Below are 54,389 nucleotides of genomic sequence, written 5' to 3' on the forward strand. Positions count from 1 at the left end.
TTTTTTTTTTATGGCAGAAGGATAAAGGACTGCTACATAGCGATTTTCTTTTACCGCTGGCTGGCGATGTCGCCTATTAATTTTGTCTCCTTTTAATAAATGCTTCAATTTCACCAGTTTTCCATTGATTTTAATAAATAGAACCTACCTGGGCCTCAACCCAGCATTCATGGGCGAATAAAGTTCGAATGGAAATTTCGAATCGAAACTAGTAATACATACGATTACGAATGCCGTCACTGCATCACTACAATACATACTTGAAATTTATTTATTTTTCTATGACTGCAAATAATGAAAACCTAATAATTAAGTATTATTTAAGGTATTTATGAAATATTTCATATTATATTACACATCGTCCCCTTTATGCCAGAAGCAGGAATGTGCAAATTTATCAGTTTAGAGTTATTGGTTTGACTTGATTAACCTTTGGATGTTCTATGTTATACTACAACTCAGAATACCATGCGTACACGGAAACCACATATTTTGCAATTTCAATTGCATAAATGTAGAGCTAAGTCTAGTAGTAAAAAAAAATAAAACTTGATTTCTTAAATAAAATTCTCATTTTTACACATTCATGTTTCTGGCCTACGGGCGACGATAATATCGTTACATTAATATAGAAAGGTCCTATCTCACATCGTCGCAAAAATGCAAAAAGCCATAACTAACTAAAAATCCTAATTTCACTTTTTGATTGATTATGATGCATTTCATCGAATTATATGTAAGTCCCGACATCGTTTTTGCAATAACAGGTTTAAGTTAGTTACGGCTTTTTTGTATGTTAGCGACGATGTAACGTAACGACATATGTATGTATGTATTTAAATTTCAGAACAATTATAAATTACTTTTAACCCTTTTATTTATTCTTAAATAGATTTCAACGGAAGTCATCTGCACCAAGAAAAACTGCAGCTCAGACAGCAACTGAATGTAAAATTTGAGTTTCATTAACGATTACACGAGAAAGAAAAAATGAGCACGAGCCTTCAGACATACTTGCCGTTTTTGCAGTTGGAGATAATTACATTTAAATTTATACTTTTATTAGCTTAAGATTTTTACAATTTAATTGTAAAAAAAAAAATAAAACGAATTTGATCCGCATTTTTCCAAGGCGATTTAGTCGGTAATGAAAGTTGTACATGCAAAAGCATTTCCACGAGAGTCGAGTCTCGTTATTTTTGTTAGGACTGTCACGTCAGCAGATCCCTTGCAACTTCTCGGGGAAATATTTTATGCAGCAACAGCGCCTCAGAGCAATTCAAATTGTTCGGGTTGTCATACTTACCTCCACAGAGTTGTAAGGCCTGGATTTTTCCTAAGGACGAAGTAAGTTATTACCCACTCGATTTACAAAACCACTCGACTAGTGTATTATAATTCTGTTTACATAATCCATACTATACAAGAATAAAACTTTTTGTGGAGTTTGTATGCTGTTACAACAACAACAAAACAGTTAAAGATTAAAAAATATTAAAAAAAAAAATTTCTGATGCCAACCGACGTTCACCTAGGTGAACGTAAAGTCCGCAGGGTTGTCACTGCTGCTGCAGCTCGCTTCGTACCAGCAGGTTGTAAAACGGACCCCCCGTCCAAATTTTCCTACTGAAGCGGCTGAGCGAGACAACCTTTATCAGGCCGATCCCGGAAATCCCGGAAAACACGGAGATTCGGCAGCTTACATAACATACACAAATGGAAAAAGTGGGAAGAGCATCTGAAGACCTGCAACTTCACCTCTGGTGTGAGTAAGCTGTGGTCAACCGTGAGGTCACTGTCCAATCCGACAAAGCGCGGCGACATAATCGAAATATCCCAGTGAATCATCGGCATAGTTTCCGTAAAGTGCACAGCACAACAACAGCACTTAACGCCATAAACACTCAGATATCAACAGGCCTAAACCGCAACCGCCCCTGTGAGAGAACAATTATAGTAGCGTTGGACCTGTTAAAGGCGTTTGATACCGTCAGTCACTCCACGCTGCTAGAAGACATACAGGCCTTCTCACTCCCACAGAGACTCAAACGGTGGTCAGCGGATTATCTGAGTGGTCGGCACTCGTCAGTAATGTGTAGAGACAAATGGAGCAAACCTAGAAAAATAAAACAGGGGTTCCACAGGATGGTGTCCTTTCCCCATTACTGTTTAACTTTTATATTTCCAAGCTCCCTCAACTCCACCAGAAGGAGTTTCGACTGTCTCTTGCGCTGACTATTGTTTGATAATGGCGTCTGGGAATGGCTTTGATGACTTGTGCTAGAAAGTAAACGGGTATCTCTCCGATCTTTCTCGCTTCTTCACTGCTAGGAGTCTAACCCTCTCCCCTACAAAATCCTCTGCGACCTTATATACCACCTGGACGAAGGTCAGACTAACGCTGTTTTCTCCACAATACATTTTTAATGGGCGAGGCACGCTCGTTATCGATCTCAAAACCAAATTTCGATTCGAGTTATGTTCGATATCGAATGCCGCGATCTGGGCCCAGATACATTTTGTTATGGTATGGTAAGTTCAATTTCGGTAATGCATTAAAATGTATTAAGATACAAAAGAAATTTATTTAACAGCAAACTTAATTTGATGAAACTTTATTTGATAAAAAATAACAATAGACCCAGAAGTATTAGAAAAGGTGGAAAGTGTCAGCTTCTTATTTAACTCTGCGATTCGTGCAGAGCAGCTATGTACGTCTGCTATCCGATGAACATACTTACAAGTTTTGTTTATAGTAGTTCCAAGTCAGGTACAATTGAAACATAAGTTTTAATTTAATATGTAATATCCTTTTCAATGTTGATAGTGAATTTATTTTTAATGAACTTGTTTAAACATTTTGCTTTTTCTAGCGAGAGGATAACTTGGTAGGTAGGTATGTATGTATAAACTCATCTATGTATTTTTATGTGTACGGTATCAGATAAAAGTGTATTAATTTTCAGTTGTGATGAAATTAGACTAATATCACAATAAATATAAAAAAATAAACTTATCTAAAAATAAAGAATTGTATACGCTATTCTTTTGGCCAATTCGGGCAAGAATTTTACCTAAACTTCAGTGTAATAATTCGCAAAAATAAGATTTCAGTTCAAGCAGCACATATTTCATATAGAAATATTTTCGAATATCAAAAAAAAAAAAAAAACAAGGGGATTGCTGGGCATTTATTGTTAATGTACAGGCAAGACTTCTTTCTACTTTATTATTTGCTTAAATAAAAGGAATAGCATTTATTGAATTGATAATACTTTAATGTCTACTTTAGGTATACATACAGATTTAAGTATGCATATGTAATTCTATAGATGCAGTGCGCAAGTGTCCCCATGAAATCAAATAAAGTTATTAGTTCTAAGATAGTATCTAACAGAACAAGACTTGGACTGGTTGCTTTGTTATGCGATGAAGGACACTGGATACTTAAAAAAAAAATACGATTTCTGCTGGCAAACGAAGTATACAAAATTCAAATCTAACCACGATTCGTTCATCTGTGCGTTGTTGTTGTATAAGCAACATCGGCTCACGGATCGCTCGGCTACAACAATCATCAACGGACGTGATTTCTCGTTTAGTTTATCTCTCTGAACTGTCTACATTGGAATGCTTATGGGGCAAAAGTCCACGCCCAATGACACCTCCTTTATAATGTAGACAGTTCAAGCCGTTGTTCGGAGATTGAGTGGGAAGTAGTATTGTGGAAAAAGGAACGCATAATAAGTTAGAAATAAGTAATAAATAATATGCCAGTGAAAAATGTTTTAGAGTGTTTGCTTTGATTTCAGCTTAAATGTAGGTAAACGCTGTACATTTTAATGCAAGCCCGAATCTATAAACCTATGAGTAATATGTACTGTTAGCAAATGCAACTATAATATAAATATGCATAAAAAATTCACATCATTTCTTTCAACATATTATCAAATGCCTTAAACTTCAGTTCAAAAATGAGTGTTGGATGCATTCCTTAGAAACAACGCATTTTTGTTGTGGAAATTAACAATTTTAAACTGTTACAATTTTTTCAATTCAATATGATAATACATGCATGAGTACTTAGCTATCCCACAGATATTTTATACTTACAAAATACAACAACTGATAGATATAGCTGATGAAAGCCAGTGGTTTATATTAATAACTTAAGTCTAACCAAATGTAAACTAAGAAAATGTTGCCTTCACCAATCAAACTATAAACTGTGTAACAGACAGAACTTTTTGAGTGACCTAGTACACGTCGTTGTTCTGGTCAAATTATTCACGAAACTATGTTTAAATTTTTCAAACACCCTGAAATTCTCAACTTCTTAATAAAAAAAATAAAATAAAATAAAAAAATAATTGCATAACCTGCCTGGGTATTCATTTTGGGTTTGAAAATTCAATTGCTTCGTTTTTATTCATAAGGTCCCATATTTCGAACAAAAAAGCATTCAGTTTTGTTAAGACGTGTATGACACAATCGCTCTTGACTGAACAATATTTGCCTTTTCTATATGGAGTTATGAAAAAGTTGATTTGCTTTCTTGTAATAAACATCGAGAGCTTTCTCATGAAGCATTTGATAAAAGGACGTGAGAAAAATGCCAAAATGTTTGAGATTAATTTAAAAAATTCTTCACATTTTTACTAAGAGACTTGCTGAACTTCTTTTTTAACTTAGCTTAGCAAATAAGTCTAAAATTAGTAGTGTAAAAGTGGCAAATTTTAAACGACAGTTTTTTTAATTACTCGGTCACTTAAAAAGCTCGTACACTCTTCTTAATTTTGTTACACCGCGTCTATGGATATTCATACATGCACTTGTAATTATTATGTGAACAAAACTTGTGCATAGTTGATTTTTCATATCAAAACACACAAATTTTGGATATACAGTTCTTCTTTGTTGAAGTTTTTGTTTTTTCTAATACACTTTATTATGCTTACGTTAAGACGGTTTAGATTAATTTCACTACTTTTCTTGACTTGATTTCGAGATAAATGTATGTCTATAGGTATGTAAGTTCGCATTTTATGTATGTAGCTTACTAGGAATTACAATGAAGCACACTAAGTTACAACATATATATTTTAGTGAATTTGAGTTTTCATATATAGCTTGCAAAATTTAGATGTGTTTGCCTAATTCATATTGTTAATAAAGGATGTTTGTGTTTATCTGTTTTGTGTGGGTATGAAAGTGTACACATGTATTTAGTATGTATAACAGGGTCGGGATGGTAAACGCTGTTTTGAAAATCCGTTTCACCTCAGATTTCTTATGGGCTCCTCTTCATTTATTCAGGAGAAATGGCAAATTGCATTTATGTATGTATGTGCAACTAGATGTGAGACTAGTTCGTTTTAGATTCGACTTTTCATTTGTTTTTGGCAACTTCTGCTTTGATAACTGNTGTTTTGTGTGGGTATGAAAGTGTACACATGTATTTAGTATGTATAACAGGGTCGGGATGGTAAACGCTGTTTTGAAAATCCGTTTCACCTCAGATTTCTTATGGGCTCGTCTTCATTTATTCAGCAGAAATGGCAAATTGTATTTATGTATGTATGTGCAACTAGATGTGAGACTAGTTCGTTTTAGATTCGACTTTTCATTTGTTTTTGGCAACTTCTGCTTTGATAACTGAGTTTATAACTTTTGGTATCACTACTGTAACCTTTATGTTATTAACCGCATACCTTGAATGTGCACGCATTTGCATGGATGTACATATGTACATACATACATATGTATGTATGTATAAAATGTATATACGTATACGCGTACACCATCGGCATCGTTGGGTTGACATTGAAGGACATTTTGCCTTTTTAAACAAACTTTATAAAATCAATAGTTTTAGTTGGGCATTTATAAATAATAACGAGGATGTAAACTCTAAAATAGTTGGAAATTCAATATGCATAATGGCATTTCCATAAGCTAATAAAATTAAAGGAAAATAATNGTTATTAACCGCATACCTTGAATGTGCACGCATTTGCATGGATGTACATACATACATACATATGTATGTATGTATAAAATGTATATACGTATATGCGTACACCATCGGCATCGTTGGGTTGACATTGAAGGACATTTTGTCTTTTTAAACAAACTTTATAAAATCAATGGTTTTAGTTGGGCATTTATAAATAATAACGAGGATGTAAACTCTAAAATAGTTCGAAATTCAATAAGGAAAATAAAAAAATTAAAAGAAGATTAGGCGTAAGTTTTAATGTATGGCATGTCTTTCTCAAAACGCCTTTTATCTTTGAGTTTCGTCCTGAATTTCATTTATACCTTCCTTGCAGTTCGTTCATTCAGTTTAATTACACATTAAAATATAGTATAAAAATTACTATATTCGCGTTATAAACATAGATATAGATAAATTCATAAGTCTATTTGAGCTCATGTGTCTTAAAGACGTGTCTGTCGGCCGTATTTTCTATCTACGATCTATTTTTTGAATGTGGTGCGAAAGAAAATTAAATGCTGACTTAGGGGAATAGTATAAAAAACTTCTAAAAAACCAAAGACAAATGCGTGTCGTAAGACTAGTAAAATGTTATGATTTAAAACTTGTCAGCTTTATAATGTTATTACAATTACACAAAACAGTTTTCTTAGTTTCCTAACGTCTTACTTAAATATTTGGTTTCATTTTAATAACTTTCAGATTTTGAATAATTACACCAAATCATTTGCATAAATGTATAATTCCTATTGCACTCGAAAGCCGCCATTTAATTAATCTAAAGCACCAGATACTTTTCAAAAGCTACTTGTTATTGTGTATAGCAAGATTCATAAAAATACGAAATTACGCGGATGGTTTGTCTTTTTTGTCCATCACTGTGCTAGCTCAGCGCAAATCCATCTGCGGACCGACATCGTCATAATATCCTATTAAATAGTAGTAGTAGTAGCAAATATCGACAGTTGTAAAATCAACTTATTTTTCTTAACAAAATATTAACTCATAAAGATTTGAATTTAACACTAATTTGTTGCTCTTCTTGTTTTCGGAAAACAAGATATATTACTAACAAATAATAAAAAGCTCTTTGTAAATCTTTCATTGCAGCTTTGTTATAAAAAATTAAAACTAATTTTAAAATAATAACATTAAAAATAAATGTGTCGAAAATATATTTATCTACACTTTTGACTTTCAAATAATTCGAGGAATATCGTAGAGGATACCCAAAATTCGTACGACCCGGATGCTTGGTGTACAGCACATTCTCAATTATCCTAGCAGTAGTATTTGAAATCACAAAGGTTACACACGTGGAGCTTAAATTCATAATGCACTCAGCCGGATGATGGAGCTCAGGTGCGAATACGGAAATGAAATCGGATTTAAGGTAGCATTCGCAGTGCGACAAAAAACCCTGATATTCTGTAGTTTTGGGGGAACCAATCAAATTTTTTACAACTCCTCTTATGGGGTGCAAATAAGCCTTTAATAGCCATAGTGGTGATACTATCGCAATTAAATTGGTTCTAAGCGTTGATTTTGTTGTTGTAGTTTGATAAGTTCTTTGCACATGTGTTAAGAATTTGTTTCTTGTGACAGTTTGCTTTGTTCGGTTTTGGGTAGGTGGTCGTGATTTTAGTGTTTTTTGTAGTGCTGTTACATTCGTCTGTGCAAATATTGGTGATATAGTATTAATATTTAGTTTAAAGTTTTCAAATATCAAATGGTGAAGTAAACGTTGAAGCTTCTTTTTGTTATTTTTTAACCACAGTTGCTGTTGTTGTGATGCTAGCAGTTGCAACTTTATAAAATACTTATAGCATGATTTAAGCAACTTTAGTTACGGTTGAAGTTGCTTTTTTGGTTTTTTTAACTCAGCTTCCTCGTCGCGCTTGATTTCAGTGTAACGCTCGCCCTTTAAAGAAACAATCTTATTATCCCGATAGCGAACCAATTTTTTCGGTTCGAATTTTGGTACCATCGGCTTGTATTCCCGCTGAGTTGCGTTTTTGTCTACGTATGAGTATCTGCAGATAAAGAATAGCGATTTAAATCAAAATGTTGTCTTAATAGTTATATTTAATTGGCAATTCACCTCTCAATAATACGATTTTTGAGCTCTGCGTCGTCCACAACAATACTTTTTCGTCCAGAAATAGAAATAGACTTGTCGGTTAGACTTTGGCCAGTCTCTTGACGATGTAACAAAATTTGAGTTGCGCTATCAATATCTCCTTTAGCTATAGCAATGCAATGTTTCACCTAAGCAAATTTTGATATAAGGGAAAATGTAATTAGCAATTGAAAAAGTTTAAATACGGCAAAATAAAAAAATTAAGGCCCGTCCACATAGAACTTTGGCGTTGCTTTGGCGTTGGCGTCGCTTCAATAGCTGACTATGAATACAAGCATGCAAATGCAACTGTCCACATAGCCAAAATTCCATGAACAAATTATATCAGATCACATAAGAAGGAGAGTAGCCATTTGTAATCGCAGTTAGGAAACAACAACTGTTTGTTGTTTACTTCTTACAACAAACAGAGCTAGAAAATAATTTGTTTCTTTCTTTAATTTTTACGTGATCTTGTGTCTTTCGTTCGTGCCAAACTTCGGCAACGCTAACGCCAACACAAAGCAGAAAGATGGCCAGTCGTCAGCTGTTGCAAATAAATAAAACTATGTGAAATATTTTTCCTTATCTATCGCTAGTATGTTAATTTAGTCACCAAAGCGTTCGCTGCCAAGCGTTTATTGTAGTAAGCATACTTTTAACGGGCGTTCTGTCAACCAAAGCCAACGCGAGAGTTCTATGTGGACCGGACTTTAAGGTAGCCTCAAAGGGATGCGATACTACCGATGCGGTACAAATATTTACGGTACAGATACGGAATACTTAATGTGACCAACCGCACTTCTTTCAGAAGTTCAGTACTTCTTCTTTAGCTCTTCGTACTTCGAAGTACAGTCAAATGTACTTGTTTGCAAAATTTGGTCTTCAGGTCATGTACTTCTCCGATCTTCCGGACGATCGTCACATGGCCCGGGCGATAAATTCTTTCAAACCCTTCAAGTCGCCGGGGGCCAATGGCATCATACCTTTGCACCCGAAAAGAGCTCTAGAGGTGTCTGGCAATTGGTTGGCTCCTATTTATGCGAACTGCATGAGGACCGGGTACATCCCCAAGGCTTGGAGGGTAGTCAGTGTTGCGCTCATCCCGAAGGCCAGGAAAGGCTCTCATGTTTCCCGCAGAGATTTTAGGTCTATCAGTCTGTCTTCATTTTTTGCTAAAAACGCAGGAGAGACTGATAGACCTGTACATAAGAAACGCGATTCCTCGTGACTATATTTCAAGAGCCCAACATGCTTATTGAGAGGAAATAGTCAAGTATATTCTTAATCTGGGGGTTGAAACCAATCTAATAAGGCTTATCTACAGCTTACTCCGTGGCAGAACTGTCGCGGCGGAGTGGAAGAACACATGCATTCAGCACAGAGTCAATAGGGGCACTCCGAAAGGTGGTGTTCTCTTTTCCCTGCTCTGGATTGCAGTTGTATATTACCTGGTAGAGGAACTGGAAAACGTGCGCTGTCGGGTGATCGCCTATGTAGATGATGTGGAACTTTTGGTTAAGGAACGATTTCTATACACCCTTTTTGATCTGGCTCAAGGTTACCTGTACCAGGTAACTAGTTGGGCGATCCACGGCAAGACAGAACTGGTCTTGTTTGACCCGATGTGCAAGATACCCGTTGTTGCCCTTCCCTCGTGTGGGGGTGTTCGTCTACGGCTCTCAGATAGGGTCAAGTACTTAGGCTTGATCCTGGATAGTAACCAGTCGTGAAAGCCTAACATTGAGGAAATGTTAAGAAAGGCGTCAGTTGCCTTGTATTGCTGTAGGGGAGCTATCAGTAAAAAGTGAGGTCTCTCGCCTAAAATAATTCATTAGCTCTATGAAACCAGATTTAAACCTATCTTGTTTCACGGAGCCCTTATCGGATGGATCTCACTAGAAAAGGCTAAACTTGTAAAACAACTGGAGCGTTTACAGCGGATCATTAGAAACCACACCGAGACTGGCGCCTCACGACGAAGCTCACGTCCCTCTACTCGACCATGACGAGGTGAGATCAGCAATAAGACGGCTTAAGAACAACAAGGCCCCCGGAGCTGACGGTATTCTGACTGAGCTGTTCAAAGCTGGTGGCGAAGAGTTGGAGGGGCGCATGTACCAGCGTTTAAGCAGAATTTAGTCTGATGAATACATGCCCGAAAACTGGAATTTCAGTGTACTTTGTTCAATCCTCAAGAAAGGAGATCCCGCCGCATGCGACAACTATCGCGGAATAAGCCTTCTCAATATTGCTTACAAGCTCCAGTCGACGATACTCCGTCCAAATTGGGAACGACCTCTCCTCGCTGTTTGAGACCAAACGATATTTTAGACACTGCGCCTCTGCCCCACCGGTTCATTTTCCTTTTAATCCTCACTATCGTGCGACCTTTTCAACCTGATGCTGTAAAAAGTAATAAGAGATGCCAATCTGAATCGCAGCAGCACCATATATAGCAAAAAAAGGACGTTGCTGGCGTAAGCAGATGATATCGACATCGTCGGTCTGAAGCAGGAGACCAAGCGAACAAGTACTACTATGGGCTCGGTAGACAATTGAAAAGCAGAGACCTCTCTCGACGAACAAAAATTACGCCCTACAACTCTCCCGTCATGCTATATTGCACAGAAACGTGGACGATATAGAGCAAAGATGGGAAGGTTTTGGGTGCTTTCGAGAGAACTATTCTACGTAAGATCTACGGCCTTTTCGCGTGGACGACGGGTATAGGAGAAGATGTAATGACGGACTGTATGAGCTTTTTAACAGCATGGACATAGTTAAGCACATAAAAATATAGCGATTGCACTGGCTGGGATATGTTATACGCATGGATGACGGCACTCTGTTTAAAAGATCCTTCGACTCCGCACCCATGGGTGGACAACGAAAGCAAGGGCGCCCACGAAAATAAAGGTGGACCAGGTGCAGAAGGACCTGTCTGCACTCGGGATGAGCAACTGGCGCAAATTCGTACGAGAGGCAATTGCAGAAGCTTTTTGGTGTCGGCCCACACCGACACACGGTTGTAGTGCCAAATAAGAAGTTGCCGACAACGTCGTCTTTGACCCAGAGGCTGCCGGCTAGTGACTTGAAGACCTTGTTGCGGCTCTGTACCTCTATTGGCAATTGCAGTTGTATGCTCAGAGAAGGAGAGTAGACTATCGAAGGTAACTTCGAGGATTTTTGGGTCATTCCCCGCGGAATTTGTTCGCCATCGACGTGAATTCCAGGTCCAGGTGGTAAAAAGAGTTACCGAGGATTTCGTAGGGTAGAGGGTTAGGATCCCTGCAGTGGCGAAGCTAGAAAGTTCGGTGGTATCCGTTTACTTTCGAACACAAATCAATTTCATTCCCGGACGCCATTATCGAGCAGTCGAGCTTTGAAATGTAGTAATTAAACAGCAGCGGGGAAAGGACACCCCCTGTTTAATTTTCCCCGGCCTGCTGGTTTTTTCCCTAAAAATTACTGATGAATGTCGACCACCTGTCTGTCTGGAAGACAAGCTTTCACAAAAATTGTAAACTTGTAAACAAAATTTTTTAGAATTCTTTTGAGTATGCAGTTTTTTAGCTCACTTTCGGTATAATAAAGTGCAAGTTTTAAGTGGCTATAATCTACCATTGATTTTTGCGAATTTTTTTACTTATATTTCGGTATTTTTCCCCACACAAAAAAAAAAAAAAAACTATCACGCATGCGTCACCAGTAAAAAGAAAAACTCAAAAATCAACGGTAGTTTATAGCCACTTAAAACTTGTACTTTAATCATGATACAAAAAAAGAAGGTAGTTTCACTTTGAAATTTTTTGACATAAACTGGATTATGATGCTTATACTTTTCGTAAATTGCTCAAGTAGCACTGTCACATCAACAAATTATTATTGTTTTGGAAATTTTAATATTTTTTTAAGGATTTTTTTTTTTTGCATTGAAAAATAATAACACGCTAGGTAAATTTACTTATTTCATCGCATTATCAGAGCTGTTAGTAAGTGTGTATTGATTTAAAATACCTTAAGGTATCTTACCGCAAAAAAAAATTGGTATTATCTGCAGTGTTACCTGAAATATTATTATATCCGACCGTTTAAGAAACTTATATATTAGGATGTTGCTTTAATTTGGGACCTCTTTAGTTGAAATGGAGTGGTTAAAAGGAGCTTACCGTCAATGAAAGCACCATGGAAGCATAAACTTATTTGTTATAACGTATGATGTAGTCATCATAATTCTTAGAGCTCTTTGTTATAGTTTATGGACAGATAAACTCATTCGCTCTACTGCTGCTGGAGCCGCGTTCCGCTTTGGTTGGGCACATCCGTTCCGCGTATGTGAGGTTGCATAAATTATTTTCTAGAGTAAAAACACTCATATTTCAAAATTGTTCTCTTTTTTATAAAGCAATAGCTTTTCTGGCTAGTATATTTCAGCACGAATGGATAAGGATTGAGCCAGGAGCTTGTGTGAGCAAATCCAATTTTTGGCAGCAAATGTCAGTTACTCGGTTTTGCAGAATGACGATAGGCGGTTTTGTACTTTAAACGATGAAATAAGATTCTCTACATGCATTTTATATTTAATTTTAGAAATAAATCACTAAAAGCCGGCTGTGCAATGATGCTCAAAATATATTTTTAAATAATTTTTTTTAATATTTTTTTTTTTTAAGTAAAAAACGACTTTTTTAATTTCTTTAAAGAATATGTTAGCTTCAATTTAAAGGAATATGTGATAAGCACAGTTTACTTCAAATGAGAGCAATGGCGGGTAAGAAGAAGAAATTAAACTACCTTTAAATATTTGTATCATGTACTTTAATATACTGAAATTGAGTGGACTTCAAAACTAGATACTCAAAAAAAATTCTAAAAAATTTTGTTTAAAAGTTGAAAATTTTGGTGAAAATTTGTCGAATTTTCCTACATTTTGTAAAAACTTTGAAGCATTAATTTATATGCCATTTGATGCAGAATGAACTATATTTCTATTAAAAATTAACGAAAAAATTTATTACGAAAAACATTGCAAATATTAAAAAAAAAAAAACACTGTACGGAAACATATTCTGGTAAGTGTATATCTTAAAATGTAGGGAGATTTGAAATGTGAATAAATATTTGCCTGATCCGGTCGTTTTTGCAAGACGAATGTGTTGACTGCGGCTCGTACAAATGTCTAGAATCTATTTTTAAATTTATGATGGCTAAAAACGTATTTATATGACCATCATTAAAACTTCCTCATTTATGTTTTTTGCTTTTGATGTTTTTTTCATAACAATTGTTTATGTTTTCTTTTCTAGTTAATAAACACACGCTGTGATTTATTTAAAATTTAGATAAAAGACGTATGTACATATGAGCTATATTGAAATCTATGTATACATAGTATAATGGAAAGTCGAGATTCTTTGTACGCGGTGATCTCGAAAACTACTGAACGGATTTTGACGAGATTTTCCCTAATATACTCTGTATCGATAGGAGAGCGACCTTTTTTTTATTTACACTTTTAAAAGGGCTGCCACCTGCCTAAAAAACTATAAGATCCGCACCGTTCGTTGGATTACAAAAGATGAGGCGTCAAACAAAAGGAAGTGACCTCTAGAAAAGCACTAATGTTTTATTTTTTTTAATAGGGTTGCCACCTGCTAATAAAATTGCAACATATAATCATGAGAAGCGTAGACATCAATCCTGCACCGTCTCTGTGAAATGAAAAGACATAGCCTCTAGATGTGCAATAATGTATTTTTCTGAATAGGGTTGCCACCGGTTAATTAAAAGATTTTCCCCGTTCGTTGGATTACAAAATGAGATATCAAATGAGGGGCATGGCCTTCGCATGTAAAAAATCTTTAATTTTTTTTAGTAGTGTTGCCACCTATTGAAAAGTTCCTCACTTATCTATACATTGTATAAAGTAAAGTGGAGATTCTTTGAATGCGCTAATATTGAAAACTAATAAACGAATTTGGGCCAGATTTTCTCTAATATTTTCTGTATAGACAGGACCGCGACCTTTGGTATTTAGAATTTCTATAGGGTTGCAACCTGTCAAAAAAATTTTAAGATCCGCGCAGTTCGTTGGATTGCAAAAAATTATATGCCAAATAAAAGCGATTACCGTCTAGATAAGCATAAATGTTTTTTTCGAGTAGGATTGCCACCTGTTATGAAAATTTCTATATTCAATCTTAATAAGCGAAGGTATCTGATCTGCACCATCACTGTTAAATGAAAAGACTTAGCCTCTAGATGTGCAAAAATGTATATTTTTTGAGTAGGGTTACCACCTATTTAAAAATTACAATTTTATCCTAACATAGCATAAAGCAAAAACGACATTTTTTGACCACGCCAATCTCTAATGTGCGACCGTTGTGGTGTACTGGGCTTTTCGTTGGACTAAAAAGTGAGTTGTCAAATGAAAGGCCTTGGCCTAGAGATTTTCAGTAAGATTTTTNACGACATTTTTTGACCACGCCAATCTCTAATGTGCGACCGTTGTGGTGTAGTGGGCTTTTCGTTGGACTAAAAAGTGAGTTGTCAAATGAAAGGCCTTGGCCTAGAGATTTTCAGTAAGATTTTTCTTAATAGTGTTGCCGCCTGTCTAAAAAATTATGAGGTCCGTTCGTTGAATTAAAAACATTAGATATCAAATGAAAGTGCTTGACAATTAAGTGTGCAATAGGGTTTTTTTTAATTTTGTTGCCACCTTTTTCTCCAAATGCGTATATTTACATACTTATGTACACATACAGCGAAGCTCATTTAAAGGGGGAGGGGGTTGAGTATGGTAAGCAAATAACTTGTGTCAAAACCAAGCTAGTTGGACAATGTTTTCGAGTACTACTTAAACACATATACTCATCATTTGAACATAAAAAACATTGCGCGGAAAAGTTTGTCTTACGAATGCTAAGTTAGGTTTTCACATTTTATTTACTGACTTTACAATTTTCTTAATGGTTGGAATCATTTTACAATAAAATAGTGCAATATTTTAGCTGCTATTAATTTCGCACAGAAAAAGTAATCATTTGACCTAATGTGCAGTGGTCAAAAAATTATAGCCGAACCACTTTTTTCCAAGCTTTAACGTATTATTTTTATTGTCATGATTTTTTGTTATTTTTTTATAAAAAATATAGTTCATTCTTTAACAAAACCCGTGTAACTCCAAGTTTCCAAATTTGTGAAATATTGAAAAAAATTCAACAAATTTTGGCGCAAATTTCGAATTTTTTTTAAATTCTAAAAAATTAATGGTAATTTTTAGCCATTTAAAACTCATACTTTGTTCGACTAGAATTCAATGCGCCACAAAACTGCATACTCAGAATTTAATTAAAAATTTTAACGAAAATTTGTTGAATTCTTTTTTAAATTGCATAAATTTTTAAGGCAGTGCCACTCGATTGGTAAATTTGTACAGATTTGTACATTTTTGTATTGGGCTATTGGTAAAAAATGGGACAATTTGATTTTGGTAGTCAAAAGATTGGTACAATAAACGGTAGCTATCGAATTTCATACGCTAAAATTTAATTCGTAATACGGCACAACAGAATGGCAAGATGGATTCGTATGGTAAGTCTAATATTCAAACTTTGTTCAAAAATTCAACAAAATTGTACAAGAAAAATTTTATTAATAATTTTTAGGGAAAATGTTCCGAATAGTATCTGTTAGTTCGAAGCTGGTAAAAAAACGAAGGTGGCGTGGAACCTCTCACCTTCCCAGCTTGAAAGAGCAAATACCAAAGAAGGGAATATAACATTTCTTGTGCATATAAATATTCAAGATGGTGTGGAGGTGATATCATAGTATTTTTGCATAGAACTTCTTTCTGTGTGGCGGCCTTCGAATTTTTCAAAGTCGAAGTGTCGTGTCCCTATTATTTTTCACATGACTGTATGCATATATTTTTTACGTGTTATGCTTATAACCATTTTTGAGATTTTGTGAGTCATTATTCCTACTCTTCATTTCAGTAAACGGGAAAATTTTCCAATAATGGACCAGGCTTTGAAAAAAAAGGTTGATGAGGGGGTGTAGAGGGGTCCCCCTGGTTCTTAATCTGAACCCCCTCCGGAGGTTTATAGTTTTACAAAAAAAGTTGCAAAAAAGTCAAATTCAACCTCACTTGAACTGAACAACTGAAATTTCGATGCTGCCATACATCACATAAAAATATCGAAAAACAAACTGAAAGCGAAAACAATGAAAACGCACGATTTTTTATCGCATATTTTCACTATATATTGAAGTATTGATTTAAAAAACTGCGGCACAAGCGAAAATTTGCAATATATCGAAGTATTGATTTTTTTGAAAGCACTCCCATTGTTTATCAAAAACTTTCAATATACATTTAAGTATTAAATAAAAAAGAAGCCCCGCAGCCGAACATTTTTAAATAAAAAAAATCGCGCGATTTTTGATAACAAATTTTCATTAGCGGTCTTCCCTTAAACTCGTAAAAGCCTCGTAAACCTCGTAAAGCTCGTAAATTAACGAGCCTCGTAAAAGAACTGTCAAAATTTGTATGGAGCTCTATTTACGAGCCCCTCGTAAAATTACGAGGTAAATTTACGAGCCTCGTAAAAGAACTGTCAAAATTTGTATTGAGCTCTATTTACGAGCCCCTCGTAAAATTACGAGGCAAATTTGATGCGCAAATGACCTCGTAAACTTCAGTGTTGCCGAGGAGCGGAAAATGTTATAATAAAATTTATTATATAATATTTAAAACAAATGAAAAATAATAGGTGAATAGAAATAATGAATTTCATCCATACTAACTTCGCTTTTCTGCTGATTTTCGGCATTTTTAATTTTATTTTAGCCAATAGCGTTAGAGACAAGATGGCGGGCTGCTAGGGAAAATACTACGAAAGAAAAACTGTTTCACAAAATCCTGGTAGATCTGTGAAGCAGCCACTTTACGCCCCTATTTAGACATTTTCACAATAGCATTTCCCATAAAAGCCTCGTAAACTTACGAGTTTTACACAGTTCAAAACTTTACCGAGTTTAATTTCTCTTTTCTCGAAAAAAGGTTGCACTTACTCTAAGTTCTATATATGAACATGTGCTGAAGTATTTTCCGTTTCATTCTCATATAAAGAACGCATCATTTTCTCAGGGTTCATGGCAACGCAAAGCAAGAATTCCCAAAAAAAAAAGGGCAAAGCTTTTTTTGAGAAAAGAAAAGTATTTAATGGAATCCCCTAATTATATAATTGGGTATCCGCCCGATTTCCACTTTGTAATAAAATATTTTTTTACCTTTAAATTAATATATTGTAAATACTTTATATTTCGTAATACCTCAACGAAGTATGTTTGGTTAAAGAAATCTATGTATTTACATTTTCAACGATCTGGCATTACATACTTCGCGGCCATCGCTCAACAATTGTGTGTTTACAGATTGTTTGCGAATAGAAACTTATTAAAAGAACACTTTTATATGCTTTAATTGTAAAATATTTAGTAAACAAGTAATTTTTAAGCAAAAAACAAAACCGACTCCAATTCTCATATAAAAATTTAAGATTGTCGTTGATTTCTTTACGATCCAATGATCGAATTTAAACCAAATTAGTATGGGACCACCTGTGAGGTAGCACCTTTCCTTAAAAAAAAAGAATTATAGAAATAGGCTGACGTGGTCAAAAGTTATGCGGTAACATATATACAGTTAATCAATAAAGTTTAGGTACAGCGATTTTTTTTTTGCAAAACGAACAGCTGTTTTTTAACTGTTTTATTTTTCCCAATTTTTTTTTTATAAAAATATGATTAATTCTACGACCAAGACTCCAAAAATCCGAGCTCCAAACCTTGCGAAAAATTAAAGAAAATTCTGCAAGTTTTCATCAAAATATTACACTTTTTAATTACATTCTCTAGAAAAAAACGGATTAAGCAGTTTTTTAGCCCATTCAATTTTACTATATAATAATGTGCAAGTCTGAGGTAGGTAGGACTTACCAATGATTTTTGCCAAATTTTTTTGTTGAAGTTGTCGTTCATTTTCTCCATATAAAAAAAGGAATTTTTTTTAACTATTTTCAGAAGAGTGTAATTAAAAAGTGCAATGAAAATTTGCAGAATTTTCTTCAATTTCGCACAAGGTTTGGAGCTCCATTAACCATATTTTTGTAAAAAAAGTTTCGAAAAATAAAATAATTAAAAAACAGTTGCCCGTATTGCAAAAAAACTCGCTGCACCTAAACCTTGTTGATTGACTCTACATACAAATAAAAAATAAAAAATTAAAAATAAAACTAAAAAAACATATTCCGACGAACTTCTCCTTTTTGTGAGGTGTGTTAAAAAGATGTGCATTTATTTATATATGAAGAAAATGGGCGCGTTCGTAAGACGTTGCTGTTACCCAACCGTTGGCTATTTGTCTTAGAAACGCACAGTTGAATAGTTCCGCTCAGCTCAACAGTTGGCAACTTTCCCCCATTTTTTTCCAGTGGAAAATGTTTGCGCTACCTGTACTCAACGTGTTGGGCTTAACCTAAACAGCTGATCGAAAAGATTTACGCCGCTATCTCAAGAAATATCGATGTTAGCGATTTTGTGTTTTGGCACTTTTTTGTAGGAAATTGAAAGTCGTATAAGTTTGTCATTTATATTTTTTCTGTAGCTCTTGTTATTTTCGAGATAGGGGCAAAAAAACGAGAATTTCATGAAAAAATTAGGTTTAGTGACCCGTACTACCTCGCTGGTGGGAGTTAGGATTAAACCGTTATGGACACTTTTGTAGAGCATTCAATTCTGAAGAAAACCCATCATTGAAGAAGATTATACCATCAAATTCCTCTGAGCTGTAGACTTTTTACTCAAAGTTTACGTGTATTTTATATGGGAAATCTTTCCACGCCTTGGGCGAGTACTTCATGTTAAAACTAAGGGTTCAAAATTTCAGGGAGCTTTTTTTTAGGTGTTTTCCACAAAATTTTGAGTNTTTACGTGTATTTTATATGGGAAATCTTTCCACGCCTTGGGCGAGTACTTAATGTTAAAACTAAGGGTTCAAATTTTCAGGGAGCTTTTTTTTTAGGTGTTTTCCACAAAATTTTGAGGNCAGTGGAAAATGTTTGCGCTACCTGTACTCAACGTGTTGGGCTTAGCCTAAACAGCTGATCGAAAAGATTTACGCCGCTATCTCAAGAAATATCGATGTTAGCGATTTTGTGTTTTGGAACTTTTTTGTAGGAAATTGAAAGTCGTATAAGTTTGTCATTTATATTTTTTCTGTAGCTCTTGTTATTTTCAAGATAGGGGCNTGTTTTGGCACTTTTTTGTAGGAAATTGAAAGTCGTATAAGTTTGTCATTTATATTTTTTCTGTAGCTCTTGTTATTTTCGAGATAGGGGCAAAAAAACGAGAATTTCATGAAAAAATTAGGTTTAGTGACCCGTACTACCTCGCTGGTGGGAGTTAGGATTAAACCGTTATGGACACTTTTGTAGAGCATTCAATTCTGAAGAAAACCCATCATTGAAGAAGATTATACCATCAAATTCCTCTGAGCTGTAGACTTTTTACTCAAAGTTTACGTGTATTTTATATGGGAAATCTTTCCACGCCTTGGGCGAGTACTTCATGTTAAAACTAAGGGTTCAAAATTTCAGGGAGCTTTTTTTTATGTGTTTTCCACAAAATTTTGAGTTAGGAGTGAAAAAAAGAATAGCCGCAAAAAAAATCGCCCAAATAGATACATTATATGTACATTATTATAAAACTTTGGCTGTATCCGTAGTTTCTTATTGTCGCGAAAAAAAAACTTGCCCAGTTACGAATTCACTCTTGATATAATGGTTGCTCAAAGCTATTTATATTCGAAACTGCATGAAAATTGGAAAACAGGATCCTATAAGGTTATCTAGGCAAAAAGATACCTACGTACCAAATTTTAACACTAGAGTACACGCGTGAAAGTTTCGTATGTTAGAGCGGCGCAGTTCCAAGAAAGCCCGCTGCATTCAATTTGCCGACGAGTTGCTTGACTTTTATAACTTTTTACAAGAATAGTCCCTCGATTCATTGAAACCTCTTTTGAATCGCCATACATCCATTGAAACACTTCCCAAACAACTAAAATTTAGAATAGGGATGCTCTTAGGTGCATCTGAAGAAGTACAGCACGATGTAATACCAAATTTTAATTGGTCGGTTCACCTATTGTATCAGAGCTCTAAGTTCGTCCAAAAAAAAGTGGGCACTCAGTATGATACGAAAACTGATATGTAGTTTTTTAAGTAATATTGGTTTAAGAAGAAAATGTAGGACATTGAACTAAGTAGTAAAATTATTCTTATTTTTAACCGACTTCCAAAAAAGGAGGAGGTTATCAGTTCGTCGGAATATTTTTTTTTTTTTTTTTATGTATGTTACCGCATAACTTTGGACCACGTCAACCGATTTCGATAATTCTTTTTGCATCGGAAAGGTAGTGTCTCAGAGGTGGTCCCATACTAATCTGGTTGAGATCCGATCAGTGGATCATGAGATATATATATATATATTTTTTTTTTACATGGGAGTTGAAGTCGGTTTTTTTTTGCTAAAAATTACTTGTTTCTATTAAATAATAAAATTATTTTTTATTTCAAATTCCTAATTGCTATGAAAGAATTGGAGTTTGCGATCGTAAATGTAATAAATGAGTATATCTTTGTAACTATAAGTTTGGGTGAATTCCAAGACGTCAAAATACAAAGCATCAGTCTCTTTTATTTCTAAACCTTAGCAGATTGTAATGCCAAATGTGCGCAACCATGGTTAGATGCTAGTTTTCAAAAATGTTGCGCAAGTGTGGTTTGGAAATAAAAGAGACTGATGCTTTGTATTTTGTCGTTTTGGAATAGAGCCTTTCATTTAAATGTTATCTAAAACAACTTTTATTAACATTTTAAGTTGGTCTACTGTAGCTGCTGTGGTGCAGTGGTAAGCAGTGCGCGCTTCCACTCCACAGCGCCTGGGTTCAAGTCCTGGTCAAAGCAACATCGCACAAAAAATTTAGAATTAGGTTTTTTCTTAACAGCGGTCACCCCTCTGCCATGAAAAACAGCTTCTCATAAAAATACAATCGCCGTTCGGAGCGGGCGTAAAACTGTAGGCGCACGCCACAAGTCGGAGAAGAAGCTCGGCCAAACACTAACATATGTAAGCGCCAATCTATTATTATTATTATTATTATTATTTCTATAGTAGGCCACGCGTGCATTTGTGTGAAAAGAGCGCGTGCACTCTAGTGTTAATCAAATCGGACCATAGATACGATTTTTTTAATAGATCGGTCCATGGCCCACTTCGCGGAAAAAGGATTATATGTGCTAATCTAGATAAAAAGCTAACTACGTACCAAATTTTAAGAGATTACCTGTTACAAAAATGGGACTTTTCTTTATATAATTAGTATAGATGTGAAGAAATGGGAAAATGTAACAATAAATAACTTTAAAACTGTTAGCATTTCTACACAAAATGTTGAAGATATCGGCCAATGAGCACTTCCTCAACACCCCCTGCAAATTTCATTAAAAAACAGTCGCTATACTTTGCCTGAAATAGGAAATAGTCCATTATTGGAAATTTCAGCCCAGTAAACATCTTACATATTCTCTATTATTTTATTTTCATACTTTACTGACCTCTACGTAAGCCGTGTCCGGAAACATTTCTTGTAGAACTTCAGCCTCGTCCAAATAATAATCGCAGCTCGAACTATCAGTGGAACCACCATCACTGGTCTCGGACAAATGCTGCGCACGTTTGGTCCCGGCCCCTGCTGCCCCACTAGCGCTCAAATTGAACTCGTCTTTCTCAGAATTGGAAGCATTGCGAGCACGTAACTTCGACTCGGGTATAATATCTGATAGGCTTAAGGAACTAAAAAAAAAAGATGGGAATATGAAATTATGTATATTTATGCCGACTATACATATCACGTCAAATTATTACTTCAGTGATAAATTTGTTGAACTACGATTTTCCTGATTTTTTTCCATTTCATTCAATTCGCCTGCTAACTTGTATATCCATTCACAAATGATTCCCTGGTCAATGGAAGGAAACTCGGCAAAATAGGCGCCCATCATTTCGACAAACCCCTCTACGTCGAAACATGGGTCCTGTGAAGCTTCTTCCAAAATAGATATAATGTACTGCAAAACTATTTCGTCGACTACGCTAAAATCAGCCCCTGGAATGTGTGCGCTAACGAATTGCACCAGACTGCGTTTTACCATTTCATGTTGCTTCTCCATGTTAGTCATTATGAAATTTAGTATGAGTTCACTTTTTTGAGAAATCTTTAAAGACAATTTCTTTAATTTTTTACGAGGTCCAAAGTATCTCAAAATTGTTATTGTTAAATATTAATTTGCGATTAAAAACCAATTCTATGTCGTGATTCGCAAACAAATCTGTATACTAAGAAACCAGCGACGACGCCTGAAAATGTCCCTTTCCTTTTTATCTCGAGTTTGGTCGGCACGTCTTTCCACTATTGCCCTGTCCACCTTTACCATTCGTGGCTCCTTTTTTTGTACACGCCGCTAGTGGTACAGAGCTTTCATTACAGAAAACAATTTTTGCTAAACGAACTTTCGACTTTTTTTTTAAATCAACGCAAATTCACAAGAAAAACAAAAAAGTATTTTTTAAAGATTTTTAGCTGCTCCCACGGATTTTATGAATTAATTTCGTTTTTCTTTGCGCTTTCCGCAACCAAACACAAATCGATAATAAAATCGCCAAACGTTAGACATCACGGTTGCCATTTTTGGTACTTAATACTAAAACTGCTACCATTTTCGTCAGTGGTACTTTGGTTGGCACCCTGAAATTATGCATATGGAAACTGTGCATACGGTCGGTGTTATGCAGACAAACTTTTGTTTGCCAAATTAAATGGCGGCTGCTTAGTTTGCTCGGAGGTGGTTATGTCGAGTTTGGCACAGGGTTGCACGTTCATTATGGTTTTCATGGCTATCATGATNAACCGGCTGATTGTCAAAGCGCGCAAAAAGATGGGAGTTGACCATCTTTTCGCTTCGCGCTGCCGCTTCAACGATTTATGTGGCATGCTTTGTGCATTTTCATACAATTCATCTTATCTGTCAAAGCGAATCTGTCACGTAAAGCGAAGCAAAAGTTTTATGTGACATCAGCTTTAGTTTGCTGTGAGAGTCGCCAAACTCGCTCTCTCCGAGTTTGCTACAACAACAATTGAACGCAGTTTGCCAAACAAAATTTCTGCATAACACCAACCTACGAAATAATGCATATGAAAAAAACCGAAATTATGCATACGAAAAAAACCGAAATAATGCATATATGCACAATTTCATTTGAAAACCGCAATAATGCATATTAGAAAAACCGAAATTATGCATATGCACACTTGCGTTTGAAACTCGAAATAATGCATATGAGAAAAACGAAGTAATGCATACATGCACAGTTTCGATTCAAAACCGAAGTAAAGGGACACTCAAACAGACCCGGTATTGAAAGTGCGGTACAAGGCTGTACATAGCATGAACGAAAGACACAAGATCACGCCTTAGGGAAAGAAAGAAAATAGTTATTTTTTAGCTTTCGAAATCTCGACGCCATCTTTGTTGTAAGAAGTAAACAACGAAGAGAACAAAAAAAAACCGCGTAATTGTTGAACGCATGAATAATCATTTTTATTATGCAAATTCTTCTATAAATCATGTCGTTGTGTTAAATTATTATTTACCTTATGTGTGCACAAGTTGTCACAAGCGAAAATTAAGAAAATTGCAGTAAAAATCCACCACCAAATTGTAGACAACAAGCATTTCTGAAATTTACCGTTATATAAAAAGTGGCCGAAATTTTAGTCCGATTTCAATAATTTTCAATGTTTTGCTTCTATGTGGCAAGCACAATAACCACACCGTACCACGTTGGTACAAATTGGGAGAACGGTTACCGAGATACATATATGTGATTATAAGTGGGCGGTGCCACGCCCATTTTCCAAAATTTTATCATAAACGTATTTCTTGGTATAGAATTGTTGCAAGCATCAATTTTGAATAAATTAGCTTTAATATTTACTGATTTATCGAAGATGTCGTATTTCTCTAAATTACCGTTATATGGGATGTGGGCGTGGTTATTGTCCGATTCTAAAAATGTTCGGCCATTTCGTATGTTATTCCAAGGCCAACCACTGTGCAAAGTTTGGAAGAAATTGGTACAGCGGTTACCAAGATATACACATGCATGGGCGTAGCCAGGTAGGGGCAGGGGGGTGCTCGAGCCCCCCTAACTTTCAAATTTTCCTTATATATATATAAAATAGTACCCTGAAATGCCATATTAATAGGGTCGAGCCCCCCCCCCCCTCTATTTTCATTCTGATCATTTATGTATACATTTGTCTATATCTATCTCGATTTGTTTTGCCTGTTACAAACAACCGTTATGTGAACAAAGTTATAATACCCTTGTGCACAAGTGCGCTAAGGTACAAAAAAAAGAATAACCATGCAAGTATGAAAGTATGAACAACCACAGAGTTATTGAATACAACTATTGGGAAAAAACATCAAAGATCTAGTTTTGGTTTTTCATTTGACTAGTTGAAGTTGAAGTATTGCACATATAATTCTTTTACAGGGGTATCTTTACTTAATACCAGATCGCCTTCCAGGATATCCTACCGGTTCGATGCCTTATTGGACATTGCTTCCGATATATGTCTGGGAGTGCACCATTTCACATGGCCCTACTTGTGCCGCCACTCGAGGCGACCAGACCATGTCTTTTCTCATGGATACCCTCTCTTCATGCCTCCCAGGCTTCGATCCTGGAGCTACTCACTCTTTGATCGACTGACGGAAGCCAAACCTATAGAATCTCTTCTTAATCCTCTCTAGGGTTTTCTGTATTCTTAGGTGCTTTCCTTTCGGACCTCAGTGGAACTCGCTAAGAACGTCAGGATGCACGTCACCAGTTACAATCTTCAAACTGTCCCATTGTGCACAGTATTTCTTTGCGATTGGTCTTTCCGCTGACACTTCCTTCCTGGTAGCTCGCTTCCTCAACTCGAATCCTCACATCAAAACTTTTAAATCCGAGTCCTCACACCGAAACTTCCGTAGTCGTTCTACGCATCTCGCTCTTCCACCGATGTCAACTTCGTCGGGCTTTACTTTTTGCCTTTGGCGACGACGACCTTTCCCTCATTCCCACGACAGCCGGTTCTACGTACCGGAATGACTCGGGTTTTACCGCGCCAAAGGCTGTTGTTTCGGCGATCTAACCCCGTTTAGGTCGGCGAAATCCTTCAAAAGTTGTACGTTCATAGGGCTACTTCTTCTTCGCATACTTCTGCTCAGGGCTGGCATTGAGTCAAACCCTGGGCCAGAAACATATACCAGCTGCGTGTACCAGAGATGATTACACCACAACTCCACCTCCGTCAGATGCAATACATGCAATGGATGGAGCCACCTCCGAGTTTACTCAGGCCTCACGTCTCACAGGCAATGGACCACTGCTTACATGGCCCCTTGCTGCACCAATCGTGGTGCCGCCACGGCACAACAGAGTCCGCCTGAGCAACTCAACACAAACACAACCGCACCACAACACAATACAATACACTACACCACACCACAGGGCAACAGCCTCAGCGGACTCGAGCACAGCATGTGGCGGCACGGCAAAACACATCACTAACACCCCACATTCCAATAAGTCTCCCTAGGCACACGAAGATTTTACAATTCAACTGTAACGGACTCCAGAGCAAGATCGAGGAGATAACGGTCTTCATGGGTCGGCACGGAATATTAATAGCTGCGGTCCAAGAGACGAAGCTGCACGGCAATTCAACATTCTTGAATTGCGTCGGATACAACGTGCACCGTCGAGATCGCGAGCGAGATAATGGTGGAGGCCTAGCGTTCATCACGCACCACACCATGCAGTATCGTCTTATCGAAGCAGACATCGACCGCAGGGATACCATCCTAGAATGTCAGGGAATTGCTATCCGATCAGGCATTTCGAGCTCGAAATATTTAATATATACATACATAACTCCTGCCACCAGCTTCCCGGCAAGATATCAGCCTGAAATAGGTGCGCTCCTCAGAGGTGAAAACCGTATGGTAGTTGGTGACTTCAATGCGCACCACGATCTTTGGCATTCAAGCCTGTCAAACGATCGTAGGGGAACACAATTGGCTGAGCAGATAGACGATTCGACATTCTGCACAATGAACGACGACGCACCCACCAGGATTATGGGCAACTGCTGCTCGCCACACCTAACAATAGTCAGCGCTGGTCTGATAAACAGCGTATCCCACGACAGTCGGGTCTACGTAACCGGAACGACCCAGATTTATATCTGGCCAAGGACTGTCACTCCAGCAACACTCCCCAAAAAGTCTTTGGGGAATTTGTATGCTGCTACAACAACAACAACCTATGCTGACTTTAGCATCAGACCGTCTGCCCATAATCATCTCGATTGATAAACCAGCCGACTTTGCTTCCGCGGATCACCGGACCTATGTCAACTTTTCTAAAGCTGATTGGAAAGACTTCGCGGATATTACTGAAAGCACATTCCCTGCACTACCCATACCAACCGACGTTCACCTAGGTGAACGTAAGTTCCGCAGGATTGTCACTGCTGCTGCAGCCCGCTTCATCCCAGCGGGATGCATCTCGGACCCTCGCGGCAACCTTCGTCAGGCCGATCCCGGTAATCCCCGCAATAGGGATCTGAACTCGGAGATTCGGCAACTTGTGAACGTACATAAGCGGAAGAAATGGGAAGAGCATCTGAAGACCTGCAACTTCGCCTCTGGTGTGATTAAGCGTAGGTCAACCGTGCCAAAAGTGCGCCTCTTTTTTTTACCAGCGGTGAGGTAAGGGACTCAAACGGTGGTCGGTGAATTATCTGAGTGGTCGTCACTCGTCGGTAACTTTTATAGACAAATCGAGTAAAGCGAGGAAAATAAAAAAGGGGGTTCCACAGGGTGGTGTCCTTTCCCCATTACAGGCCTTGAACGGCATTCACAGAGAGACAGTCTCGAGTTATGTAGACTCCCGACCTGTGAATGGCGTTCTGGGCACACAACCACCAGACCTGGACGAGACAGAACTTCGTCTGCCTCGGACTACAATAGCCCAACTACGCTCTGGTTACTGCAGCAGGTTGCACTCATACCTGAGCAGATTAAACTAAACGAAGATATTCGAAATGAATGCCCGGCATGCGAAGAGTCGCCCCATGACTCACAGCATCTCTTCTCATGCCCTCTTAACCCCACCACGCTAACACCCCTGTCCCTGTGGACAGACCCCGTCGAGGCTTCACGCTTCCTAGAGCTGCCGTTAGTGGAGCTTGACGACAACGACTGAGGTACTAACCGATCTGGGCTGGGTTGTTGTAGCCGCTACAACAACAACAACAGCAGCGACATTTCGCTTGAAGCGCACCGACTGCTACCACAATCGCAGCCATTTGCGGGCACCGGCTTATCACCATTAGAACGTGGTTCAGTGGTTCTCTTCCTTCCGGAAGCATTGCCTGTCGAACATCTAACTGGCTTGCCACGACCACTTCCTTGTGGTGATGTCCTCTTTTCCCTTCCGTTGCTGGTGGAATCTTCGGATCATCCTCTAATAGCAACCGTCTGATGCAGTTCTGGTTGTCGTAACCAACCCTAACGCAACCGATTTGTCAGGATCATAGCCCGAAGGTCAATCTTCATGCATTGGCTAATTCAACCCCGATTACGAGTTCATCCACAATGTTCATCACACTTGTGGTACGAGGCCACATCCCCAATTTTTACCTCAATGGTACTTCTCCTATCACTTGGGTGCGCTCACAAGTTCCAGTCTGCAACTTTGCTCCAGGTAGTGGTCTCACATACCAAGTGGCCAAATCAGGTCGAATAATGATATATGACGCTCCAATATCCACAGTCAGCACTGGATCTTGGCCATTCAGACATACACCAACATTGGGGTTTCTCGCTTTCCTCCCAATTTGTGAGATGAACCTGCGACCCCAAATTTTTTTTTTTTTTTTTAATGTCGTAAAGAATTCATTTCATTATATCCATTTATTGAAGATTAAAGAATTTGTAAATATTTTTTCTATCCATAGCATTGTGTGATTAAAATACCATGGGCCAATTTACGCCAAAACTACATTGGCCCAGCGAAGCACAAGTGTAAACGATAATTTCGCAAAGTACAATTAAAGGTCAAATTTTAAAAAATATAAATGTGTTACGATTCAAATGGCTATATGATATAAAGTATTAATTAGCGATTATTTTTTTTGTGGCTCGCAGCAATAACTGTTGTATTAAACATTAAATTTTACTCTGGTATGTGATTATGTGATAAACGTGTAAACTTAGCACTTTCTCTTTTAACGGCGCCTTACGTTTGTCCATTCTCCATCTTCACCACTTTTGTTCTCTGGAACAAAGAGATGACAATTAAAGCCAACAAAAGCAAAATTTAGATTCCTACCTTTTTCCTGGGGTTCACGCTTTGGAGCACTTTTCTCCTTATCTTCGCGAGGGGCGGGACGTTCTGTTCTCCAATTTCCGGAATCTTTAGTGACACCACCAACACCACGATCACGACGATCGCGATCTCCACGATCATCACGACGATCGCGATCTCCACGATCATCACGACGTCGGTTGTCACGCATATCACGATCGCGCTCAATGCGTGGAGCGTCTCGCCAATTGCTGCCTCCCACATCTCGACTTTCACGATCATCACGTCTGGGAGCGCCGCTGGGAGCACCACCACCACCACCACGACGCCACTTATCACCAACATCTCGACCATCGCGTGGGTCTCGTTGATCGCGGCCGCTACCTGGAGTTGGTCCTCGCGGCACCGTTGTCTCGGGATCTCGACGCACCCGCCAAGAGTCAGAGGTGCCACCTTCACCTTCTTTACGTTCGTACCTTTCACTACGCTCGGGACGATCTCCACGCTCGGGACGATCTCCACGCTCAGGACGATCTCCACGCTCAGGACGATCACCACGCTCAGGACGATCTCCACGCTCAGGACGATCTCCACGCTCAGGACGATCTCCACGCTCAGGACGATCTCCCCGTTCTATACGTTCACCACGTTCCAAGCGTTCCCCACGTTCGGGTCGTTGTTCACGACGCCATTCCGAGTTAGATGCATTACCACGATCACTACGCTCAACACGATCGCTACGATCGCGTTCACCGCGCATACGCCATTGATCACGATCTTTTTCACCGCCCTTATCCCGGTTTTGATCACGGTCTGAAGTAAATTCGCGGGATAAACGTTCGCGATCTTCCTGAATGCGGCGATCGGCTTCCTCTTCTTTAGCTCGCTGCTTTTCATACTGAATGCGGCGCTTCTCCTCTTCAGCTTCTCGCTCTTTGCGCAACGCTTCTGCAATAACACGTTCTTCTTCCTCTTTTGCTCGACGAATCTCTTCTTCTTTGCGCAAGCGTTCTTCTTCCTTCTCACGCAGAAACTGACGACGACGTTCTTGTCTACGCATCTCCGCGCGATGTGCTAGCAAGCGTTTACGTTCCTCGGCCAATGCCACTTCAAACTTCTTCAATTTTTCAACATATAAGGAAGCACGTTCTTTTTTAAGTGCTTCTAGAAATACGTCGCGATCGGCATACATACGCTTCAACCTCTCTTGCTGCGCAACGGCGTCTTTACGTTCAGCAATGGCATTTTCGATGCGTGTATGTTCTTGTGCCTCCCAAAACTCCTTATCTTTAACTTGTTTTTCTGCTAAATACTTCTCGAAAAGTGGAATTTCCTCTATGCGCTTGGCACGCTCATAGTAATCGACCTTTTTCTCCTGAGATTTAAGTTTAGATTGCAATTCCTTGCGTTCACGTTGTAGTTCTTCAGATTCTCGGGCTGCAATTTGCTCTGCATCCAACTTTTTAATACTTTCTTCATCCAATTTAGAAAGCATCTTTTTGCCGTGAGCTGTTTGAGAAATTTGTTGCATTTTATCCTGGAAAAAATATTAAAGCTATAAGCTTGGCACATTTTTGTATTGCAATTTTTCAAAAAACGTACCTTTAAGCTCTTAACTTTTATAGCTTCAATTTCATTCTGGTGTCGTTTTCGTTCTCGTTCTTCATTTTCTTGTTCCAAACGTTTTTGTTCGGCCAGTTTTGCTTTGCGTGACTCTTCTTCCAAACGTCGGGCTTCTTCCTCTTCCCGAGCATTATTCTGTTTTTCAATGAATTCCTTACGATCTTCAATGATCTTTTGACGCTGCAAAATACGCTGATGTTCACGATCTTTAATTTCGTGATAGTGATACACCATCTGAGCACGTAACTTTGCACGTTGATCTTTCTCCCGATTGGGGTAAACAACTGATACAGCACGATTCAAAACAGTCGCCATATTAACCAATTGAGAACGTATTTGTTCAGAAGGCATTGATTGCAGAGTTGGACCATCGGGATGATCTTCCCTTTGGCTCTCGGTTAGATCAGTACCAAAGTAAATGCATCGCATTTGGTGGTCAATGCGAATTTGCATGTCATTATGACGTACAGATTCTACCAACAACTTTTCGAGCTCAAAAATATTGCAAAAGGATGCTAGCTGTAGCAATCTACTAAATTCAATACTCTGGTAGACCTGTGAAATTTGTCTTATCAACCGCATGATTGTAAGATCTTTTAGAGATTTAATATAGGGGGCGAGCAAATTGTTCTCTGGAGGAACGCTTTCTATTACGTCAATAATTGTTTGTACCCGCTTGCATAAATTCAATGGATTGAAGTCAACTTCAAGCCAGTTATATAAATTTCTAAATTCTTCTGAAGCTAATTGCGGTACATTGAGTCGAACCTTTAATATAAAAATGTATAAGTAAAACCTATTTAAATAGTGTACATGTATAATACTTACAACTTCTTTAATCAACGATGCCCTTGTGGGGGGTTGTTGCAAGCCCAGCAATACTGCTAATTTTTGAGCCTTTTCAAGTGGGCTCTTATCGGCTTCAATAAAACGGTCGAATTCAGGATGTGCTGATGGCAGTGGTATTGACAGGGTAGCAATAAGAACATGAGAGGCCATTCGCTGCATATCATCTTTCGTTAAATTTTTCTTTAGTTCACGTGTTAATTGAAACAACTTCAGAAGCGCTGCAGCATGAAAAAGTTGATTTCCAGCCTTGGAGAAAACCATCGCTAATTTTTGATAATAGTTTGCCATAGTTTTTGGAACCGGAGTTTTCTTCGACAAAGCCATTAAACCGTGTATATCTTCAATAGCCTTATAAGCCTCTTGCCATAATTCCATTTGAATGGCTGAGTCTAACTGATAAAGCCTAGTGTCCAAACATAGTTGCTGCGTTTCGAGCTTAGTAATTGACACACCAGTAGTTTGGGTAGTACTCTTGCAAATATCTTCTAAATGCTTTCGTAATTTATCACATAAACGACGGAACTCACTCTTTCGATTATACTTCAGGCAAAACTGAAACGCCATACGAGCAATGTCGTGATATAACGCTTCACAGTGCGTATTGACACGCAATAATTCTAAACACTGACAGTATGACTCCCATAGAAATTTTACCCATGGCAATAGAATTGTACGATCAGAACGATCTTGGGCATCTTCTCCACAAACAGCGCTCATTAAAATGCTTTCCGGAGTAGCTATGTTGTCCAGGTCATCTAATTCCAAAACAGCAACTGCAGCCGACGATTGAGCCTGTGCAGCTTCAGTATGTTCTTCAGCCATACGCAAGTATCCACGGATAACATTTTCCAAAGAATTCACATTCACGAGCTGGAACATGTTGCGATATTGGAAAAGTCCCTCCTTGGCGATGTGCGATTTCTTTAATTCCACACATAAATATAAATATTTAAACATAAGGGGTTCAATTATGGTCTCCGAGTAGGCATAATTCCACCGTTTGTTACGGAAGACCTCCTGAAGAGTATCCAAAGCCCGCAACGGCTTTCCAACTTCGATGAACTCTAAAAAATAACATTAATTTTACCGTAAATTCTCTAAAATTGCATGCTAATTATAAGTAGTAATACATATAGATTGTATTTATGTATATGCATAATTTGTGGTTCAATATGCTGCTTAACCTCCGCATATCGACAATTTGGGGTTTCGTCATCTGTATACCATGAATATAAAATTATGTGACGTCGACATCAAAATCAGCATGCTATCGCAGGAAATACCTACCATTTGCTCTTTTAAGAGCATTTTCTGGACGTTGAGTATAGCGAGCCATTATTATTTTATGTTCTTTTTCACAACTAACACTTCAAATTACTATTTTTCAATAAATTCGCAACAAAAATGTTGGTCTGAAGCAGAAAACTTGTTAAATTCGTCGGCCTGCCTCTATATGCCGTCGAAATTTTACCAAAATGGCCGAGTGGAATTTTGCGAAGAGTTGCAATGAATACGTTAGGGACCCTGTCACACGGTCAGTAATTATCACGACATTTACATCGCGATCTATCACGGTGCAGCGAACAGAGGTGGCGCCGTCAGTGGTACCGCTACTTTGGTTTTGCCGATTTTGACAGTTGTGGTAACTTGTAAACAAACCTTTGTTTACAAATCAGTGAAAGAGAAATTTAATTATATGTGAAAAATCAGTTTAAATTGTGTTAATTTGCAATTTGTGAGTGATTTTTGAGTTGAAGACTGCGTAGAAACTAGTAAAATGAAGTGCTGTGTGTTAAATTGCGACAGCCGTCAAGATGCAGGATGCGTAGATGCAAGTGTAGCGCTGGGGCGAATCGCTGCATTTTGTGTACATAGGGCACGGCAAAGCCGTTCCCGAAATGTTTCTTTATTATTACATTAACAGCATTTCCTCACAATGATTTTGCTTCTGCTCCAAGCAGCCACCATTAGCAAGTTAACTAATCAATCCTGCTGAGATGCTGCCGCAGTTTTCTGCAGCAGTCTTAATTGCAAAACAATGGAGTGCACTAAAACGTTTGCTGAAGCAGCCTCAATTGCAAAGCAATGGAGTGCACTAAAATGTTACCTATTCTCTAATAGATTAGGTGAAAAATGCAATATTTTCGCGTGTAGCAAAATTAAAACACGTTTCTCGCTGTAAAGTGAACTGTTTTGGAAGTTTTAACTCGTTCTCCTTTTCGCTCTATTCTTTGTTTACTTGTGGTACACAAATGTCAACGCCCAGGACGGCGCAATCTTGTATTTGGGGTGTTCACAGTTCGTTCCAAATAGTGTCTCAAAATGTAGACGTCTACATTTTAAGACGTTTTCTAACCGTAAAATCTGTGGTGTTGTTGTTTCCCATAAAAAATTGGAAAACGACGCCGTCTACATTTTGTCACACTCAAAGGTATGTTTTTTACGCGTCTACATTTTGCAACCTCGCAGCAGGGTTGTATTATGGCAATACTAATCACATTTTTTTTTTTTTATTGGGCACGTTTTCTGTATTTGCATTTAATTTGAGCGCAATTTCTGATGAAAAGAAACAAATCAAGGAAAAGAAATAACAAATATTAGGAATTGGTAATTAAGTTAAATAATTACAATTTTTCAGAAACAAAATCGGAAGGCTACATATAATAAATGCACGCTAAGAAGAAATGTCTGGCAACACCAGCAAAGTTTTGAGACGATTTTGCGACGGCTGCTAGAAAGGGGTGCTCACAGTTTGATGCTAAAGATGTCTCCAAATGTAGACGTCTACATTTTCAGACACAATTTGAAACGAACTGTGAACACTCCAATTCTATCATTCTTGGCGATCTATATTGATGGGTTGATGGATCAAATCGTACGAATGCTAGATGTTCAATATTTATCGCGTCAGTATTTGCATAAAGCGAAGCGCACATAAGTGCGATTCACATGTTGCGAATCTGCAGAGCTATAAATTACACCAATGCCAACCATATATTTTAATGAGCTAGCGCACACTTGCATGATTCTGTCGCTGCGAATTTTTCAAACATTCAATGTTCCTCTCTTTTGACGCGTTCGAAACGCGGCTTGCAGGGTTTAAGCACCGATAGCGAAGGCAGAGTGAATACGTTTTTGATGTTCGCATTATGGGGGTAAAAGATGTACTGACGAAATATATGGGTCGCGTTTTGAAAGTGCTACACGTTCAATATTTATTTAAGGTATTGCGATCCGCGATCAAGATTTCAAAATTTTTAGAAATTTTGTGATATGGATCACGATCTATCAATAGGTGCGTTCGCGTAGCTGTTAATTGTTCATGTTTAACCAAAACTTACAAGTTTTTGCGTTCGCGTACGCAAAAAACTTGCAAAGTAGGGGAAATTGAGAGAGCAAACTGACATTTCATTTTGAGGGGAAGCTGCTGGTTTCTGCTGGAAAAATTTTTGCCAACAGCAATTTGCCAACAGGAAAACAGCTGATCAAAAACAGCTGGTTGGCATTTACGCAAATCACAAAATTGAATTTGATGGTTTGGAAGATAAAAATTACAAAATGCGACTAATTAAACTTGTAAGAAATAAGTAGTTATTTGTTTAATCAATAAACTGTGTCAGTATAACACTTTGCGATGACTTTTCGTACGTTTTAAATTTTACACTTTTGTATGTAAACAAAAATTATATCAGCTGTTCGTCTAACTTGCAAGTTTCTGCAAATTTTCTGTTCGCGTACTATTTTGGATATTTCTCTCTTGTGAGAGAACAGATGACATTTCGCCGAAATTTGGCAGTTGGTTGGTTTCTGCTGTAGAGTTTAAACAAACGCACCTAATACTGCATGCTACACCGTCAATAAATATCCCGATACTTGGATCACGTCAATAAATACTGACCGTGTGACAAGGCCCTAAAAGCGCCTACATGCGCATTTACTTAAGAGCGAAATACACCACACAAGCACGGTGCAGCGAACAAAGGTGGCGCCGTCAGTGATACCGCTACTTTGGTTTTGCCGATTTTGACAGTTGTGGTAACTTGTAAATAACCTTTGTTTACAAATCAGCGAAAGAGAAATTTTAATTATAAGTGAAAAATCAGTTTAAATTGTGTTAATTTGCAATTTGTGAGTGATTTTTGAGTTGAAGACTGCGTAAAAACTANTTAGGGTTTACACCAGACAATATTGTCAAGATAATTATGTCAAAATGATGTTTACAACAAACACGGCGAATTCAAATTACAACACACATCATTTTGACATAATTGTCTTGACAATAGCCGTGTTTTATTTGTCCGGAAATTTAAGCTATTAGCTTATTTTGTATGGAGGACTTACCCAACATAATTATATTGGCAAATGAAAAGCTATCTTGGCTTGTATATTGAACAAGAGGCATTGCCATTCAGCATCAGAAATTTTCTCCTTCAGGCAATCAGACAGAGGCAAAAACTTACTTTGACACTATTTGCAGTCAAACAACTGTCAAAATTAGGCTAACATAGGAAATAAGCTAATTTCGTTTTATTTGACCAAGATTTAGCTATTGCTTGTGATGGTTGAATAAACCATGCCTAATATTGTCCGGTGTAAACCAAGTTATTTTTCAGGCCAATAAGTCATGAACCAAAAATGCAAGATCACGTAAGAACGCGACGTTGTATTTGTAACTGGTTTTGAGAAAAAAGCTTGCGAAAGCGGGTTCGTCAGCTGAGGGTTTGTTTACATCACAAGCACCACTATTTTACACTTTTATTCAAGTAAAGAAGAGTTTGTTCAACATGACAACACATTTTAAAGCACTTTGTTGCATCATTTTACCTAAATTGTGCGTTTAAAGTGGCTGACAATAATTTTGGCTAATTTTGGTTTTCGTTGTTTTCTTTGCTTTGTTTACTTTTCGCTCATTTTCCAGTGAAACAAGATGGCGTAGAACCCGCTAAAAAAATTGACTTTTTTCACGCTCTTGTTCTTACGTGACCTTGTGTCTTTCGTGCATGCCAATATGTTGCCCAACTTACCGGCCGTCTTCACATGCTTGCAAATATGGCTTGCGTTTTTTTTTTTTAGTAACCCCAAGGAACGTAGATAACAAGAAGAAGAAGACGTTAGAATTGTAGCGAAAGTGAGCAAAAGGGACGTGCCTTATCTTTTTCCCTAGTACGTTTTATGATTGGATGAAAAGAGAAGGCACGCTCCTGTTGCGCACTTTCGATACAATTATAACGAGCTGTTCCCACGGTGGAGAGAATACAGAAGGTGGCGCCGATGGCGATGCCGCTAATCGGCTCTCAGTGAATTCGACAGAATCAGCTGTTTTGCTGACGTCACAGTCGAGATGACAGCAATAGTGATATGCTGAGTGAATACTTTTCCAATATTCTCGATACTCGAATACTTTTCAAGTATATAACACTCTCATTTAGGTTTCGAATAAAAGCGCACATAGGCCAAAAATATGTAAAAAAAAAAAACGGTGAAGGGGAGACTCGCCTATCAAAACCCGAATGTAGGAGCGAATAGAGATTTTAATCCTGATTCAAATGAAAGATGTATATATGTCGGTTCGAGGCCATAGTACAGAGAATCTCTTATACTTGTTTGAAGCATTTTTGTTCCAGCTGAACTCTCACGACTTACTTGATTAATTGGTTAGTGCTTCAAGAGCAATATATATCAGAGCTTATATCTTTTTACTTATTTATTTGTTTAATTATCTGCCGGACACTGTCCTCACAGATAAGCAGGAAAAAAAACACGTTATACAAAAATTAGGCTGCATTTCTTTATTCATTCTGAACGTGTGGAATAAACTTTTTTGTTTACATATTCTTTAGAATGTTCCTGATGATATGTTAACGTATATTTCAAACGTATTCTGTTTATTCCGGCTGTGAAATGGGATTATCCGGAATGTATAAAGAAACACAGCCTTAGGGCCGGGTACTCAATGTCTGGTTAACACTAATCTCCGGTTAAACATCGTTATCGACGTTACCGACTCCCTGTTGTATGCATGGAGTCGAAGATGTCGATAACGATGTTTAACCGCAGATTAGTGTTAACCAGATATTGAGTAACCGGCCCTTAGTGTTAATATTTATACTTACAGGATAACAACATATGAGAAAATTATTTGAAAAAAAAATCATTAATATCAATTTTAAAACGTTCTCTACAGGAGTAACGATCCACATAATTATACTTACAGGATAACAACATATGAGAAAATTATTTGAAAAAAAAATCATTAATATCAATTTTAAAACGTTCTCTACAGGAGTAACGATCCACATAATTACAAATAGAGCTACTTATAAATAATTTGTGGGGACTAAATGTTCAGCAAGAAATTTAGCCCACACAAACAACCATAACATAAATCAGCAATACGATATCACGCAACAGCCAGTCAAGCAACACAAGTCATGGCAACACCCAGCAGCATCTTCGCTGCCATGACAACGCAACATCACACAGCAACATGTAGCTGCACGACCACGCAACATCAAGCGAAGATAGAACACAGCCATGAACCAAAAATACAAGATCACGACGCCTTCTTCTTAGTAGCCCGTTATAATCGCATTTAGGAAAAAAGTTGGGCGACTTTGACATTAGCCGTTTGTTTACATCGCCATCAGAGCGCCACTCATCGACGCGACTAGAGTGCTACTCTCCAACATTGCGAGAGCGCCGATACCGGCGTCACCAGAGCGCTACTCACCGACGTTGTTAGAGCGCCACTCATCGGCACGAACAGAGCGCAACTCACATTGCTAGAACGCTACATACCGACGCGGCCAGAACACCACTTAGGTCGGTGTTATGCAGACAAACTTTTGTTTACCAAATTAAATGGCGGCTGCTTAGTTTGCTCGGAGGTGGTTATGTCGAGTTTGGCACAGGGTTGCACGTTCATTATGGTTTTCATGGCTATTGCCAACACAAAATGAGAATTTCAGATGTACATAACGCGCACAATTAATATATTTTTTATGGTATCGTATAGGCAATTAACTGTGCCCTAATCTTTGAAGCGCCTACAGCTGCCCTACCAAAGCCACGCCACTACAGCCTAACGGGCTCATAACGGAACCCAGCCACTGCAAGTAACGCTACCGAATGTTTTCAATTGTTATAAGTTCTTTTCATAGAAATTAAGATAATCAGTACGATTTACCAGAGCCCCGAAACTACAAATTTATTGTAACGAACCCTGGACACGGCGAGTATACCCCAGCATTGTAGAAGAAGCACCGGGGCAACCAAAACGCTTCGTTACAATTGGCGTCCGAGCAGGGACTCTTGGTAGATCGTACGCGTGCAAAAAAAAATTATTATATGTTTGATACGAACAAAATGGCGGAGGTAATCAACACAGCATGGCTAGATGGTATACCCAAGGAGCAACTAATATCCATCGCACAGGAATTGGGGATCGAGTGCGTGGGTACCGCCCGAGAAATACGCAAGCGCATAACGGCGCTGGCGGTCAAGGCGCACACCAACCCAGAGAGAGAACAGAGACAACGAGGTTGCCTCGGAAGACGATGATGAGCAGAATCCACAAGAAAGGCGACCCCACCATACGCGCCAACTACCGCGCTATAAGTCACTCATCATGCCTGTGCTGGTGTATGGCGAGAGAAGGACTTAGCTTCACTTGGCAATTCCAATTGGCGTCAGTTAGCACAGAAGAGAAATGATTGGCGTGCTGTTTTGGACTCGGCCAAAATCGCTTAGGCGGTTACAGCGCCAATAAAGAAGAAGAAGTTACCAAAATGACAGCTGATTAAATCCGGCAAAAAGCTGTCTTACCAATGATTATATCAAGATATAAAAAGCCCACACAAATATTGCCACTGATAACTTATATCTAGTGACCAAACTGACAGCTGGACACATTAAGGGCCGGTTGTTCAATGTCTGGTTATCACTACCACTACACTATCGACGATTTCGACATCATGGAATTAACATGTGATCGATAATGCAGTCGGTGTACTTCACCGGAGCTTCTACCTCCAATTTGTGCTAATCAGACATTGAACAACCGGCCCTAAATTGAATCCTGTGGAGACGGCCATTCCCGCAAGCGAGAATTACCAGCACGTGAAGACGGGAACAGAACACCTTTCTGCGTAGGCGGTATCGGCCGCACTTATAGGGAATTTCCATGAGGCGATTTTTCAGGCGATTTTTAGTTGAAAGAAACAATCGCCTGGTGTAAACGGCCTTTCAACTAATCGCTTTCAATGAAGTTGGTCGGCTGCCTACTTTTGTTCAACTTTTGGTTCAACTAATCGCCTGTGAAAGTTGAATCATGTAAATTTCCTACTGGGGTTTGTAAACTTTTTTTTATAATTATTTTACATTAATTCAATTTTTGTTAGACCTATACAACGTATGTATAAAGTACGGAAACCAAATTGAAGGAAATCAAATTTCCTATTAAATGAAATCAAATTTTTCAAAATTAGCATATTTTGAACTTTAACCTTTGATAATTGTTGTTGTTGTTGTTTCCCCAAAAGAAGAAGTATACCGTTATACTCAGCTCAATCATATCTATCGATTCCATTTTTTTTTAATGTGAGATTTACCTACCGTCTTCACATGCTTGCAAATCTCGCGTGCGTTCTGCTTTTTTCTCTCGCAAGCGAGATAGAGTTTTGTTGACTGTGCATTTGACGGCATACTTTTTCATTTGTAAAATGTCGCCAAACAAGAAGGTTCAAGCCTTGCAGCCTCTTAAAAGTTTGAGAAAATTAGAAAATCTGCATAAAGAGATGTATACTATTTTCAAAAGAAAAATGGCTGCCTCTAAATTTGTATTTGCCTCCAAAATAAACGATGTTGCTAGCCTGAAAAATTCTGCGAAATGAGAACATAGCTGTCAAACAACAAAAATGACAGTTGAAAGCAAGCGAGAGCTCGCATACCGCTCGGTATGCGAGAAAAAGCATGCTTCGCACTTTTTGCGGTTGTTGTTGTTGTGCGGCTTCTCGCATAGGCCGTCACGCAAGCGAGATTTTCCAGCACGTGAAGACGGCCGGTTAGAGCCAAACTGCATTTGTTCTGATAATACTAAAAAATAAATCGATAGTAGCGAAAAATAAAAAACTTAGATACTATCGATAATTTTGTAGATCCAATAATTACAAAATTAAAATTTAGCCAGCAAATCAGTAAAAATATAAGAAATAGGAAATTTTATTCTTACCGCCTTAACATTTTTTGTCTTGCAGTAGGCGGCTAATAAACCACCGCGTACTATGTCTTTTTACGGATAACTGCACTAATGATTACCATCGCTAATTAATTTGGAAACAAACAATTTTTAACGTTTCACAATGACGAATAGGTGGAAAAAATATATATTGTGGTTTGCACAAGAGCATTTAGATTTTCGTGTTGCAGTACGTATAGATACTTGATTCAAGCTTTAGCAAATATTCGTAAATACATATGTATGTACATACATGTAATTACTTTTATATTCCTATAGGAATTTAACTCCATTCTTAAGCTATTTGGCTTGAAACATAAAAAATTGGACATAAATTTAATGGTATGTAACAAATATTGTAATGGTTACCAATACCCCATTCATAATTTCTTTTGAAGAAACCGTTTTGGATAGTTGAGTTTCCTAATGATGAAGAGGTTATGAAATTAGCTTCCCGTTCTGTGAGCCTGCGAAGTGTCTATGAGTTGTGGTCTCATTCTAAACACCTGGGTAGTTTCCATGAAAAATTAGGAAATTTCATTGCAAATAACGAAGATCTAGTTGAACCATATACCAAAAGTACATTTAAGATTGTTGTTGAGACCTACAATAAACATATTTCGCAAAAAGAAAAAGTAGAAAAAATAGAGACACTGGATTACCTGCCACTACATGGCGCTGTGGACCTAAAAGCTCCTCAAAACGAATGGTGTTATATTGAGTTTTATGGGCTCGACCCATCAGCAGTGTCGCCAGAACCAGAGGATGTACTGTTTGGACGTTTAGTAAGTAACTATCGACATTAAGATTAACTTATAATTATATTTATTTATTTATTCTTCTCTGAAGATTGCCAATGGCCAGCGAGAACTCATTAAAGAGCTTTCATTGAAAAAACGTAAATTTATCGGCAATACTAGTATGGATGCACAACTAAGTCTTCTAATGGCAAATCAAGCACTGGTTAAAGACTATGATTTAGTTTTAGATCCGTTTGTAGGTACTGGATCCTTATTGGTGAGTGCCGCAATTTTTGGGGGTAGGTAGACTTAGTACAAAAATAATGTTAGCAGGCTCCATTTATGATTCATTTCATAGGTTATGTACTTGGTACTGATATTGATTTTATGATGCTCCATGGACGTTCACGGCCAAGCCGTATAACACAGAAAGTGCGGGAAAAGGATGAGAGAGTTCGCTCTAATCTTGAACAATACGGTTGTGGGGATAGATACCTCGATGTAATTATATCGGATTTTTCTAAGCCCCTCTGGCGCGAAGATATAAAACTCGACGCCATTATAACAGATCGTAAGTCAAATACATATACATATTGTGGTGTGGTTAAAAACGTTAATTTTATGTATTTCAATTATCTCTTTAACAAAATAATATACATGCTTTCAGCAAGAAGAAAAATTCTGAAGTAATCAAAAATTTTCTTTTTGATTTACATAAATTGAAAAAGAACTTAATTCAATAATTTCAAAAATAACAAAGTAAAAAAATGAACAAAGTACAATAGTAAATAGTATTAACACTACAATACTCCCCCTTCCAGAATCTTAATTTTCATTTAACGTATTTTAAGTTTCAAAGAAGAAAAAATTCTGAAGTAACCAAAAATTTTCTTTTTGATTTACATAAATTGAAAAAGAACTTAATTCAATAATTTCAAAAATAACAAAGTACAAAAATGAACAAATTACAATAGTAAATAGTATTAACACTACACATATGTACCCACACATATGAATATACAAAGTTTTCAATTTATTTGATGTCTTGGCTTGGTAAATTAACTAGTAAGATTTTGCTGTATTACCCTGCATTTACATATATACTACCTGTTTTATAACTTTAAAGTTGTAACATTTCAAAGTCATTATTTCGTCTTATTTATTATATTTACATATGCACTTATCAAGCACCATATGGTATTCGTGAAGCCACTGAAAAAGTAGAGACAAAGAAGACATCAAAGCAAAATACCAGAATTAAAGATATGCCTCATTATCCGTCTACTTCTCATTATGCCTTAAAACACCTTTATCATGATCTTCTTAATTTTTCTGCACAACATTTGAAAGTAGGCGGTCGTTTGGTGTGTTGGCTGCCGTACCATCGGTTTGTATCAACAGGTACCAAAAATATATAAACATTTGAACATCATCCCAATTTTTATAGGGAAGACTATAACCATGACATGATTCCACAACATGGCTCTCTTATGCTGGTAGCCAATTCGGAACAACCTCTTTCAGGACTTACATCTCGTCGGTTACTCACATATGAAAAACTTGATGTGCTTTATACAAAGGAGGTTGCGCAGCCTGCATGTACCTTTCCGATCTCACTCGATTTTCGGGACAGGTATTTCAACAATGGTCTGGAATCTCGCACCGAAAGACGCTTACGCAAAGCAGAGCAACGTGAACTCGGTCGCATTGAGGCCCTTAAAAGAGGTAAAGCTGTAATTGACAGCAAAGAGTTGAAAATTAATTTAAATAAATCATGTTTTACGTAGTACATTACAATTAAATTTTTGTACAATTTCTTATATTGTGCCGATTAGATAACAAAACCCATTCACAGCATTAGGTACATATAAGGCCATTAGAGCAGAAGTGGCCTAACTCACAATTTCTTGTTTTATACTTAACTTTGTAAAGAAGTTTCAAATAAATTTTAAAATAAATTCCCATAATCCTTAATTGAGGATAGACTTTGTACGTTAAAATTAAGGAATGAGCGACTGTTATTTTGAAATGTAACACGTTTGAGACTATTTTAAATAGGTAAGTACAAAAAAATTATTTTGGGTTAGCCCACTTCTGCTCTCACGGCCTAATATGTACATACATATATAAGAATGAAATTTTGGGGTCACTTTATTTTTGATTAAGACTATAAAAGTTGAGTGAGAAGAAAACAACCGATTTAAGCTTTACAATTTATTTGGCATCCGAAATGTTCAGAGAAACACTTAACAAATACATTTGAGGCTTCCTCTACGCCTACATGCCGTTTCAGTTCCCGACTCAATGAAGTTACTCCCTTTCCTTCAATACCACAAGGCACAATATGGTCGAACCAATGTAAATCTGTACAACAATTAAGGCCAATACCATGAGTGGTAACATATCGGGAGCCATGTACGCCTATAGCACAAATCTTGTTATTCCCCACCCATATGCCTGTATCTGATGTCGCAGTTGCCTGCAAAACGCCCATGTTACTACAAGTTGCAATAACAGTCTGCTCCAGTGTTGCAACATACCACCGCATTTTTGGTTGGAATTGACGCAAGTGAATTATAGGATATGCGACCAACTGACCGGGTCCATGAAATGTGATTAAACCGCCACGATTTGTACGATAGAATTCAGCTCCCAGCTTGCGTAAACGTCGTTCATCTTCTTCGGTGTAATTCTTTGTTCGTATTCCTATAGTATAAACAGGATTGTGTTGCTGCAGAATAAGATAATTACGAAAGTTTTCCCAATCTTCAGCATTTTGAGTACTCAATTGTTTTTGTATCCTCAATCCAGAATTATAATTGTGCTGTCCAAGGCGAATCAAATTAACGACAGGTTTAATTTTTTTCATCGCTAATCGCGTTTAAAACGTAAACTACTACATTTTGTAAAAAATTTAAGATTTATCAAATGGCAACTGATCAGCTGTGTCCATAATGTGTGCATGCACGGTGCAGCGAACAATATTAGGGGTATTCTCTGAGTCTTGCAAAGCCCTTGCGCGGTGCACAGATTGCACGGAAAAAACCGGGTTTCGTATAGGACAGCTTTGCAAACCGTGCAATCCGTGCACCTTGCAAGGGTTTTGCAAGACTCAGAGAATACCCCTATTCTATCATTCTTGGTTTGGTCCCATGAACGAAAGACACAAGATCACGTAAGAACAAGAGAGTGAAAAAAGTCGATTTTTTAGCGGCTTCTACGCCATCTTGTTTCACTGGAAAACGAGCGAAAAGTAAACAGCAAAGAAAATAACGAAAACCAAAATTAGCCAAAACTATTGTCAGCCACTTTAAACGCTGAATTTAGGTAAAATCATGCAACAAAATGCTTTAAAATTTGTTGTCATGTTGAATTAACTCTTCTTTACTTGAATAAAAGTGTAAAATAGTGGTGCTTGTGATGTAAACAAACGCTCAGCTGACGAACCATGAACCAAAAATACAAGATCACGTAAGAACGCGATGTTGTATTTGTAACTGGTTTTGAGAAAAAAGTTTGCGAAAGCGGGTTCGTCAGCTGAGCGTTTGTTTACATCACAAGCACCACTGTTTTACACTTTTATTCAAGTAAAGAAGAGTTAATTCAACATGACAACACATTTTAAAGCATTTTTTTGCATCATTTTACCTAAATTGTGCGTTTAAAGTAGCTGACAATAATTTTGGCTAATTTTGGTTTTCGTTGTTTTCTTTGCTTTGTTTACTTTTCGCTCGTTTTCCAGTGAAACAAGATGGCGTAGAACCCGCTAAAAAAATGGACTTTTTTCACTTTCTTGTTCTTACGTGACCTTGTGTCTTTCGTTCATGCTGACGAACCCGCTTTCGCAAATTTTTTTCTCAAAACCAGTTACAAATACATCGCTTTCTGTATTTTTGGTTCATGGTTTGGTCCCCGAGGAGTACTTTTGGGTTGTGTGCAGCGTTTTCGTTTTGTACGCACGGCAACACTTACTGTGGGGAATTTCGCCTTATTGGTTAGAAAAAGTTCTTTTAGTGGATAAAATATACATAATTATACCTTTTATAGTTTTCACAAAAATCGAGTTAAGGTATCCACACAACAATGCCGACCATAGTTTGAACCACACACTTATGCGATTTTGCTGCAGCGATTTATTCGAACATTCACAGTTCTTCTTTTGGTCGTCCTGAAATCGCAGACTCCGCGTTTTGAGAACGAAAAAGGTCAATAGAAGGATTTCACCAAGGCGAATTCATATAATTCAACAAATACAACAATTACTTGTATTTTGTTTTTGCTTTTAGCTGGTGATTTTCAAATTTCAGCTATTCTACTCCGAATGAAAAAGGGCGACAGAAAATACAAACACTCTCACGTTTTCACTCACTCACTAGCAAAATATAAAATTTTGACAATCAAACGCTACACACAGCTGATTAAACAACACCACCTTATATAAATTCGCCTTGGATTTCACAATATTAAAGCAAAATTGAACGTAAAAAAGCAAGACATACTTGGAGCGTGTGTGAATTGGTAACAAAGTTCGCGGCGAGTAAATTTTTGACAACTAGCAGGTGAATAAAATTTCAGTAGCTTATGAGGCTAGTGAAATTTTTGACAAATGAATAGAAAATTTTGACAATCGCAAAGATTGTTGATGTGTGAAATTTTTCGTTAAATAAAAGCTTAAATTGATGAATTGCGATCAGTGATGTTAGATGTTTTCTTAAAATATTAATTTCACTTCGATTTGTAATATTTTATGCCGCATAAATCTGCAGTTATCAAATATTTAATGCTGTCAAAAACGATTTCATTTCACACAGCAAATTGGCAAAACTCTCTCACCATAGTAACACAGTTTTCCCCATAGAACTTTGTTACCGATTCACACACGCCCTTGATGTAGAAAAGTTAAGAATTTTATATTTTTTTTAAATACTTTTTGTTTGTCTATAAATTGACAGTTTTTACTACGATAAAATCGCGCAGATGTGTTACATGTTCTCAGGCTGGAGTTATTGAGCTAGCGCCAAAAAAATTGCGCTATTACTCATGGCTAGTACCAATGGTGTTGCTCGTTTCATTTAGACTGCTTTTACACAGTTTAAGTATTGAATTCAATTCTGCTCGCATGTGGAAGAGAGGGGGTGAGAAGAAAAGGGACGAATACACATGCGCTCTCTCCCATGATTCAATAATAAAAGGTTCGATAAACTGACAGTTGTCTCTCTCGCACCGCTCCCTTAGCAGTGGCACCGTGTTGCTTCTTTGCAAATTTACATGGAAACAGTGTAGCTTTGGTGTGAAATAAAAGTATAAGCTTTTGTGCAATATGTTTATTTGTATATGCATATTTTGTAAGGGAGTGTCAAACCGCAGCTGTCAATAATTATCTAACCTTGTATTATTGAATCATGGCTCTCTCCGACAAACATCGAGTTGCGGCAACAAAAATCGCCGTGTGTAAATGAAACGAGCAACACCAAAAGGGAATGTGAAAAATCGCGTCGACAAAAGTTTCCGTGTATAAACGCAGGGGCACCGAGTTGCTCGTGCTCGGGCAACACGCTTTGTGCTCTCGTTCGTCTGTGTAAATTGAACCGCTGTTCACAGCTGTAGTTGAACGTAGGTGTACATATACATACCTATATGTATGCAGTGAAAACTTCTTTATGAATTAACGAAAATTGCTACAATGCAATTGTTGTTGTCAGCTGTAAATGAGCAAATCATGTTTATTTTTTTTAATAATTTTCATTTAAAATATAGTTCAATCTGTAACAAAAACCACAATAATAAAAGTTTTAAAAATTGCAAAAAAAATCAAACTTCAAAAAATTGTCATCAAATTTTCAAATTCTTATTCAGGACATTTAGAAAATGTCCCTCCACAAAAGAAGTTCTAAAACATCAACGGTAATTTTTAACGACTTGAGACTTGCCCTTTGTTAGACTACAATTGAATTGGGCACAGAACTGCATATCCGAAAATTTTCTTAATACATATTTTGATCAAAATTTGGAAATTTTGATCACAATTTTTTAATTTTAATCATTATTTTTTTTTGCATTTTTGCAATGTTTGAAACTTTTATTATTGTGATTTCTGTTACAGATTGTACTATATTTTAAATTAAAATTAATAAAAAACACATAAACATAATATGCAAACAATATCATTTTGAATTTCGTTTCTAATTAGTGGAACGCAGGTGTATGTATGCATACAGATAAACCCTATCTTGGTTTAATTTTCACAGGAAAAAGTATTTAGTTAAATTTAATAATTTTAATATTGCATTTTAAAGTCGGTTCACTTTAGTTTCTTTTATTAAAAAAAAATTCTATCGCAAAATCTATTGCGTTGCTCCTTTGATCAAGCAGGTGCGAACTTGTGAAGTAAGTGGTGAAGTGTGCAATAAGTGGTGAGAGCTGTGATTTGCACAGTAAACTTTACCATGTAAAGTTCACCTCGGTTCTTATGATAAGATTTTAACTTCTAGAGCGCATGCGTTTACCCCCATCTCCCAAAGAATATTAATTTGGAAAGAAATTTTCATATTCACATTCTCCAAAATTAGGTAGACAGATATTTTTTAAGAAGACCAGTGCAAGTGTTCTTGGTAAATTAACCTTCACAATTATAGCAAAAAATTATATGAATAATAATGCACTCGCAAATACTACTGCAATCTTGGAATGAAATAAAATAAAACATTTTAAAATCAGTAAACATCAGAAAGCATTAACCTACTGTAAAGTCAAAACTAGTTTGAGTGCGTACATAACGAAAAATCAATTTTGTGTCCAGTCAAATCAAAAGAAGAATAATAAGTACCGTGATTGAATCAGTGATTATTAAGTTTAACAATCTCTTGTAAATTTAATATTGTAATATATACAATATATATATCGAGCCCTATCAACCAAAATAACGTAAGCTAAATTTTTTTCACAATTTAGTTTTTGATGCAGAAATATTCCTAGAGCATCTAGATGCATTTCTGCATCGAAAACAAAATTAAAAAAATTACGCTTACGTTATTTTGGCGGTTAGGGCTCGATATACATCCAATATACATATGTCTAAACTATTTATATAAAAAAATTTTATAAATCTGTATCGATAGAAGTGTACAACGAAATTCAGAAAGCTGTAAAAAACATTTCTGTCTATAGTGGAAATTTCACCACACTTGATGAAATTGGGTTGCCACAATCCAACGCAGCAACCCTATTTCCAAGAAAGGAAGAGAAATGTCAAACTAGCAATGGCAAATATTTTAGATACAAAGCATCCTAAAGAGTTCTGTGTTTTATTTAAAGAAAAATATATAATTATTGTTCTTAACGAATAAACCGTTGGAAAATGGGACTAAATAAATAACTAGATTTTGGTAAGATAAGTAAATGAGCAAACGATATCAGTTGCATCATAAATTGATGTTTTATTTGCTAACAAAAATGTCTACTTGCAGGTGTATGCATAAGTACATACATTTTTTTATGCACATTAGGGGGAAACTCCTACATATATGTGTGTTGGTCAAAGATACGGTCGGAGGGGTGGGGGTGTGTCCATTTACAAAAATGCCCCGACTGTCTAGGCCCCCTATGGGTCCCTGTGGAGCCTTACAAAAATAGGCAAAAATCACAATTTTTGCTTGTTTTGACTAGATGAAGACACTGATTTGAACCTGTCCGTGTGAAACCATGGTAAAATTATTCACAGGTATTGTCTTCCCAGAGAGTTTTGCTTCACATCGATATTCGTGCTCCCTTATTTTCATTTTGACGCATTTTGATGTTGATTCTTTACTTTTATTCGGCTTTGCTTTTGTTTTTGCTCTGTTTAATTTCTATAATGGCAGAATACCTATAATTCTCAAATCGAGAAAATGTATACGGAGATTGATAAGAGATCATTGAGGTGAGCGTAGCGGTATAATTATGTATATACATATATATATTTTTTTTTGGAAACAACAACTACAAGAGTTATTAACGGTAAAAGCTCAAACTAAGTATTTTTTAAATATAAACTTTTCAAAAACCCTTTAATGGATTTCATGGAGCATTTAACTCTCTTTAATTTGATGTACATATGTTGTATACGCCATGTATACGCCTTGTATAGTTTTCACAAAAATCTAATTTATGTAAAAAATATACTTAAAAAATGTTTACAACCCCATTTTTTTAATCACCTTATTAGTTACACGAAAAAGTTCTGGAAAAATATTTGGCAACTTTGGTATTCCGAGTTCCGTTTCCTTTCGATCAATCTTAGAAATTTACGATTATACCTATTCTACATTTCGATCGGAGTTCCGTTTTCTAAGTTGCAAATTGGTTGACGGAGAACGTTTCGATTGTTATTTTCGTGTGTTTAAATAATAAAATTTTATAAAAAAAATTAAGTAAAATATACTGTGCATGATTGTAAGTCATCATAAATGAATTTTCTCGATTTCTGTGTTTTCGCAGCGGTAATACGGCAATACGAAAACTTGGCTCAAATATTAACAACCAAAAGGGATATTGCGCGAGGTTTTCAAAGAGGAAGCACAGGCGTTTTTATTTTCATTATCTATAAAGTAGACTGAAATGCACTGAATACAATTTATTCTTTGGAGGCAGCTATTGGGTCCATGTATTTCTCCTTATGTAGCGAATATATATTACGCGTTTGAAGCAAATCGGATAATAAATGCGATTTTTAGCGTAGCTCGACCCCTGCGCCACCTATCGGAAAAATTAAAATTTTGTGCACTCCTAAACACCTTTTCCAGAAAGCAACTACCATTCGACTCTGTTAAGAAACATAGGACAAAATTGTTCCCAATTGATTTATGCTCACCATGAAGCTCACTATTTTCCAAGCTTCACAACGATTTTTCCACCTTTACGTCGTCCAAAATCATCAAGTCATGCGATAAAATGCAAAATTTCGTCGAAAAAAGTCAAATTTTTCGCGTTCTTCCGTAATTTTCCGAGTCTTCCACTAAGAATTTTTTATTTTTCCAGTCGGAAAGCCATTCCGAAACATTGGCACACAAACTCCATATAAAAAATTAATTTTTGATTTTTCCAATTTTCCGACGTTTCCGGAAGGTTTTCCCAAAAATTTGTATAGATACATATATGTACATTTTACTATAAATTTTTCACACCATTTATATATGTATATATAGATATATATATATACTATGGATGCCAATCCCGGGATCCCGGTGTTTTGACGTCCCGGAAATCCCTTGATTTGCTTGCATTAATCCCGGGATCCCGAAAATTTTGAAATATCGAATTGATAGTAAGAATTTGTTTATGAATTTTGAAGTATGATTTTTGTAAAATGCCGTTTTGACTGCAATTAACAAAAAGCTTGAAACTGTACTTTTAAATTGCAGTCTGAGCCTTTTTTAAAGAAGATTTCAATGAATTTACTCATAGCGTCGCTAATGTAAACGAAACAAAGAGTTTTAAGGTAAAGTTAGATAATTTTTTAGATCAATCTACTCAAAACTTCCTTAAATCGAAAAACTTATAATTTGACCGACGTGCTGGTAAAAGAATTTCAAATATTTTGTAATGGAGGAGATAGGGGTCATTATCTTCAAGTGGATTATGTCTACCTTTTGAAAGTTCAGCCTAAAAGTGTTGATGCCGAAATATGTTTTTCATCAGTAGGTTTTGTATGTAAAAACTGCAGGTCAAGCTTAGAAGACTCCGCTTTGAATGCTTTGCTGCTCTTACGAAAACATTTTAAGTGCAATAATAACAACACCGGCCAAAAAAGGGCTGTGTGTTTTTAACCAGATCCAACTACCAACATGTATTTCGTTCCCACGACAGTCGGGTCTACGTAACCGGAACGACCCAGATTTATATCTGGCCAAGGACTGTCACTCCAGCAACACTCCCCAAAAGTCTTTGGGGAATTTGTATGCTGCTACAACAACAACAACAACCAACATGTATTTCGACCTGCTGAATCCGATTCTGAGATCCGTTTGACTCGTACACCCTCAAAATTTCTAGCAAATTGCCAAAAAAATGGCAAAAAATTCTCCATTCGCCATTTCTTTATAGAGTAGAATAAACATGTTTAGAGAAATTGTTTTTTTTTATATGTTTGTTTTATGTTTTTTTATTAATCGTTACTTTCAAAAGTACCTGGTATTTAAATTATTATTTGGGATGTATACGTTCCTCAATCACATGGTTTTTTAAATACAATTAAAAAAATTGTTTACATTAAAATTTGTCTGATTGAATAAATAAATGTCGCAAGCGTAGAGCGCAAAGTTGCTAAGTGCCAATGTAAAAATTGTACAGGAGAGGAAAAAACTTCGTATAGCCATTTTCTTCAAGTATTTCGCAAAAATTTGAATACAACATTTTGCCTGTTTAAATCAAAGCAAAACTCCATACGAATCAGAGGGACTCGATCTTTATAAAAAGATTTAGAACTTTTTTGGCCTTATCGAATTTTCGCAGCTTTCNTTTTCGCAGTTTTTTTGGCCTTAGCAAATTTTCCTTTCATTGAATATAAACGAGAAAACATAAAACAAGGACCTTTACCCTTTTCGAAACGATGCAATTTTAATTTATCTAGCCTCCTATATCAAAATATGATTTTTTATTAAAAGTGAAGTTAGCAACTTTTCACTCTAAGCTAGCGATATATGAGTTTAACAACCAAATCCGGGAAGAAAACATGCATTTTATGGCGAGTATATTTCTTATTTTGTAATCAGCGCCACCAGTGGTTCCATTTTTTGCAAATCTATGTCTTACTACGTTTCTACTAACATGACAAATGTGAAACAAATCAGAGCATACATACGGTTTTTCAAAATGTCCCGACCTTGACTCCACCGAACGAGAAAATTTTTGGCGAAAATGTTTCTGCTTACATATATATATATATATATATATATATATATATATATATATATATATTATAAAAAGCAACCAAATCGGCCTATATATAAGTTAAATATAGGACTTTTATTTTTTTTTCGCGGTCGACTTTCGGCTGGAAACTCCCATATGCATCTATCAGGGACCAGAAACACTTGCACACACAAATATGCTCATATTTTCTCACTAAATATCGAATAATTTTTGACATCAACATTTTTCTTGCTACGGTCGTAGCTATTCGAATTCNATATATATATATTATAAAAAGCAACCAAATCGGCCTATATATAAGTTAAATATAGGACTTTTATTTTTTTTTCGCGGTCGACTTTCGGCTGGAAACTCCCATATGCATCTATCAGGGACCAGAAACACTTGCACACACAAATATGCTCATATTTTCTCAATAAATATCGAATAATTTTTGACATCAACATTTTTCTTGCTACGGTCGTAGCTATTCGAATTTAGTGATAGAATTTTTCACGAAAAATCGGACTCGGTGATAGGCCCGATCAAGTATGACTCATTTACTTAAATACTGTCACAAATTAGAAGACGAAGATTTGAAGCTAATGAAGTAGCATTACTCGTTATAACATGTTTCATATTGTGTAAAAATTGCGTGCAAAAATGTTATGTTGCTTTCGCGTTGCATTTCTATTTTCTGCATTTTGGGAGTAAATTAAAAACTTTTAACGCGCCTCCTGAAAAACCAAGTTTTTTGAGTTGTGACAGTTTTCTAGTTAATGAGCGATATAATATCTTTCTTAAATACAGCCCAATTCAGTAATAACTAAATTATTGTTATTCAAATCGAAGGCAGAAAAATTTACATCCCTATATTCCCTAAGACCACAACAATTTTAGCTGTAAATTTGGGCAACAAGTTGTCGCCTCAGACCGCTACGCTGGGAAAAATTATGAACTTGTGTTCTTCTGCCGGTACAACAGAATCAACATCATCTTTGGCAGGTGTAGACAGTTCTAACGAAGGTGGCAGAAGTGGTTTTGGAAGTGTTTTGACCACCCATTGTTTCGGCAGTAGCAGCAACAGCAGCAGTAGCTGCGCCGCAGCTGTAACGACGAGTCTCACAACTAACCAAGGAAGTAGCGGCAGTGGCAGCGCTTGTGGTGGCGGTGCCAGCGGCAGTAGCCTTGGCAACAACAACGAAATGCCACCGGAAACACGACCTAAGGTGGTGACAGTTAAACACCCCGAATCTAACAAGCCTAAGCCTACGACAAAGAAAAGTAAACCCATACAAGCTGACCAGGATGTCGTTAAAGCACTTCAACGTTGCCGGGAAGAAGGTAACCACGCTGAATAATTATCTCGTAGTCTCCATTTATAATTATTTGTTTTGTTTTTAAGGCATAAAACGTTTGGATTTAAGTAAATCCTCCGTCACAGTTATACCAACATCAGTGAAAGAGTGCATTCATCTTACAGAACTTTATTTGTACAGCAACAAAATTAGTCAACTACCTAGTGAAATTGGGTGTTTGGTTAACTTAAAGACACTTGCATTAAATGAAAATTCTTTAACTTCGTTGCCAGAATCATTGCAGAATTGTAAGCAGCTTAAAGTTCTTGATTTAAGGCACAACAAGCTTGCCGAAATACCGGCGGTAATATATCGTCTGCGTTCACTGACCACACTCTATTTGCGATTCAACCGTATTATAGCGGTAGCCGCCGATATACGCAATTTAACTAATTTGACTATGTTGAGTTTGCGAGAAAACAAAATAAGGGAGCTTGGTTCAGCGATTGGTGCATTAGTAAATTTGACAACGCTAGATGTGTCCCACAACCACCTTGAACACTTGCCTGAGGAGATTGGCAAATGCGTGAATTTGAATGCATTGGATTTACAGCACAACGAGCTTTTGGATATACCAGAAACGATTGGCAATTTGAAATCTTTGGTCCGTTTGGGTTTAAGGTACATTCATAAATAAGCTAGAATACACTATATGATTATGAGCAATTTTTTTTTTGAAAATACCAGGATTCTTTCAGAGTTAGCTACCTAAGGCCGCCTTCAATATATGAATCCCGGTTCCCTTATTGCCGTTCGCACATTCCATTTTTGAATGCGCTTACACTCGGTTATATTTTACTTTGACGAGGAATTTCGTGTGCAAGAACAAAGAGTAGATAGATAGATATTAGTTGAGGTATGCACTGCGACCAAAAGATCTATTGTATCCAGAGTAACTAAACTATAATTTTATATTATTGTATTACATTTTGGCTAACGTAGCCGAGTGGTAAGAAATGTGGACATATAATCGGTAGGACCAACTTTCGAGCCACATCGAAACTAGGAAACGTTTTTTTTT

At 37.0% G+C, this 54,389-nt stretch overlaps 5 protein-coding genes across 7 annotated transcripts in view; 2 read left to right on the top strand and 3 right to left on the bottom strand.

Annotated features, from left to right (window-relative positions):
• Positions 1-6,225: 6,225 nt before the first annotated feature.
• On the bottom strand, positions 6,226-23,021 carry LOC108369941 (CUE domain-containing protein 2). Its single transcript, XM_017625162.1, has 4 exons — positions 22,116-23,021; positions 21,806-22,043; positions 8,100-8,266; positions 6,226-8,031 (listed from the first exon to the last, which is right to left on the bottom strand). Exons 1-4 carry the CDS (start codon positions 22,427-22,429, stop codon positions 7,845-7,847), a joined length of 906 nt encoding a protein of 301 aa, XP_017480651.1. The 5' UTR covers positions 22,430-23,021; the 3' UTR covers positions 6,226-7,844.
• A 5,242-nt stretch (positions 23,022-28,263) lies between these two features.
• On the bottom strand, positions 28,264-32,642 carry eIF3a (eukaryotic translation initiation factor 3 subunit a). The gene is made up of 5 exons (XM_017625156.1): positions 32,436-32,642; positions 31,128-32,212; positions 30,279-31,067; positions 28,701-30,213; positions 28,264-28,646 (listed from the first exon to the last, which is right to left on the bottom strand). The coding sequence occupies exons 1-5, from the start codon at positions 32,482-32,484 to the stop codon at positions 28,597-28,599; spliced, it is 3,486 nt and encodes a 1,161-aa protein (XP_017480645.1). The 5' UTR covers positions 32,485-32,642; the 3' UTR covers positions 28,264-28,596.
• A 7,644-nt stretch (positions 32,643-40,286) lies between these two features.
• On the top strand, positions 40,287-43,101 carry LOC108369940 (tRNA (guanine(10)-N2)-methyltransferase homolog). 3 transcript variants are annotated; one of them, XM_017625160.1, is made up of 8 exons: positions 40,326-40,342; positions 40,403-40,573; positions 40,663-40,725; positions 40,782-41,168; positions 41,233-41,400; positions 41,457-41,694; positions 42,312-42,510; positions 42,571-43,101. In XM_017625160.1, the coding sequence occupies exons 2-8, from the start codon at positions 40,508-40,510 to the stop codon at positions 42,908-42,910; spliced, it is 1,461 nt and encodes a 486-aa protein (XP_017480649.1). In that variant the 5' UTR covers positions 40,326-40,342; positions 40,403-40,507; the 3' UTR covers positions 42,911-43,101. The 3 variants fall into 3 exon arrangements, with proteins under 3 accessions (XP_017480647.1, XP_017480650.1, XP_017480649.1); XM_017625158.1 differs by having other exon boundaries at positions 40,287-40,573; XM_017625161.1 differs by having other exon boundaries at positions 40,288-40,573; positions 41,233-41,422; positions 41,482-41,694.
• A 221-nt stretch (positions 43,102-43,322) lies between these two features.
• Positions 43,323-44,077, bottom strand: Lipt2 (Lipoyl(octanoyl) transferase 2). Its single transcript, XM_017625163.1, has one exon. It carries the CDS (start codon positions 43,990-43,992, stop codon positions 43,324-43,326), a length of 669 nt encoding a protein of 222 aa, XP_017480652.1. The 5' UTR covers positions 43,993-44,077; the 3' UTR covers position 43,323.
• An 8,824-nt stretch (positions 44,078-52,901) lies between these two features.
• Sur-8 (leucine-rich repeat protein shoc-2) overlaps positions 52,902-54,389 on the top strand; it is a 3,647-nt gene continuing 2,159 nt past the window's right edge. Inside the window, exons 1-2 of the mRNA XM_017625157.1 lie at positions 52,902-53,354; positions 53,416-53,989. Of these exons, the coding sequence (XP_017480646.1) occupies positions 52,964-53,354; positions 53,416-53,989 (965 nt within the window). The 5' untranslated portion in view covers positions 52,902-52,963. The remainder of the gene's footprint in view (positions 53,355-53,415; positions 53,990-54,389) is intronic.

This window comes from Rhagoletis zephyria, unplaced genomic scaffold, assembly GCF_001687245.7.
Source record: "Rhagoletis zephyria isolate East Lansing unplaced genomic scaffold, Rhagoletis_zephyria_1.1 Rzeph_scaffold_03922, whole genome shotgun sequence".
Lineage (NCBI taxonomy): Eukaryota > Metazoa > Arthropoda > Insecta > Diptera > Tephritidae > Rhagoletis > Rhagoletis zephyria.

Excerpts from the sequence above, each read along its gene's own strand:
- LOC108369941 (XM_017625162.1), bottom strand. The coding sequence starts at position 22,429 with ATGACTAACATGGAGAAGCAACATGAAATGGTAAAACGCAGTCTGGTG. Across the intron at positions 22,044-22,115 it reads TCAACAAATTTATCACTGAA|TTCCTTAAGCCTATCAGATA; the intron begins GTAATAATTTGA and ends TTTTTTTTTTAG. Across the intron at positions 8,267-21,805 it reads CGGACACGGCTTACGTAGAG|GTGAAACATTGCATTGCTAT; the intron begins GTCAGTAAAGTA and ends AAATTTGCTTAG.
- eIF3a (XM_017625156.1), bottom strand. The coding sequence starts at position 32,484 with ATGGCTCGCTATACTCAACGTCCAGAAAATGCTCTTAAAAGAGCAAAT. Across the intron at positions 31,068-31,127 it reads CATCGTTGATTAAAGAAGTT|GTTCGACTCAATGTACCGCA; the intron begins GTAAGTATTATA and ends TTTATATTAAAG. Across the intron at positions 30,214-30,278 it reads TAAAAGTTAAGAGCTTAAAG|GATAAAATGCAACAAATTTC; the intron begins GTACGTTTTTTG and ends TATTTTTTCCAG.
- LOC108369940 (XM_017625158.1), top strand. The coding sequence starts at position 40,508 with ATGACGAATAGGTGGAAAAAATATATATTGTGGTTTGCACAAGAGCAT. Across the intron at positions 40,574-40,662 it reads ATTTAGATTTTCGTGTTGCA|GAATTTAACTCCATTCTTAA; the intron begins GTACGTATAGAT and ends ATATTCCTATAG. Across the intron at positions 41,169-41,232 it reads ATGTACTGTTTGGACGTTTA|ATTGCCAATGGCCAGCGAGA; the intron begins GTAAGTAACTAT and ends TCTTCTCTGAAG.
- Lipt2 (XM_017625163.1), bottom strand. The coding sequence starts at position 43,992 with ATGAAAAAAATTAAACCTGTCGTTAATTTGATTCGCCTTGGACAGCAC.